Consider the following 72,089-nt stretch of genomic DNA (forward strand, 5'->3'; position numbering starts at 1 on the left):
GCTGACATGAGATGATACAATGCCTACTTGATGAGAAGTGAGGTGACTCGTTCAGTACTGTGACATAGTGTTAAGTTACTATGTATCTCTCTGTATGTGCTGGTTGCACAAACACTATGATACTGCAACAGTCCAACTTGTAACGGGGATTGAATGACTAAAAGACAGATTGTCTAAACAGCATGGATAATTCACATCCCAGGCAAGATGGAGTTGGACAATGTGAGATTTAATCGTGCTACTTAGAATAGCACACAAATAAAATTCATGAACTCTGTATTTCTGGAATCACCCCTTTCATATTTTTGGACAGTGGTTGAGGGTGGATAACTGAAACTTTGGAAAGCAGAGCTGCAAATAAGTGGGCGTACTGTGTATACACTGTGAGTTCTCTAATAGGGACTGGTTAAGGATTGATATGATTATGGCTTTTTTATACATACAGACTTGAATGTATGATTTTGTCAAAATGAACCCACTGAATATCCTGCCAATTTACCTTCTGAATATCTCAAATTCTTTTCCTCATCTCCATTCATATCCACCTCCCTGCTTTAGTTGAAGCCATCTTCATCTCTCTTGGGTACAGTTTTGTAACCAGGCACGAAACATTGATTCAGTGCTATGAAGGATTTTTTCCCCTATCCCTTCCAGTGCTGGAGATTGAACCATGGGTCTCATACCTGCTAGGCAAGCATTCAACCACTAAGCTACTCTTCCACTCCTTTTTATTTTATTTTGAAGCACTGTCTCATAAGGTTGCTCAGGCTAGCCTTGAGCTTTGCAGTCCTCCTGCCTCAGCCTCCTGAGTAGCTGGGATTACAGGAATGTACCATTGCATCTGGCTAAACTGAAGCCTTTTGTGAGACTGGGTCTGCCTTTCTACTTCTTTGCAACTTTGATTCTCTTTCAAGACTCATGAAGACACATATTATGGGCATTTTAATACCTAAGAGTAATATGCACCTAGGTTGTGAAATATGCGGTTCAAAAGTGAAAGACTATATTTCTTGTGTTGTTGGAAGGCAGTTATATCCTACAAGACTATTCAGTGCTGGCCAACATGAATAGAAGAGCCACAGGGTTTAGGGTAAACATCTTTGCTCCCCTCTCATTATTTAGAGTAATTGTGGATTAAGAGGCCAGAACTTGGAAAAACTCTAAAGTGCCATCCTTCAATCTTCTTCTTCAGTGTCCTGCAAAGAGACCATCCCCTAAGGGCCCCACAGTGCTGCCTGTGTACCCCCAAAAGACTTGTCCCCTTATGCTCAGAACTTCCTCAGAAGATAGAAATCTTCTCCCTCTTCCCTTGCCTCAGGTATTTGCCCCCCAAAAGGGTCAGATAAACAAAACCATGGCACAGTGCCTCATCCCAAAGAAAGAATTCTTCTGGAGTATAATTTTATATATTCTGAAAGAAAGGGAAGAGGGACTGGGGGTGTAGCTCAGTTGTAGAGCGGTTACCTAGAATGCACGAGGTCCTGGGTTTCATTCCCTGTGTGTGTGTGTGTGTGTGTGTGTGTGTGTGTGTGTGTGTGTGTGTGTGAGAAAGAGAGAGAGAGAGAGAGAGAGAGAAAGAGAGTTGGTGGGGGGAACATGCACATGCAAGCATGTGGGGAGGGTGAGAGAAATTCTTTTTAAAAAAAATTAGAGCATCATAATTATACATAGTATTTGGGTTAATTTTGACAAAATCATACATTTAAGAAATTTGATTTCAATCCATATTTCAGTCTTTCCCTTCCCTCCTCCTATTCTTTCTCCTTCTCTATTGATCTTTCTTTCACTCTTTTATTTATTTTTGATTGGTACTATGTATACATGTATATATACATATGTGAATTTTTTACATTTATATATGTATATGATGTGCTTTGTTAAATTCATTCCATATTTCTACTCCTTTCCCTTCTGTCCTCCCTCCCTCTCATTCTCCTTTTTATACTCTACCGATCAACCTTATGTCTTTATAATATCCAATCTCCTTCCCTGCCACATTCTTTCCCTTATTTTGCTCTAACTTCCACATACAAAAGAAAACATCCAGCTTTTGCTTTTTTGACTGTGGCTTAATTCACTTTAACAAGATTTCTTGGTCCATTCACCTGTTGATGGGCATCTAGGTAGATTCCATGATTTGGCTATTGTGAATTGTGCTGCTATAAACATTGAAATGGCTCTATCACTATATATGCTGATTTTAGTTCTTTAAATTGAAGAGTGGGATAGCTGGTCACATGGTGGTTCCATTCCTAATTTCTTGAGGAGTCTCTACACTGCTTTCCATAGTGGTTGAAGAGAGAGACTCTATAGCCAAGAGTTTTCCTAAACCTCTGATCATATATTAATTGTGTGGCCACCAATATGGCTTTGCTTAACAGTGTTGTATGTTTTAATTAAGGAGGAGGAGAAGGAGGAGGAGGAGGAGGAGGAGGAGGAGGAGGAGGAGGAGGAGGAGGAATTATTATTATTATTTCTCTATCTACAACAATCTCCATCCCATTGGTTAAAACCAGTGTGCATTCTGATTGAGGGCAGAGTTCTTTCTCGGAATAAACTGCTTCCTCTAAAGAAATTGACCTGGTGGCATAGCACTGGCCAATGAGTCAGAAAACCTAACCTCTGCTCTGTGCAACACCATTTCCTAACTATGTACCTTTGGGCAAGCCACTTAACCTCTCTGAGGATCTACTTCCTAAACCCAAAATAATTTCTCCTCTATATCCTGACAAGTGGTTATTTTGAAGAATAAGTGAGATAATAAAATGAGAACTGGCCTTGAGATCTGCAAAACATACAACATTACTAGTGAAGTTTGAGCACATAATATATTAACACATAATATATTTCCATATTGTTGGCAATATGGAAGGAAATGGCTGTTGGTCAAAGCCAATTTTAGAAACCTGCATTTTTGCAAAAGGAAGAGTCAGCTTTCATAACAACAATTTTGCTGATACAGGGTGGGCACGATCAGAAAACAGTGTGGAGATAGCCCAGCAGGTGTCAGCAGAGAACCAACTTTCCTTACTCCAGTGCTCACTTGGGAGGGAGGCTGTGCTCAGGCCTGGTGCACTGGGACAGAACTGACAAGATTCTGCCTTGCATTCCAAGGCTATCCTAATTCTGGTGTGGTGTGAGTGGGCACACTGGGTCCACTGAAATAGGGATAACCTTTGGACTTTATCTACAAAGTCCTTCTCATTGACTTCAGGATCCTTAATCCTCAGAAGATCTCTCCCCATTCTGGTCTTCTGATCTGAGCTGAGTCCCTCCTCTGCCCTCAGACCTGTGCTCCAGCTTGGAAAACTTGTCTCAATTTTCTTTGCGTTATTTGTTTAGAGAAGTATTGTTTTGGGAGTAACTTTCATCTCTCCCTCTGAAATCTGGGGTTGTTTTGAATATATAATTTTTTAAACCTGGAGTTAGTTCGGGCAACAAATCCAACTTCTCCAAAGTATATGGCTAATGTATTGGGAGCAGGAAAGCAGTTTCCAGCAACCAAATAGTAGCCTATGGAATAAAGTATTCAATTTTGTATGTGCTATAGATGATCTTTTATATTTTATCTTGTGGGAACATGAAATCATCACAAATACGTGTGCACTTATGTTGTAATGTGCCATGTCACAATAGATCTATTGTAGGTACTTTAAAGTCTTGAGGAAAAGAGTAGAGGCCTAGAAAAATAAAAAAATCCAAGCACTGTGGTGTGTGTGTGTGTGTGTGTGTGTGTGTGTGTGTGTGTGTGTGTGGTGTCTATTGCAGGTCCCTAGAATTCTAAATCCTAATATCTAGAACCCACAAAGAACAGAAATCCTGTATCCACCACTAAATGTCAATGAAGGGCCCAGTGGTCTATAAATCTTCAGCTGACAGAATGACAGGCAAAATGTACACAGATTCCTACATGCTACAAATCTCTGAGATTCTTAAATAGCCAAGTAAGCTGTGTTTCCTTTTCCTTTTCTTTTTGACTGGGAATATTTACTTCCATCTCTTTTTTTTTGAAACCAGTAGGCTCCATATTTTAAGTAATATTTAAATTTAAGGTGGGGTGGTAATCCAAGTGTACAGAGCAACCACCTTGCAAGAAAACATTTTTAAAAAGCAGATGGCAGAGCTGGCCAGTTTAAACCCATCCAGAATTACCTTGCACTCCTGTAATAAACAAAAATCCAGCATTCACTTTCATTGATTTTTTTTTTTAATGTTCCTGGGACTAGGACAAAAAATTTGCACTGGTGATTTAAGTATGAAGGCTCTGAAGACCAGGGAGAATCAATGGATGATGAGACTCATGGCTTGCCTAACTTATTGCATAAGCCCCTGATTCAGGTCTCTGCCTTTCATTTCTAAATCCCTGTAAACCATGTTGTTAAATTACAAACGGGACCTTCTTTGACTGTCCATTTCAGTACAAAACAGTCTTTGGCTCTGTCTACCCAGGAGGAGAAAAGAGGAAAGCTGCAAGTGTAGAGACAACAGTCAGAAATGATCAGAAATCCTCGCTAAAATGCGGCATCTTAAAAAAAAAAAAAAATGCGGCCACATGTGGATTCAGGCTGCACCGACCAAGTTCAAGTTAAGTGGGTTTAACCGGGCCCTTTTCTTTTCCTCCCAGTTACCAGGCCCCAGGGAGCCTTTGCCCCTCTACCCTTCTCAAATAGATCTGGGCCAGTTCATTTTGCCACAGCCCGGAGCCGCTCGGAAAGCAAAGATTAAAGGGGAAAGTCGCGGCTGTATATTTATATTTTCATTGCTAGAAGGGAATTGATTTCCGCGCATTTATTTTGGTAGTTGTAATACACAAGGGCGGATTTGCGTCACCCGAGCAACTTGCCGGTGGAGATAAAGTTGCACAAATATTGAAAGGGGAAGTGCTAGGAGTCATTATAGAGTTTTTCTCCGGAAGAAATAAGGATTTCTGCAGTATCCTAAAATACTAAGGCTGCTTCTATTTTGAGACCAATCTCGCAGGCACATCCGCTCATTTAGTCCGAGTTTGAGCCCATCAAAAAACAGGAGATGACCTGAACTCAGGCGAGCCCTGGGTTTCCTGCTGCTTTCTTGGTTTGGAGGGGTAGGGAACAGGCAAGAGGAAAGGATCTAAGGGCTCAGACCAGGGCGAGCGGCCTATCGGGGCGAGGCTTGGGATTGGGGAATGGGTGGTGGGGGTCGCCCCCAAAGCTTCCCTTTCGCCTTTGCCTCTGGGAGCTCTGGTATGCCCTGGGTGGCGCTGATGCGGTTGTAGTGAGGCCGAAGGCCTGGGAGAGCAGAGAGGCGCACGGGAGGGCGAAGTTGCAATTTGCTCTTCTGCCGCGGACCTTGCAGAAAAAGAGGAGCGCGGCGGGACGAGGAGTCGGTCGGGAAACCAGCCCTCCGGTCCTCTCTTTTGCGGCGTTTGCCAGCGCTTCAAGTCTAGAAGCAGGGCTTTTGCGGGTCATGGACCGCGCAGGGAACTTGAGGGCGTGTGTTTTCCTGAGTCTGCATCCCGAGCTCGCACCGGGAGGGTTTCAAGATTTGGAAAGTGTGAAAAGGGGCGGGGAGTCTTACTTCTAGACGAGGAGGTGAAGGTATGGCGCCGCTTGGGGTGAAGCATAAATGGACTTCTTTTAGAAAAGCTCAAAGTTTGGGCTTAGGCCACGGTGTGAAAATTTACAGTCACACTGGAAGAGCAACCGAATTGGAAGTGGCACTAGAAAAGAGAGGAGAGGGCTCAGGGCCACCCCTACATACATTGGCTAGTGACTTTCCCTGGGACCTGTGAAACTGCAGAAAAGCTGTCCTCCTAACCAAAGCACACCAGAACCCTTGGCCAAGGCCTCCAACGGCCAGTACTTGTTACTTCTTTACCTCCAGCCAGACAGGACTTTTTGGCTCTCTCGCTTCAGGTGCCTCTGCCCTCAACTGACCACACTCCTCCTTTGTGGAAATATCACCTCGGACCTCTCTGTGAAACAGCAGGGCAAGAAAAACCCTTTAATAAGAGAGTGAAGAGGGGAGGGGAGAGGAAGAAAAAGTGAAAGAAATATGAAATGAATGTTAGTGTGTTAGATAGCAAGTGATTAGTTATTGATTACTTTTCAGGAGAAAGTCTAAAGCTTGAAATGACAGCCTCTGTGACAAGGGGTAGAAGCCACTAGAAATTAATAAGACCACGCAAATCCTGAATTTGAGATAGGAATGGTAAGTTCACTTGTATTTGGGGCTTCACTTTGTATTTAAGGAAAATAAAAATGCCAAAGAACTTTTGTTAGGAGATGTTTATTAGGACAATCGAAAACAAAAGATTTCGTGGTTTCATTATTGTTATTATTTTATTTTCTTCCTGAAAATGTGCAAGAACAGCTCATCTGGGTGGCCTGTGGTTTGTTTGGGAGAGGGGTGGGGAAATCCATTCTGACTATAATTTAAACGAGAACGAATTCTTAAAATAGAGATGTTGATGTTGCAGAAACCCTCCCCCTACTTCTACCCACCCTGCGTTCTAAGACCCAAAGCACGAATCAAAGGCGTTGGCCACCACTGCAGCTCCTCCTGCGACCAGGCCAAAGGGGATCTTGGGAGAAACTGTCACTGAATTGAAAGTAGAATTTAACCCCAAGGAAATCTGCTCAGGAGGGCACTTGCAAAACAACACACCCCACGTGACCCGAGGATGTGGCGGTGAAGGGAGGATGGCATTTCCTACAAGGTACAGCAGAGGAGGGGACATGCTTGCTGTAACTCCCGGGTTTCGGAGGTCGGCTGTTGTCTCAGGCTCCGGGGAAGCGTTGCTGTGTCTAAGGGAGTCGTTCGGAGCCATCCATCTTATTTTGTTTGAAAAGTCACTAGTTCAAGTTGTCATTAGTGTGACAGTTCAAAATAAAACTAAGTCGCGGCCTCCCCTCCTCCTGATTTCTCTGAGGACTCCCCGGAGGCAGCGAGGCGGACACTTTGGTGAGTTGGGCCGCGACTCAGAGCCGCAGCATCCAGGCAGAGGCCCAGGAAAGATGGCTGTTGGGATAAAAACAAAGTGAAGGAAAAATCCGACAAGAGTGAGGGAAAAAAAAGGGGGGGGGAATCCAAGGGATCGCCAGTTCTCTCGGTTCTCCACCGGGAGACACACTGTGCACCGGATAAAGTGCAGGAGAACCAGCTCTCCCCCTTCTGGGCCGGCGGTCGAGCGCTCCAGTTATCAACTCTCCTCGCCCGGTGGCGGCCAGAGCGGCAGAAGTTAAAATTAGTTGCCGCTGGAGCCGCCGCCCAGCCTCTACGCAGCTGAGGGACTCGCAGGACCCTGCTCAGCCCACGCGGCCGCAGAAAACACTTTGGCGTGGCCGGGGGCGTGGCTGAGGTCGGGCCACGCCCCCTCTTTCCCAATTCCCTTCCACGCCCGTATCCCATTGGTTACGGGGATAGCCAATGAGCTCTTGGATCGAGGTCCTACCCCGGGTCTGACTCGAAAGCTCCTGCCAAAACTTGGGGAGTTTTTAGAGAGGAGATTTTTTTTGTTGTTGTTCCCCCCCCTCCTCCTCTTAATACGGTTTTTTTTTTTTTTTAACTAACGGATTATTTTTGTTGTTTTAAATTTAGCTCTTAGGCTTAGCTGTTCGGGTTTTTCTTTCGGTCACCGGCCCCTGTCTCCCGGCTTCTCCCGCGTGTACGGAGCCGCGGTCCCCTCCCGCCTAGTAGTGGCTCCTGCGCTCCGTGTTCGCCTCTGTCCCGCGAGGAGCGCCGGCGCCGCGCCGCCTTTGACATAAGACCCGGGGCCGAGACGGTGACCGGCCAAAATCTGGCCCCCGCCTCCTCCGTCCGAGGCGCTAGGGCTCCCGGCCTCTCTTCTTCAGGGCGGGCGGAGAAGCGAAAGCGGATCGTCCTCCCCGGGGCCGCCGCCCCTCCCCGCGCACCCACCCATTCACCCACTCACTGGGTCAGGCCCGACAGCGGCCGCCGCGCGGCTCACCCGGCTAGTATGTTCGCGGCCGGGCTGGCTCCTTTTTATGCCTCCAATTTTAGCCTCTGGTCGGCCGCCTACTGCTCCTCGGCCGGCCCGGGTGGCTGCTCCTTCCCCCTGGACCCTGCCGCCGTCAAGAAACCCTCCTTCTGCATCGCAGACATCCTACACGCCGGCGTGGGGGATCCAGGGACGGCTCCAGAGGGACTGGTGGGGGCTTCAGCTGCCGCCCTAACCGCGCACTTGGGCTCGGTTCACCCGCACGCCTCCTTTCAAGCTGCCGCCAGATCCCCGCTCCGTCCCACCCCGGTGGTGGCGCCCTCCGAAGTCCCGGCTGGCTTCCCGCAGAGGCTGTCTCCACTTTCAGCTGCCTACCACCACCATCACCCACAACAGCAGCAGCAGCAGCAACAACCTCAGCAACAGCCGCAACAGCAACAGCCCGCACCTCCGACCCGGGCCGGCTCCCTGCAGACCTCGGCCTCGGGGACCCGTGTGATCCCGCACCATAGCGGCTCGACACCGGCTCCCTCCAGCAAAGACCTCAAATTTGGAATTGACCGTATTTTGTCTGCAGAATTTGACCCCAAAGTCAAAGAAGGCAACACCCTGAGAGGTAGGTCTTTGGTGGAAGACTTCAGGCCTCGATGATCACAACCTTGTCCCACTCCCAAGGCCTCAGGCCGGTTTTGGAGGAGGTGCGGTTCAGTGTGTTTATAATTAAGGACAACTCAGTAAAATAGGGGAGAAGAAAACGAATCATAAGAAAATTACAGAACATTAAGTCTAAAACTCACCTACTCTCTGGTTAAAAAAAATATGCCTGGGATGCTTCAAAATCACAAGATACAGAATGACTATTCATATAACAGTCGGTGTAAATGTTTGCAAAAATTACTATACTTTGTCTTATGAACCATATTTAGAGAGAGAACTACATATTTTTTTTCTGTCTAGGAGAGCCTTGTTGGGGAACAGCTTTCCTTTCCATTTATCTGATTTCTTCCCCAGCAACACACACACACACACACACACACACACAAATTCATTTATCTGATTTCTCATAATATTCTACCCAAGAAATGTAGATAAATAAAATTGACCCTTGAGGGTAGATAGCTGAGTGGGGATGGAGATTTGGGGTCTGTAAAATTCCTGGAAGTCTCCTGAATGTGACTTCCTTAAGGCTGTTTTCATGGAAAGCTATATATGTGGGTGTGGACATGAGGGACACACAGTAACCTTCCCAGCATTGCTCTTTGGGGACTGTGGTGGGGAGGGAAGGTTTCCTTATGGAGAGAGGGGTCTCTCTGGACTTGCTCCAGTGAATCCAGGGTGTGGGGAAGAACAGGAACAAATCTCTGAAGAATGTGCATTTGCCTATGTAACCAACTATTTTCCTTGTTCCCAGATCTCACATCCCTGCTAACTGGTGGACGACCTGCAGGAGTGCACCTTCCAGGCCTGCAACCCTCCGCTGGCCAGTTCTTTGCATCTCTAGATCCTATTAATGAGGCTTCTGCCATCCTCAGTCCCTTAAGCTCCAACCCAAGAAATTCAGTTCAGCATCAATTCCAAGACACATTTCCAGGTACCGAAAATATTCGAATTATGGCCCAAGCAGCAGGACATGTGGCTGTCAGAAATCTCAGGACTGATTCCTCAAGTGGCAGACACAGTGTTGCAATTCTTTAATTGGGGTGGGAGAGGCTACCAAGTCTGGAGAAAGAAATGAGGAAGATTTCTCCTCAAGAGCTAGCGCTTGCTTTAGACAGCTGAGAGTGGAAGAGAATGAAGGGAAAGGGGATTGGGGGGGTAAGAAAGTGTGTGCAATGGCAGGTCACTGGGTGGGGGTTTTCCCTAGTTTTTTTTTTTTTTTTGAAGGATAGATTTGTGAATGAAGCCTCAAAAGACGTTGCTTATTAAAATACACACATTTGGGGGGTAACTTCAAACACTCTTGCTTTTAAGAGGTTTTGAATGCGTCGGCACATGAGGGAATACATACACAAAGTAAAATTTAGGGGTGCCATCCCTAGATCCTTGATGTCTCAGGGATGTTTTAATCTATTCTTTGCATGCCCAAATATTAGAATTATTTTTTTCTTGGAGTTGATTGACAAGCTACTTGGCTTTCCCACTCCACCCTTGCTTTAAGCTTTCTGACTATCATTCTAAGAGCTGTGAAATTCCTCCTTAGGAAAGGCCATTCAGTGTGTGTGGAGCCAACTGTTAATACAAAACACTTTTAAGCAGCCCAGTGAGACAGGCCTGCAGTTGTCTCTCTTCCCTCTCTTACCTTCTGCTCCAACTCCGTGGTAGGTCCCTATGCTGTGCTCACGAAGGACACCATGCCACAGACATACAAGAGGAAGCGTTCTTGGTCGCGCGCAGTTTTTTCCAACCTGCAGAGGAAAGGCCTGGAGAAAAGGTTTGAGATCCAGAAGTACGTGACCAAGCCAGACCGAAAGCAGCTGGCAGCAATGTTGGGCCTCACAGATGCACAGGTAAGTCAGCCAGGGATCCAGCACGTAGTGCCCTACTGGGTGGGCGGGCAGCAGCGCGTGTCCTATCTCCTTAGTCCCCCTCAGTCCCCACCGACTCACCTTTTGAAATCAAAACACAGTGTCTTCAATTAAAGGAGGTTTTGTGAAGTTGCAAAATTGTGGCAGGAGGAAAGGAGGGTGGGGTAGGGGTGAGGGAGAACTAGGAGGAGAATTGTTCATCCCCGAAGATGTCAACAAGCAGTATGTGTTTATTTTGGCCAACAGGCAAAAGAACCACTGAGAAAGCAAATAGACTGCGGGAGATGATAATTATGTACTCAACTGGAGTGCAGTTCGCTATAGGAAGCAGTTTATTTCAGAAGAGATAAAAGCCCAAAGTCAAGAGATTGTTGTTGGTTTTTTTAAAATTTAATTTTATTTTCCTTCTGCCCTTCCTCCTCCTCTGCTGCTGCTGGATTGTGAAATCCCTAGTTGTGAGGAAGTGAAAATATCATTTCAAACGGAATTACTTAGCTCCAGTAGGGTCCGCTTTGAGCGGCCACACGTCCAAGTTCTAACGGCTTTGGCTCTGTAGGATGTCTCTGTGGTGAGGGTTGGGGTGTCAAGAAAGAAAGTTTTCTTAAAATGCCCAAGAGAATTTCAGCACGTTCTATCGACTTGAATTTCCCCCCCTCCAAGACAATAGGAAATCTATTGTACCTGAATTAGTTTTCTTTTTCTTCCATTCAAGAACTGTCCTTTCCTTTCCTTTTCTTTCTCTTCTTTTAGCTTTGACTTCAGGAGAGACACCTCGTTCCACCTATCAGCAGTAGCTCTGGCTCACTGTCACCAGCAGGGCAGAAGCCAAAGTTAGCCTTCTTTTTCTTAGATCCCTGATGGTCCCCTGACTTATCTCTGTATCTTTCTGTTCTCCATTACACAACTCGGCTCCCCAGTGTGCGTGGCGTGTGCATGCATTCTCCCCCCTTATACATACACTGGAGGAGCCCAGCCGTTTTCCACCATCTGTGGATGTTATTTTTAAAAGGGAAGCTGGAACTTGTGTGGACGAGTTGGGTCCCCCAGGGAATCATATATTTATATAGATTCTCTGCTCCATCTTTTACCCTCTTCTTCCATTTTTCTTACCTTAATTCCAGCATTTTCTGATCCCCAAGAAAGATTAGTTTATCCCTGGCAGAGGCAGGGTCCTTATCAACTCTGGAGTAAAAATATGCCAAAAAAAATCTCTTTATCCAAAGCCTGGCAATACCCCTACTTGGCTAGGATTAACTCTTTGCACCTCTTTTCTCATTTGCATCCCACTTTTATCCTTTAAAATAATAGCTTTTGCAGTGGCTTGCTTTGGATCATGATAATACAGGATAGGACCTTGTGGAGAGAAAAATCTTAACATTGTCTCACCAAAAACTTGAGATTCTGTGTATCATCATGGGGACGTATCCCTTTTTCTGTGGCAGCAGTCCACAACTTTAATCAGGTTCTTACAGGAGTCCTGACTCAAGTGAGGTCAAGAAATACGGATTTAGAGTAGAGAGCTTTAGTAGGTTTAGGGCCAGTTGCAGGAATCTGCCTTTTCAACAAACTATCTAGGTCATTTCAAATCTGAGGTCTGGGGGCCACATTTTGAGAATGGTCCTAGTGGGTTCAGTGGTCCAAGATCCCTAGGCTCATTTTAGTCCTTGGCTGCCTCTGGGTCCCTTGTTCTTATATGGGATTTTGGTAACTGCACCTAGTAAGGTGCTTTCACTCTTAGAAGGTGACTGGCAGGTGCAAGAGAGTCAGCCTGTTATTCATCTTGACTCCCTGTCCCGCTCAGGTGAAGGTGTGGTTCCAGAACCGTCGAATGAAGTGGCGCCACTCCAAGGAGGCCCAAGCACAGAAGGATAAGGACAAGGAGGCCGGCGAGAAGCCTCCAGGCGGAGCCCCGGTGGCCGAGGGCGAACAGGAGGAGAGGAGCCCCAGTCGCTCAGAGGGCGAGGCCGAGAGCGAGAGCAGCGACTCCGAGTCTCTGGACATGGTCCCCAGCGACACTGAGCGGACTGAGGGGGCTGAGCGATCTCTTCACCAAACAACTGTTATCAAGGCCTCGGCCGCCGGCACCCTCATCGCGGCCAGCAGCGGTGGGAGTGGAGGAGGTAGCGGCGGCAGCAGTTTCAGCTTCGGCAGCGCTAGCAGCCTCAGTAGCACCAGCACCAGCACGGGGAGCGCAAGCAGTCTTGGCAGCGGGGGCAGTAGCACCTCGGAGCTGCTCCCTGCACCGCAGCCCACAGTCAGCAGTGCTCCCAAAAGCCCGGAGCCTCCCCAGGTCCCGCTGGGCAGCTTATAGACTTCAGGAGGACTCAGGGGACTCGTGGCTCTACGCGCAGCCTCCCACATACGGGCTGGATTTTGTGTTGGCGTTGGGCTGGGGCCAGAGATGCAGCAAAGACTACTCTTCAGTGTTCACTCCATGCCCCTTGGTGCCCGACCTCAGAGCCCAGAGGCCATAAGTGTGTCCCCACCAAAGATTCCTATGGAACTCTTCTCTAGACATGTGCAGCCCACACTGTGAAGTGTTTGAACTGTTCCTGCTCGCCAGGGATCATGGCATAAAGACATGCTGCACTTAAGAAGCCTTAAATTTGTAAATAAAATGTTTACCATGGTTTGTAAAAGGCCTTTGGCTTGCTGGGGTGATCTCCAAGGATCTTTAAACCAAATGTTAGGCCTGAACCAGGATCTTAGGTGGGGGGATGGGGCTTTTGGGGGAAAGAGGTTCAACTTGAGAGCCATCTTGTTGCAGAGATCTGTCTCCGGAGTTAGAGGATTCACCTAATTCAGTGGGTAGGTAGCTGGTGCCAACCACCAGCTAACACGGGTTTGGTCACCCTTTGCATGGCCTGAGAGAAGAATAAAGAGCAGGCCCTAGAATCTGTTAGGCCTGTTCAGCAGATGGTCTCCCCATTCAGAGGCTGGTTGCAATGAGTGTGTATTCCTTGCTTTCTCTGTTCCACAGTGTGCAGGAGAAGTGGAGAAGGCTATGCTCCTGGCTATGCTTCTGTCAATTTAAGGCATGGCAGTACTCTTTAGGTGACCACTCAGGGCCCTGGCAGGAATCTCTCCCAGTGTAAACTGCTCTTTGCTCAGGGATGGGGTAAAGGACATGGGGCAGGTCTGTAGTGTCTATTGGAGGAAAGGATAGGAATGCCACAGTTGTTAGAGCTGTAAGCCTGTGTCTGTGCTGGGTTCTGGTTTTAAAGATGCTAAAATAATTTACGGACAAGGAAGTGCCTTGTTAAAGGTTATGCAGAGCCCAAATCAGAATTTAGACTTCTTGGCTCACATTTTGTTAGTAATTAATCTATAAAATTGAACCCTACCACACTTCATACTATATTGCACAAAATCTTCCTTCTTATTCCTCTGGGGCAGGCACCCAATTGCGTTATTTCTCTGCCTCATTTCTGCCCCAGCCTCCCTAGAGTTGAGATAGTTTCCTCACTCCACTGCAGCTACAAAATAGTAAACCTAAATCTAATTCACCTTGCTGCTGCTGGTAGGTTCTGTTTTTTTTTTTGTTTTTTTTTTTTTTGCCAAAGGAGGGGGGTCAACCTTTTCTAAGACCTGTTCTCTTCTACTTTCCTTCCCTGGAAATTTATGAAATGTTTAGAGAAGAGCAAAAACAATCCTTTGAAAAAATTTAAAACAAAGAGATGGCCCTAAAAATTTTTGGCACTGAAAGTTGAGGGAGATAACAAGGTCTCTCACAAATCCAGCATCCTATCATAGGAACTGTATGTCCAGTACTTAGCATAGGGAAGAGATGCTGCGATCAGAGAGCCTAAAATGTGCTCCAGTCTCCAGGCCAAGTGAGAAGGTTCCCAGAGGCTCCAGGGGTCTTGCTTATCTTCTGCCCCATCTTGACTCATTCCCTGGAGCTCCTTCCAGGACTTTTGTACTAGACCTATTGCCCACCCGGGTACAGAGCTGTGCCACAGATACAGCCTTCTCTCCCTAGGCTAAGCCAGATGCCTAAACTAATCTCAGAGCAGTAAGCACAGGGATGCAGGGCTGACAATTCTCTGTTCCAATCAACCTCCCAAGCCCCCAAATGGAGCTGAATTCCTGGAGGAAAGAGCCAAATGTAAATCGGGTTAGGAGCAACCAGGGTTGTCAAGAATAGGGAAGAGTAAATTAAACCCAACCTTGGACTAGCTATTCTAATTGTTCCACAAGAGTTTTTGGGCCAGCAGCAGCCTCCCAATCCTTATGGGCTTCAAGCATCCGGGGAGTAGAGGCTCTGGTACCTTAGCTGTGATATTCTCTCTGTACCTCAGTTTTGCCTTCATTATAGAGAAATGAATCTCTGACTCCCCAAATGTTGAAATTCTGGAACCGAACAAATCAAAGACCATTGACTTTTGAGGCATTTAAACCCAGTTTTGACGTTAATGAGATGTACATGGGGGCGCATTTGTGTATATTAACTGGGGAGCAGAGCCCGGCTGGGGAGGAGAGACTGGGAGGGGTTAGGGCTTTATTGCAAACTGTACCCACCTCCACTGCTCGAAGTGCTCTGCAGGAGCTCACTGCCTTCAAAATCCCTGCCGCATTTCTTCTTCATTCCGGGTTTAGAAATTGAAGAAACTAATTACTCGGGGGAGGGTAATGGTGTAATTTCAAGTAGAATTTCGGCCCTACCTCCGCAAGGCTCCACCACACCAAAGGGCGCGGGGAAACTGGGATGGAAAGTAAGCCTGACGGCGGCGGGAGTTGGAAGGTCTGGAAGTTCCTCTAGTGCTTCCAGGAGGCCCCCCTGCCTCTGTCAACCCCACCCCTGGTCCCTGAATATTTATCTTGTGAAACTCTTGAAGGGCTTTTCCCGGGTAGAGGAGCTTTTCACATTTTCATCAGAAACGGAATATCACAACCTCTGGTGAAGTTTAAAAGTTTATTTGGAGGAAGAGCAGCTGCAGGGCTTAGAATCCTTTCTGGGAGGAAAGGCGGCTTTGGGGGAGGATTGTCCCCTCCCCCCCCCCACCTCGGGGCTGCTCTTTAGGGCATCGACGATTGGAATCTTTCTGGCAGCGCTCAATCCTGCCTAAGCAACTAGAATTGAGGGTTCTGGGACACGTAAGAGAAGGCTGAGCCTGGTAAATCTGCAGACGCCAGACTTCTGGGCTAGAGCCCGGAGGAGGCGGGTGCGCGTCGGAGAGCCGAGCAGAGCTGAGGCCGTGTCTTTCACATGCCCCACAGGACTGGAGCTTTTCTCCAAGCAGTAATAACTCCTTTCTCCGAGCAGGGATCTTGCTCGCGCAGCCCTAGAAGTTCCCGCAGCACCAAGCCCTCTGAACATTTTCCCTAGGTGCGCGAAGCACATGGAGGCAAAACCAAAAAAACTGAACCCACCAGCGCGCGTTATTTCGCTGGGAGTGGGGATGGGTGAGAATCTAATACTCAGTCCCCTTTCCCCGCAGCACTTAAACACACAGATACACACAACAGAAACATAGACGCGAAGATTCATATAGGAACAAGAGATTGGTACTCAATTGTGGGTGATACCATACAAATTTCCGCGTTCTCCTCCATATGGCAAAGCAACGCGATGAGCCTCATGCTGTCCTCTGCCTGCGTGGGTGGATGGGATGCTAGTCTCCTTAGAAAAGTTTCCTAGCCCAAGTTCCGCAGACCAAACCATCAAAACCCAGGATACATACATTTGCTGGCCTCATTGGAGAGGGGGAAGGGACTTAGATGCCAGTAGTTTGTCACTCTCGTTGGACAGTCCCTACCAAGGCCAAAGCATAAGGTCCACAGAGACATCAAAACCTTTATGGGGGGACTCCTATTGATACACCAGCCAAGAAAAAGATTCCTTGTCCTCCCCACTACTCTACCCTCTTCAAGTACTGAAATCTTTTGTGTGTGTGTGTGTGTGTGTGTGTGTGTGTTGCTCAGACTCTGATTGTCACAAATCAGTCTGATCCCTTTGAAACTCAGAAAAGACCACAAAGTCCAGTACCTATGAGATTTTTTTCTCTCTGACTGCTCTCCCTACCCAGGGTCTGGGTCTGGAGTGGAATGTTGGTGAGGCTTGACTGTGCCCTGCCTAAAGCAGGCTACACAAGGCAGAATAAGATTGTCCATCTCTTCCAAGCCTTTTCTTTGGGGTCCCAGAGGTCAAAGTAACCTGAGAGTGAACCCAGCTTCTTCTGCACAGGCTCACAGCCACTTCCAGGAGCTTAGGGGTCTTAAGAAGGGTTGGGCAGGAACTAGACCTGCAGCAGTGGATTTTCTGAGGGTGTTTTAGACTTGAAGTTTAATCTGTGGAGCTTTAACCTATTCCAGGATGTAATCATAACTCGCCCCATGCTGAAGCCAATTTCAGATTCCAGATTGGTGAGATAGGCTTGGGGCTGTTCTGGAGTTATTAACTGTGGAAAAGAGGGCAGAGGCTGAAGTTTTCTCACTATCCTTTGGTTTTTGTATGTTGAGTCGTCCCTCCAGCTTTTTTTTTTTTTTTTTTTTTTTAAGTAATAGGGGCAGGGTAACTATGAGCTTGGTTCTCCCCATAAAATTTAATGGCATAGCATTGAAGATATCCAAGAAGATGCTTAATGCCAGAGGAACACCACATTTCCTTTATTTAGCCTCTGGGGAGTGGGGATACTGCACACTCTAAGGTCTTTGTGAAGATTCAAGTATTGGGTTTAAAGGAGAACTTTAACTATAGATAGTGGGGAGAGGAATAAAAACCTTGATATAACACGTCTTATTTCCAGCTTCCACTTTCGATGTTGTGATGGGATTGGCCAGCAACTCCAAGACTAATGGAAGTCTTTCAGGTCATCTCCTCACCCATGTAGACATTAAAGCTGTGATGCAGCTGCTCTTGGGGAATCCAGATAATTTACACAAGACAGAATACACTTTCTAAGATATCTCCAAGACGGTTTCCAACAGAGCACAACTTTTGCTGGGATCTCTGCCTCACATAGACAGGCTGGTTTGGAGAACTGCTGGCCCTTGGGTCCTTTTGCTGTCCCATATGCTGTGTCATTTTAGAAACCAAGGATGTATGTCTCCAGAGCTGCTCCACAGATTTACTTCAGACTCCCTCATCTTAAGGATGTGACCAAGGTCCCCAGAAGAATGAGTAAGAGGAGTAAGATGAGCCTTGGGGTCAATGCCTATTGAGTTCCACAAGAACGTGAAGGCTCCTCCAGGATTCCAGTCCGGATTTTTAAAGCTTAATTGTTTTTTAAAATAGCGTAGGAGGTTCTGCTGTGGCCAGCCGCACGACTTTGGGCTCTTGTTAGCTCCTCCCCTCCCCCTCGGTGGTCCCTTTGGGAGTCGCTGATCAGGCTTGGTTGACCGCCCCCCCCCTTCCCGCTCTCCAACTTGCGCGGTCTCAGGAGCAGGTAAAACTTTGTTAACAGTGATTAGGGCGCCAGTCACACCTTGCTCTGGGACCCTGTGCTATCCCAGGCGCTTTTCAGCTTTTGTTGATGGACGCTGACTCTTGGGATTCTGGGCAGGACGCAGAGCTCTTGGAGGCCCTTATAGTGACTGCAGAGCATGGGGGCGTTGCTTCCTTCTCTCTCTCCATAGCCTCGGACTTGCTCTGGAGGCTGGGGATACCAAACCTCCCACTCTCCAGCAATCCACTGCTCGCTACAGACAAGGAACCAGAGAGCGAGAGCCAGGCTTCAGGGGCTGCCGCAGCCACACCTCTCAGAGTTCGTGGATCTGGTGACTTGCAGTGACTCTGGGTAGGGGAAGATATAGCCAAGAGGCCAGCGGGTGAAGCTTGGAACGGAGTGCACTGGAAGAAGTATATCTAATCCCAACACAGGATAAGGGGACCCAAACTAGCTCCAGAGCATTCATTCAACCGCCAGTAACGGTCCGTGTGACCTTGGGAAATTCATCCTAACCATTTGGATTCACTTTCCTCACTGTAAGGTTATAATTAAAGGTGTCTAACTCATAAATTGCTGAGGATCATTACATTTTCTAAAAAGTGATAAAAGAGCAATGCTAGTATACAGTTAGCGGTATAGGCTTATTTATATTCCTTCATGCATTTGTTTGGAAGACCCTCCCTCATGGCTATTCACGGCAGTATTTATTGAGCTCTTAGTTAGTGTCCACAGAGCAAGGAATAATAATAATAATAATAATAATAATAATAATAATAATAATAATAATAATAATGTGTGACTATCCTAACTCTCCAAGATATTAAATCATTAGGTGGAGACCCGTGAATGGGTCTCCTGCCCTGTGTCTCTGGGAAACCATTTAAATACTGGTGCAAGAAGTTTGGACGCTGACAGGAGCTGTATGGTATTCCCAATGATTCCATTAGATGCTCCTTGGCACAGCCTTCCCGGGATACACAGCAGGTTTTCAATACAACCTTTGTGTAGATGTGTTTGGGAGTTACCCTTGATATTTAGAAGGGGTAAGAAGCTAGGATTTCCTGACACTTAGGTTTGAAGGAAGCTTAAGCAAGTGTTTGGGGTCCCAGGAGAGAAAATTTGCTCAGGCTGTTGAAAGTATGTCAGGACAAATGGCACTTCGGGAGGGAGTTTTAAATTCTCAACTAATAGCCATGAGGGAGGGTCTTCAAAACGGAAACAGGAAATTAATAATCCCTTTGAAGGACACAGGCACTCTCAGTTACTTAAGGGAAGGACCAGTCTCTGTTGTGTTGTCGAAGAAACTCTAGCAACTGGCAAACGCTCCCACTTGGTACAGGGAAGGTGCTCCCCAAAGTGTTTACTGAATAAACGAATAACGTAATTGTGGTTGCCCTTGTGGTTATTTATAGTAGCAACGGATCCTCAAAAACAATAAAATTGCGCGGTTAGCGTTATAAACACTGGAGGAAGCTGAACAAACAGAGCTACCACGTAGTGACCCTGGAAGTGGAGTAGGAACAGTGAATCAAGGATTCACGAGAATCCCGGATTCTAAGACTATCACAGCGCAGAAAGAGTTCACTAGTGCGCCGCAAGGTAGGCATTGGAAATGCTCCTCCGCGCGTTCACCTGTAGTGTAAAGTGCAGGCATTATTGGCCTCATCGGGTAGGTGGATGTGCACTAGCAAAGGGGTTGACTGATTTGCTCACTGTCACCTCTCAAAGTAAGAAGGAGAATAAAAGCCAGAAACGTTCTGTGCTTTGTCCGGACCTCCACTTGGGCCTGGCGGCACAGTGGGCTGGGATCTTCTGACTCCGTGTGGGAATAGGGAAGCGCAATGCAGCAGGAGAGAATGGAAGGCAGGTTTGGCCCCAGCGGCCCCGAAACTGCCTTTCTCCCACCTAGGCTCCAAAGCTTACGTTTGTTTCAGAAAGTTCCAGAGTCCCCCTTAACTTCTACTTGCCACGGGAAGGAATTTCCCAATCTGCAAGTTTCGGCTTCGCTTTGATTTGACGGGGTTGTTTTTGTTTCTCAGAATCCGGGTGAGGAGTGCACCCACCACAGTTCGCAGCACGTGGTGGAAGCTCCAGAAATAAGTGAATGAATGAACAAAAGAAAGAAACTAATGAATGAATCGGGTTATGTATCTAGAAACTCCCCCATGGGCATCTGCCCACGCATAGATCCATTTTCAGGATTCCACGTTGTAGAAAATCATGGGCCACATGCATTCTCCAAAGGAGTGCCTCTGAGGCTAGGCGCTGACCCAGGGCACAGATCTATCTCACCCTCAAGCCTCAGCTTTGAGGGTTGCCTGGCTTCTCCGGTTGGCCAGTGGGTCGAGTCTGGTGGAGAGTTCTTTGCAGGCTCCCCCAACCTGCCCGCCAACCATGTGGTCCACAGGGGACGTTTTAGCCTAAACTTAGCCCTGTGTGATCCCCACACCAGTCTCCGCTGATCGCTGATCCATAGTGCCATCTTCTCTTTGAGATCAGGGATCAATGTCCCTCAGCCTTGGTCACCTGAAGCTATTTAAGTTAAATCCCCCTTTCCTTCCCTCCTGCAGGGTTCATGCAGATTGTGCTAACTAGTCTTCTAGGCCAGGAGAGTGCAGTTTATAGCTTAAAAAAAAAAAAAAACCCGGAATGAAAAATTATAAAGAGTCAAACTAAAGACTCATTTTTCTGCACACAGTTTAAAAATTAAATGCCTTCTATAATTAATTTCCCCCATTTCCCTCCATCTTTACTCTCTTTTATCCTTTTCCTTGATTTCACATATCCATCTCTACCCACTTTTTGACATCCCCTCCCCTTTTTTTCCTTCTGGAGTCATCTAAAGTTTCACTCAAGAGTTTAAGAGGAATTGACCCTCCACCCCTACTCACTTCTGGAATGACCACATTTGAGAATATGGACTGGGTGTGTGTCTGGAGAGATATACAAATGGGTCAGCTGGGATGCTCCAGCCATGTTGGAAGGTAGTGTATGACTCAATCTAATGACAGGCAAAGAAGGAGGAGGAGGAGGAAGAAGAAGAGGAGTGAATTGAAAGGAGTGAAAGAAGAAAGAAAGAGGGAGGAGCAATAAAGAGGAAGAAGGTGAAGAGGGAGGAGAAGGAGGAAGAGGAGAAGAAGGAGGAGGAGGAGGAAGAGGAGGAGGAGAAAGAGGAGGAGGAGGAACTGAAAAAAAAAATACCACAAATGGGTCTGCATGATTAAAAAAAAAATAAAGAAAGAAAGACCAGCCCCACAAGGTGCTATCCTTCCCAAGAGCATTATTCAGGAGGCAATGGAGCTATGCCAGTAACACACAGGCTACCTACAGCCTTGGGTCATCCATTCCTACATGCATGCACCATTTAAACTCCAGCATGTGCTGGCTACTTTCTGAGTTAGGAAGTGTCAGCCTCTGGAGTTGGAGAAATCTGAAAGTGCTCTTAGGTATGTCCTCTCTAACAAAAGTTTCAGGAAACCTTCTTTTCTTTCTATTTTCTCCTTGCTTCTTGCTGAGGGCAAGCCGAGCATTGACCTTGGCAGCTTCTCTTGCTTTCCCCATATCTCTGTAAGGATTGTAAGAAGATGTTACTCTCCATCCCCCATGCCATACTTTCCCACCATGCCTTTCTATTTTCTTCCTCAGTTTGCAACTTGAAGACACTTTGCACCCCCTCCAGATATCTGATGCTGAGCAGTGTCATAAACAGATACAATTCTCTTGGAATACAGAAGGTGCTCAGCCAGAGGACATTGCTATTAAACTACCATCACCACTGCCAACTTTACACCCAGAGTATCCACACTGGAAGTTGTGTGGGTACATGAAGAGTGGGGGGAGGGATGGGTGGGTGGAGAAAAGACTTTCCCACTTTAAACAAGAGATGGAAGTCTTGTATCTTATTTAGCCGTCTCAGCAAATCAGAATAAAAGATATTATTTTTCTTCTTTTACAGAGAAAGCAGAGAGAACCATTTTGAGAAGCCAATAGGTTGGATAATTCAATCAAGGTACACAGCTGGTAAGGGGTATTGTGATAGAGCCTCTGAATCAGAAATCTGCAAGATTTTTGCTTTAATCCTGGAATGGAGGGAGGAGAGGGGGGGCTTTTGGTGATTCTCTTCAATCAAGGAAAAAAAAAAGTTTAAAAAAGAAGTTTTGTTCTCTTTTCTTGCTGTATTATTCTAACCAGTCTTTCAAATATCCACCTTACAGTATGAATATAGATGCAAACTCAGAGATTTTATTTTTGTTTTTGCAGAACTGTAGATGGAACCCAGGGCATACTAGGTAAGCTACACTCCCAGCCCCACAAATCCTTAATAAATGATCAACTCACTGCACCCCTAGGAAAGGCTCATCCATGGTGCTCGCTGTACAACGGAATGAAGCACGAATTCATGGCAAAAAACATCTATAGGCAAAGAGTCGCCACGTGCACTTACTGTTACCCCAATTCAGACTTCTGAGTAAAACCGACACTAAGGGGTTTAGAAGTAGCAGAAGCTTCTTTCTCCTGGCTCCTAGTCATCCCCCTCTCCTTCCGTTTTCACCTGCCTTCCCCAGGCCTCGCCTCCTTCCCTCTCTATTGTACTTCCCCAAACCCCGGCCTCCCAGGCTACTCAGGGAGTTTCCTGCAGGCTGTACTTCTAGGGTGCTTGCAGCTTGGCGGGGCGGTGCGACCTGGTCAGTCATTGCTGGGAGGGCAGTTAGCGCTCAGCCGATTGCAGTTACCAGGTCGCGAATAAGGGGCCTGCGCGTGGAGCCAGCTGGAGGCCGGCAGACCCTGGCCTCCCGGAGCAGCGCCGGGCGGGGCGGGAAATTTACGGTCTGTGTACCCTCTCTGGCTCCAGAGCCCCGCGCACCAGAAGCGGGAGGCCCTGCGAGCCCGAGGCGATGAGCTGGGGCCGCAGACGCCGCGGCCTTCCATGGTTCCTGGGTCTCTGTTCTGCGGTACTCTGGTCTCCCATAGGGCGCGGCTAAAAAATCAAAGTCCAGGCTAGAGATGGGTACAGGCTGCGCAGTCCCAATGCGGCATGAGAAGCCCAGGAAACCCGCCAGGAACCCTAGGAAACTCTCTGATGTATATTTTGGGGCGTGTCTATACAGCTTGGAATTGTGCACAGTACTTTCTGGGTGGAATTCCAGGTCCAGAGACTGACCGAATGGCCCAAAGTATGGACAGGTCATCAGGCTTGTCCCGACCAGGGTGCTTCCTAATTGGGGTCAAACGGAGACCTAGTCTCCAGTCTCTGCCCTGAAGGGTCAAATTTGATTCTTGCGTATCAGATAAAAGGGCCAACCAAGATGCAGGGGCAAATGAGAGAACCCCGTGGGCCTTCAGTGCCAGCGGAGGTAGGAAGACCATCCTGGAATCGCGCCTGGAGCGGAAGGCCCATGGCTGGGAGAGAGCAGCGGTCGGGTCTGGCTGATGGCGCTTTATTCCTGCTAGGTTAGTACAAAGAAGGTCCTCACAGTTTCCTCATTTCCCCGCTGCCACTCCGGCCACACCTAAGCCAAGGAACTGTGAGTGCTGGTGGACAATCAGCTCAACGCATCCCTTAACTCACATTGTTATCAAAACTATTGTAATAAATACCAGGCACAACCTTGCAATTTATACGCAATAAATGGCTGCGAGCGTATATGCCATACTGTTCCAAAAACTTTATATTAGTTAATTTGTTTTCTATCAAATTCCAGTTATGCCATTCTGACATCTTTATTTTACAGATAAGTACATTGTAGTAAGAGTTGAATTAACTTGCCTAGATACACTAGTTTAGCAAGTAGAATTGGGAATAACTCTCATCTCCCTCTCCTACATTTTCTGAGTCATCCGTGGTACTAACGAAACAAATACTTATTTCAAGCCTTATTAAGAGTCACGTAGGCAAGGGAGGGCTGAATTCCCGCAGTAGTCGGGATCGGTTCAGCCATTCTTAATTCTCCCCCAGAAGGGGCATGTTCGGGGCTCTGGAGTTGTGAGCAGCCCTCAATGAGGTTCAGCTGAACGAGGTGGCCTCCTAGTAGAAGAACAGGCACCATTTAGTAACTACCTCTTGGGCATGTTATAATGCCTCTCATACACCAACTTCTCGCCCTTCTGTTTAATGATAATAATAATAATAATAATAATAATAATAATAATAATAATAATAATAATAATAATAATAATATATTTAGTGTTGATGTCAGGTCCCTATGATAGATGCTCTATCAGAATCTAGGTTTGGCTTAAAGCCCACAACAGGGACACGAAGAGCCACTTGGGCAAGGGGTGCGGTGCAGGAACTGTACTTACACCTTCTTTCCAAGGCCATCTGATTTTTTAAAATTTATTATTGTTTTCCTTTGCACTGGGAAGGTGGGGATTGGCATTTCTCAGGTTTTAGCATTCTAACTGAGTGCCCCCGGAGATTCCCCCCCCCCGGGGGGGGGGGGTAGGGACGTGCCCTGGCGCTGAGGGAGTGGGCGATTTATTTGGAAACAGAAGAGGTAGGTGTAAAAGGAGCAGGGTGGAGTATGAAAACAGAGAGGAAAAAAGGAAGGAAAACTGAGAAGGGGAAGATGAAAATAAGTGGGATTTTGAAGCATTTCTCACTTTTTTTTTTTTAAAGAGAGTGGGCGGAGTTGACATAACTCGTTTGGGGTTGGGCCATAAATTAATAGAAGATTTATCCCTCAATCAGGAAAAAGCCATTAAGATATTCTTGGCTTCGTCTGTGGGAAAATAATTTCTTTGATTGAGTTGCCCCAGAAGACCCTGTGAAGCCCTCTCTTCTCTGCCTTGAACGGTCTCTTCTTTCCTGCCTGCCGGAAGGAGCAGAGAAGTGGGAGACTCCAGGGAGAAGAGGCCTTTCCATCTTTTCCAGCAGCTTGGATTTCACTTTGCTCATTTCTATTTCTTGGTTTGATCCTCCTGCCTTGGAACCTCAGAGGGAAAATTCTCCCGCAGCAAGCCCAGCCGGGGTCCCCGCTCCCCTTCCCTGGGGCGGGCTGCGTCCACCAAAAGCAAGCCCTCGGTGCCCCAGCAATCCAAAAGTCCTGCGGCAGGGCAGGGGGTGGGGACGGGGACGGGGTGAATCCTAGGAGCCCGACTGCAAGGGGCGGAGGCGGGGTCCGGGCAGACTCCACAAAAATGGAAGGAAGGAGGCTAAGAGTAGGGTGGAGGAGGAATCTTCCTCCTGAGCCTGGAGGAGTTGGACTGTCAGCCCCTTAAGACTCGAAGTGTGGTCCCCAGCCCCTTAAGGGTCCTTTCAGAGGGTCCCTGAGGTCAAAACTATTTTCATAATAAAAGGTTATTGCCTTTTTCACAAGTGTACAATGGAGTTTCCCAGAGGCCACATTGCATGTGGTGACATCATGACTCTGATGGCTTTTGGAATGTTGAATGCATTTGTAATGTTTTACAAATGTTTCAGTTTTGAATTTTGCTTAGTAAAAATGTTTTAAAAATATGTTATGGTTTTATAGCCATACCTGTGCTGTATGACTATCATATTTACATTAATTAATATGAAATGAAACAAAAAAGATTATTTCCTTAGCCACAGGAGCCACATTTGAATTGTTGAATAGCCACTTGTGGCTAGTGGCTGTCAATCTGGACAGTGAAGATATAGACTATGAAGATATAGACTATCATAGGAAGTTCTATTGGTGAGTGCTAATTATACAGTGAATAGAAATAGGCTTAATCACACTAATAAATGCCCTGGGATGTTTTCAACAATTAATTATAAAATAATTCAGAGGCCTACAATGCTTGAGATTATCTCTTTAGAGCATTCTTTATATTACACCTCTAACCCAGACATTTGTACTATACAGGCTGTGAGTTTGGACTCTGCTCTTGCTAGCTTCATAATCTTGGACTCTTAAAAAAACAAAACAAAACTCCAAACTTTTTTTTTTCTTCTAAAATGAGGATAATAATTCCTGATAATAAACTATGGAGAGGTAGTATAGCTGGTTGGGAAGAACATGAACTCTGGATCTTCAGTCTCAGTCCAGCTCAGATGACTTTGTGCTCACTTCAAAACCTCTCTGCAGCCTAGTTTCCTACCAGTAAATTGGAATAACAATAATTGTAGTGATAACCTCTCTCTGCATTTTTGTAATGGTAAAATGAACTAATAATAAAAGATGCTTAAACAGTAACTAGCACATTGAAAGTCCTACTATGCATGGTAGGTATTACTGCATATATAAAGTTCAAACCTCATTGGGCAAGAATAAAACTTAAATGTTTAATTCAGTATTGTTAAGGTATCCACAATGTTGTATAACAAATATCCAGAACTTTAAAAAAAAAACTTTGTAAAGGTCAAACTCTATACCCTTTTAAAACTTCCCTTAAGTAATATTTTTAAGTGCTTATTTATTTATTAGTTCTAAGTAGTTACAGATGACAGTAGAAAGCTCTTCAATTCTTTATACACAAATGGAACAGAATTTTTTACTTCTCTGGTTGTACATAGAGTCACACCATTTGTGTGGTCATACCTGTACCTAAGGAAATGTCTGTCTCATTCCACCATCTTTCCCACCCCTTTGCCTTCATCCCTCCTTCCCCTTTGCCCCAACCAAAGTTCCTCCACTCATCCCATGTCTTCCCTCCATTGTGGATTAGCATCTACTTATCAAAGAAAATATTTGGTCCCTGTTTTTTTTTTTTTTTTGAGATTGGCTTATTTCACTTAGCATAGTATTCTCCAACTCCATCTATTTACCTGAAAATGTCATAATTTATTTTCCTTTAATGCTGAGTAATATTCCATTGTGTGTATATACCTCAGTTTCTTTATCCATTCATCCATTGAAGGGCATCTAGTTTGGTTCCTCAGTTTAGTAATTGTGAATTGTGCTGCTATAAACATTGAAGTCGCTGCATCATTGTAGTGTGCTGTTTTAAAATCTTTAGGGTCTAGACCAAGGAGTGGGATACCTGGGTCAAATGTTTTCATTGATGTGTGTCAGACTCTAAGACTTAGAGCAGAAGCACTAATTAAATGTTAAGCATTCCAGTTAAGAAATCAATGTTTGTCATTCAAAATAGCCAAAGTGGTTGGGATAGGACAATCAGAGTACCAACAATGTAATCAGATTCCATTGAATACACCATTTCCATTGATTCCTTGGGATCCCAACAGCTCCCTCCCAACCAATTACTGTATATACTGTTGGGTTGAAGATGATGTGATAATGTTCAAGTGATTGTTGATCCTGGATATAGGGAGTCAATGATCACTGATGAAGAGGGTCATTGAGTCTTTGAAATAATATTTTTTTTTTCTGGGAAGTGCCTGAAAGGATGGTGGCACAATAACAGGTAAAGAAAAATAAGCTTACGATTAGTCTCTGGTTGCATGGAAAGTCCTGAAGATGGTTAGCTAGAGGACAAAAATCAGAATGAGTCACCCAGGCTCCTCACTCAGCAATCCTTTTGGGACAGTGGACAGAAGACAGAGGAAAAAATATTCCTAAAATATCAATAGTTAGTAAAAAGATTCATTTTTTTGGGTAGAGGTTTGTCTCTCTTCAAGGATTTAGTTTTCTGTTATTTTCCCTAAAGGTGGAGTTTCTAATGAAAATATTAGGTAAATACAACAGGTATACTGTATAGGATGCTTTTAGATGCAACTTGAGCTGATGTCCCAATAAAGGAAATTTATTGTTTCACATGATTTAAAAAGTGTAATGGTGGAGTGAGTTTCATGAATGTTTGGACTGGGGCTCTACCTGCATTTTTGAGGGGTTCTCACCCCTGTGATTTTCTTCATACTCACTTTATGCTCAGCCTGACCTCTGTTTTAGTTAACTTTTGCATTGCTATGACCAAAATAGCCAAGAAGAACAATTTAGGGGAGGGTAGGTTTATTTTGGCTCATGGTATCAGAGGTCTCAGATGGCCAAGTCCCAAGTACATTGCTCTAGGTCCAATGTGAGGCAACATGTCAGGGTAGAATGGCATGGTGGAGGGAAGCTGCTTCCCTCCTTGGCAACAAGGAGGCAGAGAGAGAGAGGGAAGGGAGAAAGGGTCACAGGAAAGATGCACCCTTCCAGAGTAAGATCCAGTCTCCTCCAGCCATGGCCCATCTCTCTACAGTTATTATCCAGATTGCCATTCAGACTAGGATGGACTGATTAGGTTTCAGCTCTCACAATCCAATCATTTCACCTCTGAATATTCCTTTATTAACAAAAGAGATTTTGGGGGACACCTTATATCAGAATCATAATAGCTTCCTTCCCAATATAAAAGCCTCATATCTGTATGTGTTATAATCATTTAGAATAAGAAAATGCCTCAATCCAGAATTCCACAGGAAAGTCCTGATTGGATTGGTGTAGTTCACATACCCCCCTTGCTCTGATCATTGTGGTCAAGGAAATGGAACAACCTGTTTGCATGAGCTCAGTTTGCCTCTTTAACCCTGACTGCAGGGATCCTCAAAAGTATGTTGGGCAGCTATCTGGAAAGGGGAACAGGAATTCACTACAGTATGTATCTTTACTTAGGGCAGAGTTAAGTTGAAATTTTATTTTTCATAATAACATTTCTTTTGACTTAACATTGTACCAGGGATTGAACCCACAGGCCCTTAACCACTGAGCCACATCCCCTGTCCTTTTATATATTTTATTTTGAGACAGGTCTTGCTGAATTGTTTAGGACCTTGTTAAGTTGCTGAAGCTGGCTTTGAACTCCAGATCCTTCTGCCTCAGCCACACAAGACACTGGGATTACAGGCATGTGCCACTGTGCCCAATTTTTTTTTTTTTTTGTCATTGCATGGTAAAGCTGTACTGGATGAGCATTGGAGACAGAGCTTCACCCCAGATGGAGGGGGACATAAAATTGTGGCATCTTTCCAGTTTTGAGATGATGCCTTATTTTCATATCATTAACACTGTTCCCCTTATGAATAATCCTCATGTTATTTTCTTATCTTATAGATTTTATGATTTGTCTAAATCATGTTGCATATTTATTAAAATTCAGATTCTTAGATTTTATGACGTTTGTTGGTGAACGGATAGATCTTGAGATTACCATGCTAAGTCAAATAAGCCAGTCCCCAAAAATCAAAGGTTGAATGTTCTCTCTGATATGTGGAAGCTAACTCACAATGAGTGGGGGTGGGGGTAGAGGGGAAGAATAGATGCTCAGTGGATTATACAAAGTGAAATGAGGGAAAGAAAGGGGGATGGAAACAGGAAAGATAGTGAAATGAATCTAATATAACTTTCCTGTGTACATCTGTGAATACACCACAATGTATTCATATATACACAGTGAATCTCAACATTGTGGTCACCCATAAGACTGGGATCCCAATTAGAATAAGATATATTCCATGTTTGCATAAATATATCAAAATAGATTCTACTGTCATGTATAATTAAAAAGAACAAGTAAAAATTGAAAAAATTCAGATTCTTATGACTTCCCTACTACATTCTGATTTGGCAGATTTTAGACGAAGTGATAACTAGGTATTTGAATATTTTGCAGGGTATCTGTGATTCCTCTTATCAATTTAGGAAATAGTATACTAAAATGCTTTGTGAGGGCTGCTGGGAGAGTTGTATCTGTAGGCTAATTATTGACAAGTGTTCAGGCCTATAAGGTGTGAATTTTGGATATGAATATTAGTCTTGGTTTCATGCTTCTTTTGTACTCATTTCTATCGCTCTCTAATTTTCTCACTGAACACAATTTTATTATTCCATTTAAAAACTATGCCATCATCAATTATTTTTGGGATGAAATACAATATATCAGTTAGGATTCTGGAAGAACGCAGAAGACACACTCAGCAGAGATTTTTGAAGAGACTTTTTCCGGAAGGACCATTTACAGAGGTACAGAAACCAACGATGGATGTCGCCACTAGCAATGGCAGGCTGGGGAGGGCTATCAACTTCCTAGAATGCTGTCACAAACTAACACAAACTCAGTGACTTAAAACACAGACTTTATTCCCTTACAGTTCTGGAGGCCAAAAGTCTGAAAGGAATTTCCTTGGGCTAACGTCAACGTGTTGACAGGGCTGGTTCCTTCTGGAGACTCCAGGGGGAGAATCCATTCCTTGCCCTTTTCAGCTTCTGGTTGCTTCTCGAATTCCTTGGCTTGTGTCCTTGTCATTCCAATCTTGGCTTCCCTGGTCAAATTTCCCTCTGCCTTTCTTTTTTTTTTTTTTCTTTTATTTCTGCAGTGAACCTAAGGGCACTCTACCATTAAGCTATATCCCTACCCCTTTTGACTTTTTACTTTGAGACAGTGTCTCTCTAAGATGCCAAGACTTAGTTGAGTCAGTGTCTCTGTCTTTACTTGAGACAGTGTCTCTGTTTTTACTTGAGACAGTCTTTACTTGAGACAGTGTCTCTCTAAGATGCCAAGACTGTCCTTGAACTTGTGATCCTCCTGCCTTAGCCTCCCAGGTAGCTGGGATTACAGCTATCTGGGATTACATTGCATGTGGCCTGTTTTCCTCTTATAAGCACACTTGTGGTTGCATTAAGCACACATTTGGTTGCACTTGTATCACCCAGATGTTCTCCCATCTCAAGCTCCTTACTTGAATTTATAAGGCAACCTTCACGGGTTCCAGTTGCTTACCTTTGGGGGCCATTCTTTAGCCTCTCAGGAGGGCTATGGTGCTGCTATAGCTGAGTGTTGGGGAAGAGAAGGTGCTTAGCTGTGGCTGTGGACAGTAGGCATAGCCCCTGTCATAATGATGTGCCTTGTCCCTATAAGGAGGGAGCAGAAGGTAGGAATACTCTGAACTCATTCTCAACCCCCTGTCCAAGTCTCCAGCCAGCGTATCCCATTGATTAAGACAGAAGATGAGATCCATAAAAATCAACCTTTACATATAGCACAGGACAGAAAAATGCAGAAAATGAATGCAGAGAAAAGGCAGCCAGCAGGTAGGCATCAATATCAACCACTGTCAAGCTCTGGGCTTGATTTCCATCCTGGTTGCTGAGGCGTGTTTCTCAGAAGAGGGTTTTATGTTACAGAGAGCTGATTAGCACGTGGATGAATGCTGTGATCCAGAAGTGACAATGGGTTTCCAATTTGGATTTCCCTTTGTCATCCTTGGTGTCCTAGTCTAAAGCAAAAAAGAACTGTTTGGTTGACATGAAAGGGAGAGATTGAGCAGTAATAGGATCCCAGGCATTTGGGAAACTGCACTCTGAAATCAGCACCAGCCCTTGTCTCCATCAGAAAGTTCCAGTCCCTAGCAATTTCATTGTGTATCTTATCTTCAAGAACCCCATGCTGTTCCTGAGACTTGTAGTGGAGTTGTGATATCTACAATGCCATAGCAACCATCTCTATATAGAAATTTAAAACTGTGCTCAGATCAGCAAGGGACAGGGGTCTAGTCTTGGTATGATGAGCGAGACCCTGGCATTGGAGGCCCAGCCTCAACTGTAGCACTGGCCACATACTCCTCAGTTTTTCTTCCTTTCTGTCACTTCCTAATGGTACCTTCTCCCTCTCTCTGTCAGGGCCCACCTATCAGCTGTGACTGCAGCCTTCATTTTGGCACCATATCTTCTCCTTCCCCATATCTCTCCCAATTGAGTCTTGAGTGAGCTCTTCTGGCAAGCCAGCTGGGGTCGACATCAGGTGTTTTGGGAAGAGCCCATGTCCAAATTCCAGACTTCTAATGATTGCCCTGATATATATATATATATATAAACTAAAGACAAAACCAGCTGCTCCTTGAGGGGAATAAAAGCAAAACATGAAAAGAATCTCCCATAGAACCCACTGCATCCCCAAAAGCCCAAACCAATAAAATGAGCACAGCCAATAATTCAAGCTCTGTGCCTTGTGTTCACTGTGACTAAAGCCAGAAGAAGCAGCACAGCAGGGTCCCCCTCATTGATGAGGAATTTATCACTAGTAATTTTATTAGCTTCAATGTAGCCAACAGGGGCTGCTGATAGTTTCAGTATTCTTTTTCCTAAGGGATATTTTCCCCACAAAGGACGAATGTTCTACAGAACTGACATTTAATTGCCTTTATAATTTAGTATAACTTGGTTGAGTGACAAACTTTCCAAAACACCATCACTGAAAAAGGATTCCCCAGTTTGTAATCAGTATGAACTTGCCACTTGTACCTTTCTTTTAAAAATTTCTCGGGGCTTAGAAGCATATCGACTATAATTATTGGGATAAGCCCCTAAAGGGAGAGATGTATCTGTCATGGTTGAAAGCAATTCATTTTTTATAGTGGGAATACTCTAAAATGTCTTGTTTGGATAGAAATGGCCATCCATTAATTGGTAATTTAAGTAAGTTACTTAAAGTCAGGCAATTAGGTTAATGAGACCACTGGCCGTTTGAAGTTGGATGGAAGGAGGGATGAGCTCACCGCTCTTTAAAAAGATGTTAAATCAATTTGGTGTAAAAGGTAGAGGAGCATTGTCCTCTCCTACGGTTTCAAGGAAAGATCATGCACACACAGATTTAGCTCCAAGCATGGAAATTAGATGGTGGGCCCCTCAGGAGTTCTGGCAACCACCCTACCATCAAGGAAGAAGCCACAGCTGCCCTAGCTATATCATTGGGAAAGATGACAGGCCTGGATTAGACCTTGCACGGAGGCCAGGAACTCTTGAGGGAGCAACCCAGGCAGACATGACAGAACCACAGACACACAGAGTGCCCCAAACTCAAGCAGATGGAATTGCTGATAAATGAGTTGAAATGGTAGAGGTCCCTTCAGTGGGAGCCAGCTGGATTTACTGAGAGCTACTCCACAGAGGGGCAATTTCAGGGGGCCAGGCTGCCTTTAGATGTTAATCAGAGGCATTCATATGTTCTGTCCTTCACCCTTCAAAGGAAGGTGTCAAATGTCTTGATGAAATACCTCCCATGCTTACCCAGACAGGAGAATCAGCCACCTTGTTGATAAATGAGACAGGGCGAATCGATAGAGTGAGGGTCAGGCTTGGCTAGACCCATGGTCACAGGGCAGGAGTAATTATGTCATAAGTGGTCTATGGGGCAGAACCCAGACCAGGCCATGGTCCACATTTGAAGGTAACATTTGGAACTGGAGGGTTGTAAGAGGGGTTTGGGGTGAAAAATTCAAAAGCACTGAAGCTCTGTGATAGCATCCAGCTCTCATCAGATTCACTTATTGTAAAAGTCCTGTCACCATATATAGAGGTCTGGGCGAAAGAAGCTGCAGAACTGCAGGAAGATATCATGTGTACCTGCAAAGCCTGAGTAATCTAAGAGTTTGGGATATCTCTGGGCAGAAATTGGCTTCCTAGGTCACACTTGGATGAAGGAAAAAGTATGTTTTGTGGGGAAGTGCCTTGAAGTATAAATTCATATTACCAAATAATCAAACTGAATTTAAGTAGGGAAGAAAAATATCACCTTACACAGAAACAAGGTTTATTTTGAAGTCTGCTGCTGGGAGATGTCACCATTCTGTGGCTGACTTTTCTGTTGTGTCCCTCTTGCCTGTGACAGAAGAAACTGTTTTGTCTGGGAGAAACCATTTTGCACCATCTATATTTGGGGGCATAGAATTCTTTTCTCCATGATGCTGATGGGAGGGAGCCAAAGGAAAACTTCTATCTATATTCAGGATGTTGCTAGGGTTCTGCCAGGGGAGGGCCACACTGGGCTTTCTGCCTTGGGGGTTTTATGCAGCTGCCACTGGGCAGTGATTATGACAGAAGCTGCTGTGTTGGAGGAGCAGTCACTTTGGCAGCTGGTACTAGAAAGGCCTGGGACCATGTACTGTGAGTGGTTGGCTGATGCTGCCTGGTCCTGTAGTGTTGGATACACTTTAATCCTTCCCTCCCCTGCTTGCTCACTCCTGGATCATCCTGAATGTTCCATTGGAAGTGCCTGTTGTGACTGCCCAGCTTCTGAGCTCTCCTACTAGGGTTAGTCTTTCCTGCCCAAGCCCATCATGGTTCTTTCTTCTTTTTTCTTGGAGTTAGAAAATCAGGGTGAGTTCTTCCCTTACTTCAAGAAATTGAGTCTATGAGAGAATTGTATGTGGTCTTGATCTGTTTTGTCCAGCCTTGTGATTGAAGCTTCACACCCAGTTGCCAAGGTTGTTCAACACATGGCATCAAGCTCAGAATGTTGTACAGAGTGTAACTTGAATTTCTATTAGTTCAGGGGAGGTGGGGATACACTGGCTAAAGCTAGCCAGGTTAAAGTGGTTCTGGATTTGACAACTGTCATGGTCGGCACCAACAGCATCTCAGAGGTGAGCTTTAGGGCTGCTTACCTGGGCACTTATAGAGGGCTTTTCTCTCCTGATTCCTTCATTTCTAGGCTACTCAGAACCACTTGGATTGGGGTTTTGGGGGGCATTCTGTTAACTTGAACTTATATATTTTTTTAAATGGACTTTCAGACACCAGATGCTATGCTACATCTTTAGGAAACAGCAACTAACAAGAGAAACATTGTTTCTGCCTTCATAGAAGTTAAAGTCAAACACAGAAGCAGATAACAGGGTAAGAAATCATCACATAATAATACACGCTAGAACTTTAAGGGAATTATTTAGTGCTACAGGGGGTCAGAAAACACTTTTTGGAAGATGTCTCCACTGGGACCCTTAGAATATTTTTCAGACAGATGAAGAAATGACTTTAAAGAAGAAAGAGAGGACATGGTAAGTCCCAGGATACAGAGTAAGGGGTACCTAGAGGAGAGGTGGGTAGGAGCTTAGCTGCATAACATGACCTCGGTTCCCTACCAGGTGGGGAAGTTGACTTAGTGGCATGTGAACCTTCTTCCAGGTATAGGCTCTGACTTAGGTATCGTAGGGGACACCAAGATGGGCCACAAGCTAGTGATAATGTGCTTGGAACACTCCCATCTGGCGGTCTGAGAATATGTGTCCGATAGTGGGGGTAACATATACCCAACCATCCACATTTTCTCCCCTTGTTCTTCTGTGAGCATCAGGCCTAAGGGCTTATTAACAGACTAGGGCCAGCTGACATTATTCTTGAGGCTGCTAAGATCTTCCTCTTTTGCTTCTAAGATTTTCCTCCAGCTTTGTACAGAAAACGATTCTTTCTTCTTTTGAGCCTATCAACATCCTCTTTTCTTTTTTTTTTCTTATATTTCAAAACTAAATGTACCTCTTCCAGGAAGTATGCCTTGATGGACTGTACCCATCACCCTGAAATCTCTAGTGGCCTCTCTCCCACACATGATAATGTATTAAATGCGTGTGACTTTCTATCACTTCTGAACATTGCAGTTTTCTCAGGGCTGTATTGTCACCTTTGCTGTTGCATATGCAGTTTTGAGACCCATACACCAGGTGGTGGTAGTTTCCTCATGCTCCAATGATGCATTCTGAGTCATTTGCAAAGGAGGAATATGTAAGGAGAATTAATTTTTCATCCAACATCTTTGCACAATAGTTAGTTTAATCATAGATTTAAAGAATCTATGTGAGATAGATCTTGCTTTTTTCATTTTGTAGTTAAGGAAACTGAGTTTGGAGAGAGGTAAAGTAACTTTTCCAAACTCACCTTCCTTCACAGTTAAGCTGGAGTTGGTGTCAGGTATGGGTTTAAGATGAAGATGAAGGTTTGTGTTTAAGATGCTTATCTTTTGAATGTGGCTATGAAAACAATAATGATGTCAATGACTGTGTGCAAGCTATTGTCCTAACCCCACTTTAGAATTAATTAGGTATCTTCCTCACTAATTCTTGGATTGTAATGATCCAAATATTTGGAGGTGGTGATGAACTGACTTGGGCATATCTTGGAAGAAGGAAAAAAATTAAGTTTTTAAGCATCTTATATCCAACAGTGTACATATATTTTCCCGTGATCAGGTTCTCTTTCCTTTTCCTTCTTTCTCTTTCCCTCCCCAATCCATCCATCTATCCATCCATCCCTTCCTTCCTTCCTTCCTTCCTTCCTTCCTTCCTTCCTTCCTTCCTTCCTTCCTTCCTTCCTTCCTTCCTTCCTTCCTTCCCCTTTTCTCTCTTACTCACTTTTTTTCCCCCTCTTTCTGTTTGCTTAAGCCTTGAGGCTGAGGTCAAGTATTTCTGTTATGATGGTAGATGGGACAAAAATAGATCTATCTTATGAACTTGTTTTATTTATTTATTTATTTGTTGAAAGGAATTCCTAAGGCTACCCTATAAGAAGATATCAGTCAGAAAAGAAATATTTATTGAGCATGAAATAGCTGTGTTTTCAGGTCCCCTTGCTGGTCCCTGGCATAATGTTAAGGGGAAGTGATTCTAGGCAATGAAGCACTGGAGACCAATTTGGCAGTTGTGGCTGAGCTCCGACCTCTTGCATGACTTGACTCTTCAGTAAGGCTTGTATCTAACTGTATTCCACTCTGACCCACTATTGGGTTTTCTATGGCTGCTTAGAGGGCCCACCCTTACCCAAGAGAGTAAACTCCAAGAGACCCCTTCAGGGTCATGAGCAATGCCAAAAGCTGGGGGTGTGCAGTGAATGGAAGAGGCTACAAAGCCCCTTGTTCACAGATCAGGTCCCTCATTCCCAGGGCCATAGGATTTAGGAGCCAGGCAGTCATTAGGACTCACTCAAAGGTATATGCTGAATGCAGTTGTGCATGAAGGACCAAAGTGTGCAGTAAAGCCAGAGTTCTTAAGGCCCAGCACTTCCTCCCTTAAACAAGTCATCCAGAGGTCTTGAGAGATGTTTGCACATCTCTCCCTTGGAAGTTTTTCTCGTGGGGTTACAGGATGTAGTGTCTATGCAAGGCACTGTCTTGTGAATACACACATTTTGCCAGTTTTATAAACCAAATTCATTCAGAAAGGTTTATTATTGATGCATTGATAATATGATTTTTTTTTGTGTGTGTGAGCACCTGGTCTTTTTTAGAGTCTGGATGTGCCAATATGGTAACATGACTAAGAAATAATGTGTTAGGAAACTGAAGTGCTATTAGGAAGAGCCTGCCTCCAGGTGTGTGATATTCAGACAAGAGAGCTTGTGATTATTCTTGCCTTTATTCTATTTATTCTTCTTTCCTTTATTCTAGTACATGCAATGCACTCGTGTGCGCACACACATACACACACACACACACACACACACACACACACCCTCATTGAGAGCTTGTTATTATTCTTTCTTACACGAAAGAAATATTCTTGATGATGAAAATAATATATGCAATTCATGGAAACAGAAACTTTGGAATAGACAGGAAAAAAAAAGAAAAATTCTGTGTTGCTGCTACCTCATTACTGATTTGCATTCAACATTGAGATACTTAAATTATTTCATGACTTGCTTGTTTTGCTTTTTCACTTATACTACAATGGAGCATCTCTGAGTACCCACATTGTCTTGTAAGAACACTGAATAGATATGAGATCTGACATTATGACATTTAGTTCAATTCTTTTGAATATTCTTCTATTAATGCAGCAATAAACATAATTACAGTAACTCTTTGTATTCTTTTTAGAAGTATTACCTTTGAGTAGATTCTGTAAGGTGGTAAGACAGTTCAAAGGTTTTCTTTTTCTTTTTTTTTCTGTGAATTTTCATTTTTTGATTTCTGGTTCCAACAGGAAGGAGCTTATAAGAAGCACATTTTTCTAACCTCTCTGAAGCACTTGATATAAAATGAAAAAAAAATTTCCAAAAAATATCAAAGGTGATTCCATTTTATTTTTTTCCCTCTCTACCAGGAATCAAATCAAATCATGCATACCTACGTAGGCACTACCATTGAACTATATCCCTAGCTCCCTCATTTTAGTTTAAATGTCTTTTGTTACTAGTGAGACTTCTATATTTTCATGTTTATTTATTTCTGTTTTTTTTAGTCAATTTTAAGCTAATGTACTCTGTACATTATTTTTTGGTGTGATTTTTTTCTTTTGTGATTTCTTATAAGGTTTCTATACAGATTAAGGCATTCATTTTGTATGCATTTTTTTCTTTTAATTTTGTTTATGGTATTTTTTAACACTCAGAAAATTTAAATTTCTATGTAGTCAATATTTTTATTTTCATCTTTGTGATTTCTGCCTTGTAAATTTCTTTGAAAGTCACATGTAAATATGCATTTATATATTCTTTGTATATTTTATATATTTTTAAGAATTCAGTAATTAATTTGTAGTATAGTAGACTGTCATTCATCTGGGATTTATTTTAGTGTGTATCATTAGGAATCTTATTTTTTATATAATTATTAGATTGTTACATTTATTGAATAACTCTTTTCTTCACCAATTTCAGATGTCTCTTTTAAATAATTCTGTATGTAAATTGCAGAAACACATTACTAATCTGCTCACCTTTCTAAAAAAAATGTTCTTAGTTGTCAAAGTTTATAAAAATAGTAAGAATAGTTCTAGCAAAGAAAGAGTAATGGCAATAGTAATCAGAACCTAGAGGAATATCAAGTATCAGCAAGTGTAAAACCCCAAGTTTTATTTCATTGATTTTGACAAGTTAATCACACTAGGGTATATAAGTATATTTTTTTCCTTCTTTCCTTTATTCTAGCTCATGTGTGTGCACATACACACACCCCTATACATATGTACACACACACACACACACACACACATACACACACTTGGTGCTAGGCATTGCCCCTATACATATGTACACACACACACACACACACACACACACACACACACACACACGCACACACACACATACACTTGGTGCTAGGCATTGATCCAAGGCCTTTCACATGCAAAGCAAGCACTCTGCTACTGAGCTATGTCCCTAGACCTTATGTGACCACTTCTGGACCAAATTCCAGAGGGACTCAAACACAAATAAAATAAAGTCTCTGTCCTTGAGTTTCTCACTGTCTGGAGGAGAAGCATATTAGCTAATAATGCTTTGAATTTCAGGAAAAATGCTTAATTAAAAATGACTTCAACTAGAAGTGTGGTAATATTCAGTTACTGATGCTAATTTAGCAGCTTAGAGATTTCAAGGCTCTGGATTGTCTTCGCTTTGGTATCCTTGATCTTCTCCCTCATTGTTGCCCCAAAGCTGCGTCTATGCCAATCATTATACTGCTATCCTTCCATGATCAATGTAGGGTAAGTGAATTTCCACTCAAGGATCTCCCCTCTCATCATGGAAGAAAATCTTCCCAGAAACCACCTACAGACTCCCTCTTTTATCTCAAAGATCAGAAATGAGTCACATGCCTGTTCTTCGTCCAGAAGCTGGGTTCACTTTTGGAGACCAATGCATCTCTGGCCAGAACATAATTCTGGTTCTATGAATAAGGAAGGAGGGACTCATGACTTTCAAGGAGGTAAATGAGTATCTTCCACAAATCTGTACACTAACATAAAAGAAATACTCAGAGGAGTCTAATATCTGCCCTATTTCCTACTACCTTGGTAAGCCTAATGCCTCTGTCTCAGTTTTCTCATCTGTAAAGTGGAGAAGTTAATAGTTCTACTCATACCTATTAGGCCTCATTTTAGATGAGGGATTTGTAAAACACAAGGCCTTAAGCACGTTACACCTGCCTATTTTTTTTTTTTTTTTTTTTAACAAAACCTTGTCTGGGTGGATCCACAGATCTGTAGTTTGATGTGGTCAATTTGGGCATGGAGGTCGGGTAAAGGACAGGGCTGGGATCAGGGCCAGTTTAGGCACAAAGTGAGGCGATGTCAAGAGCTTAGAAGCATGTCATTACATTTCTATGCACCAATCCTGAGCCAGACCAGGAGTTGGGAAGTGAAGGTTTCCTCACTTGCTTGTGGTCTGTGTATGGGGACAATATTTTTTTACTGTTGGAATTTCTTAAGCTTCCATGATGTGGAGAAGACAGATATCTAGGAAATATTTCCACAGAGAGTATCTATGGTGGTCAAGGAGGAATTGTGGATTCGTATCCCTTTATTTGGTGCTTTCTCTCCTGGAAGATCAGGAAATTCCTTGCCTGAGTTAGATGCTCAGTCCCTTCCACAGGCAGAGGACTTATTTCTCTCAGGCAAAGAGCTGTAGACCAGCCTTAAAAACCTTGAACAGGAGGAAAATCTGAGTTTGCTGTAATGGGAGGTGGGACAGAGAAGGATTTGAAGGGGACCGTGGTGATTAAGTCCAACCGTTTCCTTTTTTGTGGGTGTGGGAGAGAAATATTTCTGTATTTGCATTGACCTTTTAAACTTTAGCCTGCTTGCTGAGCTGGTCGAAGCCCAAGTTCCTCTTCTAACCACAAAAGTCCTTTGCCTTCTTTCTGGAAATGTGGAGCCTTGCCATTACCCACATCTGCCAGGGGCTCTCCTCTCCAAATCTTTCTTGAGCCTTGGTCCATGTTTAACCAGCCCACTTCCATTTATCGAGGCAGCTTGGTAAACAGATGGCTCTGGAAGCAGTTAATAATCTTGTCATTTTTACCTTGTGGTCTTTGTATCTACCTCACCCATCCAGTTAAATTAAATTACCTTCAGACTCTTCCCCACCAGGGTGAAGATTAATGAGCCTTCAGCTGTCCCCTTAGTGCACCTGCAATCGTCACGATCTGAAGACAAAGGCAGTGGCTAATAAATTATAGGTTGTCATCATAGACGAGGGTGGGCAACTCCAGAGCCCTTCTCAATTCATGGCTTTAAGCTGGACCTGTGCAGGGTCAGGGATGGGCACCTTGTTGTGGCATTCATTAGTGCTGATGCTTCTGAGAGGGACAGGGGAGGTTGGAACCAAGGGAAGTGTCAGTCAGTCAGCAGTTTCTACAGGTGGTGCTCTGGGAATTCTGGAAGTAGGTGAGTCTATTCCCAGAATGGATGCCCTCTGGTTTCTACAAAACAACCACTTATTGCTTCCACTATCCCAATGCCTGGGAGAATACAGTTTCATGTGTCCCAAGAACTTAACTTCTGATTCCCTCCAAGACTTGTCTCCTCTGTCCCTATCAATTAATTGCTCCTGAGTCCCAAAATAGCTCCCAGAGCCTTAAAAAAATCATCACACAATGAACTCCTTCTGACTTGCAAAAGGTGTGGGGGTCTCAGTGTCAACACCTTCCCCCCACACTCGAGTATCCCTGTGCTAGACTGCTGACCAGTTGTTGGGAGGGATTGCAAAGTCATTGGTGGAAATAGAAATCCAGTTCTATTTTCATGGAATGAGTTCTCTTTGCAGTTGTTCATTTTTTAAAATGATGGGCCAAGTTCTAGAAAGACATAAAATGTTTTAAGATAGAAATCTTATTGATTCCAAATATCTTTACCAATATTCCAAAGAAGTAAAACCCAGTATGCAGTTGAGAAGGCAATTCTCCTAACTCCAGTCTCTGGAGCTTCATGCTTCCTTTCATTTCCTCCCAGGATTATTTTTGGGAAATGCTACACATGGCTGATGACATTCTCTCTGATCTGGGAACTATTTCTTCTGTTGGTTGGGTCCCTGTGAAGTGGAAACCGATTCCTGTAAGGAAGCAGGTTGCACAAACCCAAAGAACCGCTAACTATTATTTTGCTTCTTGCTCATCAGTCAATAAACAACATTGTAAAACTAGAGCATTTTAATTAGGATATACAGAATACTATATTCTAAGGAGCCACGTGTCGTTGAGGAAGAAATTTCATTTGTTTTTGACTTTCAGTTTCTTCATGTTTAAAATGAAGATACAAATGATCTTATTGCTTCATAGTTAAAAAGCATCATGGTTAATGTTATGAGAAGCTACCTCATCATAGCATTCAGTACTAATGATATAAACAGGTCTGTGTATCTTCAGTTCAGTGGCCAAGTAGCCACTTGTCACATTGTTCAAGGTGCATTAGCATGTATTGTCTAATATTACTTCCTACATTATCTATTTGTTGAAAGTATAATTATTTTATCCCCTGTATAGACGATAATAACAACAATGAACATTTATTGTTTTCTGTGTGCCAGGCATTAGTTTAAACAACATGCAGGTTTCAATTAATTTAATCTCCACATCAATTTTATGAGGTACAGGCACTATTAATATTCCATTTTGCACATAAATTCATCAAAGCCCAGAGAGGTTAAAGTGTCTTGCCTACAATTGCATCGTGTGTAAGTGGCAGAGCTTGCTCAATGCAGGTGGCTCGGCTCCAGAGTTCTCACTTGTAAGTTTCTAAATTATTTAATTAGGGTAAACCAGCTAGTAAGTGTGGGACTCAGATCCTTTCTCAAATTCCAAGCCTTTTCTTTACCCTTACTGCTATTCGTTTACCCAACATCGAGGACATTTATAAATAGTTTTGGAAATCGTTTTGGAAACTATATGTATGTATAGTACATAAACACACACTTATCTCCGTGTATTTAGACAATGTCCCTCAAATGTGTTTGTACTAAGAATCCAGCAGATGCTCCCCATTCTGATTAGAACAGAGAAGAAAATGTTAAAGGACCTCAGACTGGAGACCTCTCCATCTCGACAGTCACCGTTTATGCTGAAACGTGCACTGTTTTCAGCAAGAAGTATGATCGCCGTTTTCAAAGGTCAAATAAATCACCTTTAAAGTCGTGAAAAGATAAACAGAGTGATGCCTGGGCAGCTTTCCTGAGTTTATGAGGTCTTCTGGCAACAGGGATAGACAAAAGCTCCATCCATCACTCCTGACCCTCCACTCCCAAAGCATTTATTCCTAGGGTGGATCATTCTATCATTCAGGGTAATTTCCCTTAAAACTATTATTAGGGGATATTAAATCAAGTGACAACGGAAAACCCCAGATTTAACATACCTTTATTGAAAAACACTTTCCCTCTAGCCACATTTAAAAGGGCTAGCTGTGATTCAAAGGAGGCTGGAAGGATGGCTGGAAGTATTGGGGTGGGGAGGGAATTGAGGGGAGGTTGTAGGGGGCCAGGAGGAGTCGGGAGATATCTAGGGCAGGCTGGTGTGACATAACATAAACAGCATAGTTGTCATCGATGAAGAATAATTCCACGGTGCACCGGGGGCATGTTTGACTGTCAATCATGCCTTACGTTGCCAGTATCATCTTTTAAGGTCTCTGAAGGGGCTCTACAAACCTTCTTTCAGCACATTCTTAAGTTATGCATCTATAGACAAAGCTCCCTGTAAATCTATAAGTCACCTTGGAAATGACTATTCCATACAAGAAAATAAATGTCTTTTAAAGGCCTTTTCATCAGAGTCCTTAAATTCTGTGCTATTATTTCACTGTCCTGTAACAAGAACCTGCCTGGCGTAAACAAAAGCCCTTTAAAGAAGTGATTATAGTTGTGCCTTGAGAGCTGCCGAGTGGAACCTTGGCCATCCAGCCATATTGAAATCCATGCCAAGACCCCTGGGAGATGTGGTCTCTCCCCCAGCTTTCCTTCTGGGTGCAGTTACAACCCAAGTCAGATTCTTCCTCCCAGGAGAAGTTTTGGTAAGCTTACTATGTGATTGTGTTTTCTACCAGTCAAGATTTCATGGGGATAAGTGTGGAGAAGGCATACTGAATGCTTTTGAATTTCATGAGTATTAAAATGAGCATTAAAATACATGCATAATAAATAAATAAATTTATTTATTTATTCATTGTTTTTGAGATGGGAAAAAAAGGTAAGGGAAAGAGGACTGGAAAAGAAGATGGAAAAAAAAATTTAACGCTTGCTCCTTTTGAAATCAAATGGTGCTCTATTCCATCAGTCTCATTTACATTTGATTTTTGATTCCTTTTCTTTTCCCCAAGTGAGCTTAGTCTGGGATTTGTCCAAGTCAGGCAGCAGAGACCACCAAGTGTTCTCATCAACCAGAGACCTAATTGTGGTCATTTATTATAGTCACTTATCTGATAGTAGCTTCATTATCTGTGATAGTTTTACAGGGACAAAATCCACCAGGCATCCAATGGAGTGTATAAACATGTTACCTTGTGACAGGGTGTCTGTTACTTACTGTCAACACTTAACGGGCCCTAGCCACATATCTGCAGCGTATATGAAGTAACGATGAGTTTAATAAGCTCCAGTGAAAGCTGCAGTGTAAACATCGCATCAGGAGTGTTTGCCTTGTCAGGCCTCTTAAACAAATAAAGGTGATGGAGAAGAACCAATACAACCGGATTGGAGCCTAATGAGATGACCATCAGACGGCCCAGGGAAATTCCACTGATGCGTCCCTGCAGTCTAGATTATCACTACAGACCATGCATTGATATTTATGGCACCTCAGAAGGGATAACACCCATAAAATTTCAATTGAAACTCACCCCAAATTCTGATTTTGTGATTTGGGTGAATTTTCTATCTGTTTGGGGAGAAAATATATGCTGAAAAGAAGAACTGATTTCTCAGGAATATTATTTTAGAAAATATTTAGTAAATCAGTTGGTTTCAAAAGGCACCACACTTTCAAAAGGCTAGCATATATAGCTAGCTTTACATGGATTTATTCCTTATGTTGGAAAATGTTCATGTATGATGGATAGTAGGGTTTAGTTCAGCCCCACTGGAATAAAACCATAAACCAAGCTGTTGATAGAGGGCACAGTATGTGGGTTGCATGAATCAGAATACCTGGAGTTGTTTTTATGTAACCCCACTCTATAGCTGTGCTTACCCACAAGTATGAGCTATCTGCATATTCTTACAACCTTAGCTTGGAAGAGGATGGAAGTTTCTCTGGCTCAAGCAGGCAGACTTTCCTGGTACCCTTGGGGAGATGGAGCTATGGCCTGGGAGACAGGAAGAGCAAGCAACCTCCTCCCATTCTCTCTCCCTTTACTTCTTCCAAGTCTACCATAATTCCTGTTAGTAGGAATTCATTTCATTCTTCTGTGATTAAAGTATTTTTTTCCCTTTGATTGGAAATGTAAACAGCACCGGGGAGGTAAGCATATTAAGATTTTACTGACAGAATGGCTAGCATAAAAGAAGTCATTGGAAGATCTGGGCTCCAATTCCAGCTGGACATCTAGGGGTTAGATGAGACTTAGAAAGTTCTTTACCTTATTTCAGTCTCAGTTGTTTTCAACTATGAAATGAGGATGTTTCCACCCGCCCCCCACAATATTTCAGAAAGCGGGATAATCAAAGTAAGTGTCACGATTAGTTTAGTTATCTAAATGTGTCCCACAGAGTGAGACACAGAATAGATTTGGTGGAAGAGGAGGAGAACAGAAGAGAAAATTGTTTTGCAGCAGAATTTCTTGATATGCATAATAGTAGTTCCTTCTGCCATTGTTAGGTGTCAAAAAAGGTAGAGTACTTGCCTTGCATGTACAAGGCCCTGGGTTCAAACCCCAGCACGGGGGAAAAAAAAAAAGGAGGTGTGTGTGGTCAGATGCATTTAGGAAGGCAACATTGCAATTGGGGCAGATTAATGGCCTAGTTTAAATCCTTGGAAACAGGTCAGCAACCCCTAGGAGCCACCCACCTTGCTAGGCACTACTTCAAGAGTGAATGGCATTTGGCAAAAATCAGTTAGATACTTTTCTTTATTGCGGGGTTTCCTGCTGATATACATTGTGAATCTCCAAGAGAGGCACCCAAACCTTTGAAGGCATTGTCAAGTGAGAGGCGAAATATAAAAAAGGGGAGGAAACAGGGAGAGAAAAAGGAGGAAAATATAGTGAGTGACTTGGGGATGTCGGAGAACCTGGTGGGCTCTTCAGAGACATAGCTACCATCATTTCCTCGGATGACTCCTCTACTGGAGTCTGAGCCTTGTTTTGCTCCTACTCCATGTGACCTGCTTTTAAGTGTGGTTCTATGGTCAATAATAGGTGACGTACAAAAATATTATAACTAGGATAAAAAATCTTAGGTATTCTATACAGCATTAATGGGGCCTGGAGTGGAGACTGCCATGGTGCTGGGTATAAGGCACAGTCCTTGCTGGGCAGTTCTTGGAGGGGAAAGGCCAGAAGGGCCAAGGTGTCCTTTGGATAAACCAATTCAGTTCTGTGAGGTGGGCAAGCACAACCTGAAGACCCACAGTGTATGGAAGAGAGAGGTGGAGACCTAGTAGTGTGGCAAATGATACCTCCCCAAAGCCTGGACTTTTTCGCTGTCTAGAATGATCTCTAGCCTGTAGGAGTTGCCTAATACATATTGGTTGAATTGAATAGAACGTATGTGGAATTTGGCAGGAAGAACAAACCCTGAACTTTGGAATGCTGCTTTTCTTTAAATGAGAACAAAATGGAACTGAACATGACAACACTAAAAATAATGTCCACTATGAGGAGCACAATGGCTTTATTTTAGCATCAGAGGCATTCCTGAAAAGCAGGCTACCACTCACAGTCCATTCACCATGATTTTAATCCTGCCTTATCTTTATTTCTAATAACTTTTTAAAAGGCAGGAATCTCAAATTCTTGCCATGCAAATACTCCTAATTTTAACAATTCATAAATGTATGCTATCAGATAAATTCTTGGATAAAGTGACAATTCCTTTTAGATAATAAATTTCAATGTTGATCAAGAACTTTATCTTTAGAGCAGGATATGCTAACAACTACAGGAGAAAGAAAAATTTGTGTTTAGGACTTTGCTTGAGCCCGAGGTCCTGGGATTACTGTTTATTGGAGTACGTAGTATGTGCCAGAGATGATTCTGGCTAGCATGTGTGTGTGGGGGGGCCTTCAGATGAAGAACATTCTTTACCAGAGAAGTATGGACTGAACTGTGTACCCTCCAAATCCATATGTTGAAGCTTTGAACCTTAATGTGACTTTATTTGGAGACAGAGCCTATAAAGGAGTAATTAAGGTTGGATGACATCCTAAGGGTGGGGCCCCGATCTGACAGGATTAGTGTCCTTATAAGAAGAGACTCTCTCCCTTCTCTCTTTCCCCTTACCCTGTGAAGACATTGAAAAGGATCCTCACCTGGAGTCAAACTGGTTGGCACCTTCATCTTGGACTTTCCTATTGTCAGGACTGTTAAAAAATAAGTCTTTGTTGTTTAAGCCACAAATATGTGGCAATTTGTCATGACAGCCTGAGCTAAGACAAGCAACAGAGATGAAATTTGCCAGAAAATTCCAGAGAAGCTTCTTCCTATCAATGCTGCTCTTGAGTGACCATGGAAAGTGCTGGGCTTTTTGCTTGCTTTCTTCAAATTCTTGTCTAAAAAAGACACAACTCCATAGATGGGTGGCCTTTTGGTCTGTAGAGGGGGAGTTTTTTCTCTCCACCCATTTGCTTTCCCTCTGCACTCCGTTTCATCACTATTTTCCATTATGTTTAGTCGCCATCTATTAAGTACATAGGTAAGAATGTGCCAGAGAAAAGTAATGTTCTGATATATGGGTATCATGCCACGATTTTAGAATGGCAATAAAAAAATATGTGCTGAGGCTCTTCCCCTACAAGTGGTGAGCTTCCTAGCAGGAAGTGGTTTAAAATTCAGGAAGGACATCTGTGACGATAGAGCTCAGAAACACAGATGGTTTCTTGAGTTGAATGGAGACTGAGTTGATTATTTATTTAGAAAAAAAATATAGCATATATTTATATACTTAGAAATGCTTGGTTATTTAAAAAATCTATTAATTTGTATCAGCAAGTATATGCTGTGTGTTGCTGCTTGCATAAATAATTGAATTTGTCATTTTCCTGAGTTTCCTTGTATCGTCTCAGGCCCTGTGATCATCTCCTGCTTGGTTAGAGAATTATCTGGGTGAAGACTGAAGATCTTAATTGTGAGAAAAATGTCAATATCTCCATAGTTTTTAATATATATATGTGTATATACATACATATATAATGTTATGTAATTCATATAAAAATTTATAAAATATTTTATATATATATTATGGTTGGTGGGCATGAAGAAATCAGGTGCCTTCTGTTTCCACATACATGTTAGGTCAGGGTCCATGCAACTTATTTTTAACTGTGCAAATTGCTGACCTGTCTCTGGAGAATCAGAGTTTTCATTGGAATTCTCAGGAGTGGGGCTCAGGCAGGGCGCGGGAGAGAGGAAGACTCGATGTCCTTGGCAGCTGGGCTACCACACCAATTTAGATTTGGAAGCCTTGGAGCAATTAGCAGATCACATGCCATCTGCAAGCATTAATTGGCTGCCCCGGCCACCTGCTGCTGAGGGTTTGCTTTATTTGACAAATGGTTAATGAAAGTAGAAGGTCAAAGAGCAGTGAAGATTATTACCAGCTTCTCTTTTACCGAGTGTCTCTAATAGGCCAGCTATTGTCTACTTATTTTGTCTGAGTGTTGTAACAAGCTGTGGCACTGTTACTTAGGAATATGTGCATTATCATCATGCCCATTTTCAGATGTGAAAGCTGAGGCTTGCAAAGTGACTTGCCCAAGGTTATGTGGCAGATAAGGAACAAAACTGGGATGAGTGTTTGGGTATGAAATTTTCCACTCTGACCCAGAGCCAAGATGAATGACCTGCACTTTCTTAGGCATTTTGCGAATGCATGCAACTAAAGGAAGTCTTGTTTTTCCTATTTTTAAAAATTTACATACTTGTCGAGAAAAGACTCAGAGAAACTATTTTCATATATTTAAAATAATCAGAAAATCTCTCATTAATAAATATAAGGATATTTACATTCCATAGCACAATTACCAAGTTGCAGAGTATAAGGATACAGGTACCAGCAGAAGGGACATGGAGTGTAGAAATAATGAAACTACAAACAGCAGAATTATTGATACTGAAGGCATATGATCATACCCACAAAATTTTAAATTCTATGAGAATAGGGACATCTTATTCACTAATGTAAAATGGTGTCAAATACCTATCAGATATTAAAAATTAATTATTATATGAATATGTAAGTATGTATCTCCTGGATGATTTTTCTGTCTTCTCCAAAGCATTTCATTTTCATGAGTAGCATTGATTACAGTATACCAAATGAGTGCTCAGCCTTTTTATGTTTGTAGCTCATTTTGAAATACTAGAATATTTAGCTACACATTGGAAAGCATTAAATGTTTGAAATCACATTCAATGAACTAGTAATAGTCAATACACAATTACTACTGTAGTAGAACAAAAACTGAGTTTTGAGTAAGTATCCATAGTTTCTGGACACTTCACTTATTCACTGTAGAGGCATCCTTTTTTAATATGCTTTTCTTGTGAAATTCATCTCTCATCACAGAGGCTAAAAATACCAGACACTTGTTTTCCCAGATTCCCTTGCATCCGGGTCCTCACCATGTTGTTCAATATCAGCAAATGGTACTTGAAGGAATCTGACTCTAAAAATGACCTATGGGAAGTTCTTTGCTGAACTTCACCATGTTTAACAATGATGATGGTAACTATAGCAGTCATTTTACATCCATGAGTATAGATGCTTAAAATTGGAATCAATGAACTTAGATATGAAGATTGGAAAGATGGAACAAGCCTGGATTTAACAACATCACTGAGTTGCTGAACTAACTTGGAACTGCCCTCATCCAGACTTTGTTAGGTAAGATAATAAATGTCATTACAAACAGACAAAAGGTATCTTTGAGTACTCTTGGCATTTGATTAGAACTACCTGTTACCCAGTAACACTTTCTTTCTTTCTTTCTTTCTTTTTGGCAGAGCTGGAGATTGAACCCAGGGCCTTATGTACGAAAGGCAGGCACTGTACCAACTGAGCTATATCCCCAGACCATAGAATCACTTTTTATACACTTAGGAAGCAAGTTTTTTAACAGCTTTTTAAAAAAATATTTTTTAGTTATAGATGAACACAATATCTTTATTTTATTTATTTTTATGTGGTGCTGAGGATCAAACCCAGTGCCTCATGCATGCAAGGCAAGTGCTCTACCACTGAGCTACAAACTTAGCCCCAGGAAACAAGTTTCTTACATTTTCCCAATAGTATGCAATTATTTTGGAGATGCAAGCTCAGCATTACTGTTCCTTCTCTACACGATACAGTCTCTTCCACTCCACTCAATGAGTTAGCTAATGAACACAGCTATTAGAATACTTATACTTAGTGTAGCAAATATTCCTTTTATCCTTTGTTCACAGTGAGACAGTAGCTGTGAGGTATTGAGGTACATCAGTGTGTTGTAGCAGACTGGATGAGAGACCCTGCTTTGTTGAAATCCACCGCCTTGGTGACTTCTGTTCCATAGACTGCATTTTCCTATAGGGTTAGAGAGTGACTTACTAATCATGATCTCTCCAGGGCTATCCAAGAACCCAACTGACGATCACAACAATAACTATTATACATTGAGCAGCTTAGTATACATCAGGCAGTTTGTAATTATTTGGGGTGTATTAACTCATTCAGCTTTGCAACATCCAAAGAGATAGTGACTCAGACCGTGAAACAGTCCATAGACTCAGAGCTCAACTTGCGCACACTGTGCTCCACTCATCACTAATTAAAGCTTCCCACTAAACCTTTGCTGAATTGAACAGAACTGACATGGCTCCTTTCCATCATGCTCACCATGTAATAGGCACTTAGTAAATATTTGTTGAGTGGAGTCCAGTCCCTACTCAATTACTAAGGACAAACTAGGGAAGCGTCCCTGGAGAGGCTGTGCTTTGAGCAGGACTGTGAAGGAGACAGCTGCTCCTGGGTACACTGGAGCCATCTCCTTCAGGGTCGCCAGCTCAGGTTCAGCCCAGGTCCTGACTTAGCAGATGAAGATATCAGTGGCAGGCCAAGGGGAATAAGTGGTGACTTTAGCCTAGAGTCAAATGGAAAAAAAATTCTTTGGCAGATCTAACTTCTCTGCTGGTAGCCTGGTCAGAAGGCTGGAAGAACTAGATGGTTCTCCCTATGGCCTGGGGTAGAAAATTCTCTGGAGCCAGTTGAAATTTGCTTCCACCTTTTCTGATAATTCCAGGAGTCTGGGAGAATGCTGTGGGTGTCCAGTGCACCCTACTTAGAGCAGTGTGGAGAGAGGTGGCAGGGTTTCTGTTCAAAATACATGGGGGGAGGTGGGGGTTGTATATGAGCAAGTGGATATTTCATTCCTTTAGTTCATGGTAGTATATTTTATATGGCACAAATGTCACATGTGGGTGCTGACTTTTAGCCCAACTTTATACCATGTATATTATACAGGGCATATAATGATACAAGCAATATGTGTATTTTAAAACACGTATGGTAAAGAAATACATGTATTTGGGGCGTGTTGTGGTGTGATGTGTCTCCATAGTCTATGTGTTGGAAACTTAATCCTGAACCGTGTGGAATGGTGGGTGGTACCTTTAAGAGGCGAGTAGGTCTTGAGAGTTCTGTTTTCAGGAATAGATTAATGTCATTATTGTGGATAAGTTAGATCCCCTTCCCTCCCTTTCTTGCCCATAAGATGTTTTCTGCTTTCTTATGACATAGCAAGAAGGTCCTCTCCAGATGTGTCCCTGGATCTTGGATGGCCCAGTCTCCCGAGTCATGAGCCAAGTAAATTTTTATTCATCACAAATTACCTACTCTATGGCTTTAAAAAAAATCAGCATAAAATGCACTAAGAAGGGAGTATTTTTTAGAGTTCAGGGTGGGTAAGGGGCCATAAATGGTAGGTGGTCAACTGATTTGGAGAGAAAACTATGGTGGTTATTATAAATTTTATTGCTCCTACCATACCTGATGAATAGAGGTTGTCTTGTAAAATCTAATTTTCGTCCTCAGTGGGTAGGTACCTACCATCTGTCATATGGTTTGGACAAGTCAACAAGATGCCTGTCCACGGTTTGAACATGGGCATTTGTAAGCCCTGAGGGGGTCCCTTGACTCTCTATTTATCATGACCTCCGCAGCCCTAAACAGATGTGATGGGTCTTCCATACATTACTGGAGTGATTTAACACCTCTGAAATATGTGACAGTGAATTTAGCCGTGAGCAACAACCATCTGAGCTGGTAAGTGATGGCACTTGTAGGGTAGGGCTGTTTTCCCAAGACATGTGTTCTATTTCCACTTATAACACTCAGTCCAGTCCACCCACTGGTGGGGCCTGCATGGGCACAGGTGACTCCAGGTGCTGACCTGCAGCCCCACTGGTGGCCCCCCACCCCCATGCTAGGCTATAGTTTCTTCCTCCATCTGACCACAGCTTCTTGCTGTCTGGAGCTGATAACAGAACCATAAATTGTCTTTCTGGCTGCAAAGTGGCACCTGAAACCTCAGCCCAGGCTTGATGTGAGAAAACAAGATAAGATATTATTACTGGTATTTTTAAGGTATCTGAGGAGGCACAGGGAAATCTTGGTAGGTAATAGGCAGTGATAGTTATAGGCCGTGGTAGCATTCCCCAAGGTGCTGTCTGCCCTGCCAAGCAAGTCTCTGTGAATGAGATGAATGGCATTACCTGTTGATAGCATCTACCTGCCGGCTCTGCATCTGTTTTTTTTTTTTTTCTTAAAAACTTGTCAGCAGGTCTGTGAAATAATATAATAACATTAGGCAGACTCAGAACATGCTTGGGGTTGGGTTGGTCCTGTAGGGAGCTGGGGAGTTGCTGGGTTACTACTACCTACAACATGCAATGTAAACATCTTGACCAGTTCTTAAGGATCCCAACAAACTGGCCCTCTTTCTACCACATTCCATGGAAGAATTGGCAGCAGCAGGGACTCTTCATGAGGGTATTTGCTGCCTCTGATGGATGAATTGTTCAGGTAGAAACTGTTTGGCTACTCTTTATGATATCACTGGGAATTCATGCTAGGAAAGGCATTTGACCCGGAGAACTTGTAAGATGCTTTTGTATTTGAGTTTCTATGACTTAATTCTATAGCTGTGCAAATTTTGGTACCTTAATAAGCTCTTCTCAACTGGTAGAATTAAGCTCTAATGTGTAAGATGTCCACTGTGTGTAATGATTTAACTCCTTTTCTATGCATCTACAATTTTACTGATTAGGAACTATCCTTGGGAAAGAGAAAGTACTCACTGAAAACACTTTCTGTGTTCTGTAGTTCAGTGGAGGATCCCTGAATAATGTCATGGTCTTTAGGGGAAAAGGCAAAGTTTTATTTAGAGGAGGAATCATGCCTACGGGTAGAGCTACTTGTGAGTTGTATGGGGTAGTGGAGAGAGAGAGGGAGACAGTACAGCTATTTTTAACTCAGATTGTCCTGTTCTCAGAAACACACACACACACACACACACACACACACACACACACACACACAGTTGTATAACATGGCAGAACTGTGTGATCTTGTTCAATGGCAAAATAGGCCATCAGAATGGCTTCCCTATGGGTACTATTGCAATTGGTTAGATACAGATGCGACCAGCAAAGGCCCACTAACCCCCATATGTCATCTTCTCAAGTTAATACTCGTATTTATTCCCTCATCCCCACTGCGGGTCTAGTCTGTCATAACAAATGGTCTGATGACCTTCAGAGAAGGAAGCCCCTGGCCTGAAGGGAAGGCCATGAAGTGATTTTGATGTCTTCATCTCGACTAGGTTAAGCCTACAAAACTAGCGTCAAGAGGGGAGCACACCCAGAATGCTTTGGGAGATCACGATAAACACTCCTGATGTTTTGCAGCTGGGCCTATCATCTGTGCATTTCACAATAAAATTTTATGGTGCATCCAGACACCCAGCTGCTTATGTTCATGGGGACAGTGTTTCCTCTGCTGTATCATTCAGATCTTCCCCACCTGGGACTCATTTCACTTTTCCACCAAACTCTTCCAAATGACAATGAAACTTCATTATCACAAAGCTCCTGGGAGAGAATTTGAAGAATGTCATATTCAGATAAATGTTTTATAGAGGCAACTTCATTTTATTAGACATGGAGAGAACATTCCAATAAGCAACAGGGCTAATTTGGAATTCCAGGAAGCACTCTAGAAAGGGCTTTGTTAAGCACAAAACACCTAACATATCTCCAGAGTCCCCTAATTTCTCACACACTATAGCATGGTGGGCAAGAGAATGGGCTTTGAAATGAGGATAATGTGGTTTCCTATTTCAGCTCATTGCCTGTTCTGAACTTGGTTTCCTTGTTTTTGAAATAGAGATAATGATGTATATCTATAGGATTATAACAATTGACTGAGAGGTTGCATGTAAACCACTTAGTACCATACTAGGCTCAGTAGATCGTGGATAGTGCTTTATGTATAGACTCACTATACTATATTCTAAGAATTAAACCCTAAAAGTTATCTAGCCCAACTTTATACCATGTATATGGTATTCCTTCCTGGTGAAGAATTCTTGCAAACAAGAATTTATATATATATTTTTTGCATTGGAAGCATGCAGAGAGAGACTAATTAAACTTTGTCACTCAAACTATATAAAGGGACATTCCTGTCTCAGATCATGTCACCAGTTTTAAGAGTTGCTGTTTCCTGGTAGTTTCATCTAACAGCCCCTAAAGAGGCAGAAAGAAATAAAATTTATTTTTTTCCTCTTAAAATTTTAATTATACAAAGTGTACATGAATAATTTCCTTGTAAAGATGAAAACATTATACACAAGACCACAGTTCCTCTTTGATTGATACTCTCAGTTCTTCTCTCCTTCTCTCTATTCTTCTGTACTCCCAAACCCAAATGCTCCTAGCAAATTTGTATGAATCTTTCCACACGTTTTCCTTTTGGTTTACATGCCTAATTTTGTACTCATAGAAAATGCTTAGGTTGTGTGGGTATGTATGCGTGTTTTAAGCAAATAGGCTCCTACTATAAATATTGTTTGCACTTGTTTTTTCTTAAACTTAATATGCCTTAGAAATCTACCTATCTTATTGCATAGTGGTTGATTTCATTTCAACTGCTGCATGCAACAATTATGCCTTAGGATGAATACATATCAGTCTATGTTATAATTCTCCTGCTGATGGATGCTTAGTTTGTCCCCAATTTTTCAATATTACCCACAGCATTTCAGTAAGTGGTCTTATACTTGCTTCATTACTTTTATTATTATCTTATTTACATGTGTATTTTCCAAGGGAGAAGTAGAAGTACTAGGTTATAAGATAAGACTATTTAAAATCCAAATAGGTGCTGCTTGACCATTCTCCAAACTTGCTCTATCAATTTTGCTCTCACTGGAAGTATAAGTACCTAAATATTTCCATTGTCTGTATTTAAAAAGAAGTTATGTAGAAATTGCATCCAGTGTGGACTTGATACCAGGCATCCCTTTGGAATCCAATGTCATTCTCCTGACTTACTGTCAGTGTATTGGGTGGCAATTGGAAGGCTTCTCTACCAACTGGGGCAGAAATGAGGATACAATAAATAGAACCCTTCCTCAACTCCAGAGTGACTGAACCTGCAGTACCTTCAAATTTTGCTGTGGGGTTATAGATATGCAGCAGATGAAGAGAGTGGGTGAATGTATGAGCTAGAATATCATGGGATATTGACCTAGAATTCATGTGATGTGGGGGACTTCCCGGGTGTTAGGGCTGAAGGGTCTCAAAGTAAATGTGATGAGAAGCCTGTCATCTTGATGTTAACCATTGATCTGTGGCTAAACAAAATAAAAATAAGACCAGAAAACAAATGCCTGAATCATGCAAAAAATGTTTTAAGTTTATCCGAGAAGTTAAATCAATTAGGTTAAGCCTGCTGCCTGGTATTCTGAACTCTTATTTTCCTCTGCTTCTAGATGGAGAGCAGGGATTGTAAAATACAGATATTCTTGAAATTGTGCTGCTTTTCATTTCTTTCATCACTCATTAAGTAACTACTGTGTTCAGATATTGCAATCAGCCCTGGGAAATCTAACCTGAAGAGCATACACACCAGTTTCCGTAGAGTTTATAGTCAAATACGTGTGTGCGCGCGCGCGTGCGCACATGTGCATGTGAAGACGATGTAGTACAATGTTACTGATATTATGGATAAAAGAGGTGCTTCTAGTATCCTGTGGGATTTCTGTCTTCTGTTCTTGGGAGCCAGAGTAATCTGAATGTTCCTAGACAGTGCTTATGAAGAAGCTTCATCTGCCTCCAACCCAGTAGAACATTGTGCCTTGGGCAAGAGAGGCAACAGCATTAGGAGGAGATTGAATCCTCCTATTAGCAAACAAGTAGGTCACCATCTTACTTGGAACCTGGATAGAAGGCTCTCAAGGAGAGTTTGTGGGATATCATGGTTCCTTCAGTCCTGAGGGGACCTTAGGGGTATTTTTGGCTAGGACAATATCCAGAGGGGCCATCCATAGAGTTCCCATTTGAGGGAAACTTGCTGTACTGTCACACCATTGCTAGAGATGCAGACTCTGCTGAAAGAGTTGAAATCTACTAGGTCAGAACAGGAACTGTGGGTTCTCCTCTTGCCAATATCAAGAGCAACCTTGCACCACAGATGGTGGCCAAAGGAAAACACCACCCAAGAAAGTCCCTGTGCACACAGTGAGGTAGGTGGGTGGGTGGGGGTAGAGGTGTGTGGTGGGGAGTTATAGATCTAAGCAAGAGCTGAGAATATTATGTAGATGAAGGTTAGCAAAAGTTTTTGTGGTCTCAAACTCCCATATTACTATTCTCACAAAACAACAACAACAACAAAAACCTTGGCAGCATGAAATTAGAGACACAGTTGGGTGAGGTGACACACACCTGCAATCCCAGCTACTTGGGAGGTGAGATAGGAGGATCAAAAGTTCAAGACCAGCCTGGGCAACTTAGCAAGACCCTGTCTCAAAATAAAAAGCTAAATGTGTAGCCTACTGGTAGAGTACCCTTGTGTTCAAGTCCCAGTACTCCCACCCCCAACACAAAGAGAAATGTTAAATATTGTGTTAATCAGCTACCATAAAATAACCAAGAAAGACAATTTCAAAGGAGGAAAGGTTTATTTTGGCTCAAGATTTCAGAGGTTTCCGTCCATGGTTGGTTGGCTCCACTGCTTTGGGGCCAGTAGTGAGGTGGATCATCAGGCTGTGTGGGTGGAGCAAAGCTGCTATCTTATGGTGGCTGAGAAGCAAAGAGAAGAAGCAAACCAGGGTTAAGTATTGGGTGAAGGACCTGATACGGAATGGGTGCTTCTTAATATATGAGTTGCCCAGGACAAAACAAAACATGCATTTAATTCCAACTCTGAGGAAAGAATCCTGGGAAAAAGGTCTGGAGCAATGTACCCCAATCAGAGGTAATTCTGCCCTTGGGGATATTTGTGGCATCTGGAGATACTTTGGGTTGTTGTGACAGAAGCAGGTGTTACTGGCATCTAGTAGATGGAGACCAGGGATGCTGCCAAATATCCTATATTGTACAGGACAATCCTGCTCTTCCCCAGAAGAATTATCCTGCCCCCAATGCTGCTAGTGCTGAGGTTGAGAAGCCATGGTATAGTGAGAAAGGGACGTGAATGATGAATATCAAGTTTTGTGGTACCAATGATTATTAGTTTGAAGTTTTTAAAAATTTAAATGGTTTACTTGCTGTTTTGGGGTTTCATTAGGTATACATATATTTAAGAAAGTTTCTTTCATCAATTTTTTTTTAAAAAAGATTCTTTTGAAATCTGTCTTCCAACACTTTTTTTCTTTCTCTGTTTCATTCCCTTTCTTTTGATTTAAACAACAGAAAATCATTTCTCTTAGTCTGGAGCTAGAAGGTTCAAGATCAAGGTGCTAGAAAGGCAAGCTTGATCCTAAGACCTATTCTTCGGGCTTGTAGGGAGCCACCATCTTGCTGCATGCTTTTTTGTGTGTTCATGGGGAGAGAAAAAGAGAGATAAAAGAGACACTGCACTAGTTGCTTCTTAAAAGGACACTAATCTCATCGCCCTTAAAACCTCATTAAACTCTACCTTTTTGAAGGCCCCATTTACCAAAACCATCACATTCTAAATTAGGTTTTAATGTGTGAATTTTAGGAGGACAAACACATTCAGTCCATGACAAGGATCATTCAATGTGTGGTGGTATTGCTATTATTTTTGTTTTTGGTCTAATTTCTTTAAATCACTGATGTGTGATCCCTCTACTTTCTTGCATGGTATCAATCATTCTTTCCTTTCATTGCTTTTGTTTTTCCATATTCTGTCATATGATGATGCCACAATTTGCTTAGCCCTTCACCTATTGGTGGACATTTAGGTTTTTTTTTTCCAGAGTTTGGCTTTATAAATAAAGATGCCATGAAAACTTGTATACAAGTGTTTATATGGTCTTTTATTTTCTTATATAAGATATTAATTTTTAAATTTTCATACTATTGGGATTTTCATACTCTTGTTTCCAGAATTTAAATCTTTTCTTTCCACATTTTTTATTGGTACATTATTGTTGTATATAATTATGACATTTATTGTATTATATTGTACATGCACACAATATAATAATATAATTTGTTCAATATCACTCCCTAGTACTACAATTGGTGAGAGACTACTTTATAACAGTTATGGATTAAAGATGGAAAATGTTCTCTTTGAAACATTGTGGTCAGAGTTTGGCAGACAATGTCTACACACTGGGCCATCTGGTATAGAGATTTTCTTGGAAATACAGGTCAGCTTTATTGTGGTATTTTCACAAAATAAATTTGTCTTGCACCATGAGCACCCCTATCTGAGATCAAGTATATTTAGGTAGTGAGCCAACGAAAAAAACATTTTTTATAGGCTATTTCTACCAAACTCTTATTTTTTTTTTATAAAGGATTTTCAAACAGGTTTAAAGAATTGTATAGTGAACAACAGTGAGACTATGCAATCAGTTTGTGCTGTACTCATTCATGACATGATGTTTCATCTCTGTGTCCATTCATAAATCCATCATATATTTTGATACTTTTCAAAATAAGTTCCACACATCAGTGCCCTTTCTCCTATATCCTATGCATCAACTAACTAGATTGCAGTATGTAGAGTCACTCTTTTTTTGCCATCCATCCATTTATTTATTTATAATATGCGTGTGTGTGTGTATTTATTTTTCTTTTTACAAATTTTGTTTTTAAGGTAGCACAGTGGCATATGCCTGTAATCCCAGTGGCTTGGGAGGCTGAGGAAGAGGCACGCTCAAAGCCAGCTTTTGCAACTTAGCAAGGCACTAAGCAGAAAAATGAGACCCTGTCTCTAAATAAAATACAAAAAAAAAAAATGTCTGGGGATGTGGCCCAGTGGTTGAGTGCCCCTGGGTTCTATCCCCAGTACCAAAATAGAAAAAAAAAAGAAATTTGTTTTAAAAATTAGAATTATATAGCCAGTTAGCCCTTCCTATCTGCAAATTCTACATCCTTAGATTAAAAAAATCATGAATTGAAAATCTTTAAAAAAATTCCATCTATATTGAACATGTACAAACATTTTCTTGGTCACTATTCCCTAAACAACATACCAATGATTAATATAACATTTACACTGTGTTAGGTACCATAAGTAATCTAGAGATGATTTAGCCCTAACCCTTATAAGCAAATGCTATACTTTATAGAAGGGACTTGAGCATTTGTGGATTTTGGTATCTGTCAGGGGGTCCTGGAGCCAACCTCCTATGGATACCAAGTGAGAACCAAAATATTTATGTAATATAATGTGCTGTTTGGATGTATGTTCACAGTGCATCCATTCTTGCTTTCTACCCTGTTCCCAAGGGTCAGTACTGCATGCTTACCCCTGCCTCCCCTTCTGTTTTCACAGAAGCTTCAAGCTCTTTCAGTTGCCCTCTTTGTTTAGTCCCCTTTACTCCCTTCTCTGTGCCCCAGTTCCCAATGACTCCAGCCTGATTCATGTACTCAGGAGGACATTTTTGTGACTCTGATCCCAGGGTGTGCTACATTGCTCCTTTCATGAGTGGACTGGGGAAGGAAATGCTGAGGTGCACAGGTGTCTAGAAAGGATCAGAGCCGGAGACTTTAATAAACAGATGGGCTTCGAGTCCTCAGACACCTGCCTGCCCCAGCTGTGCCTGTCTTTCTCCCATCGGCAGACTCAGCCCCCTGAAAGGATCTGGAGCATTCCCACTCTTAGGGGAAATTTAAAGAGCCCAGCTTCAAGACCACCTCAAATCAGCATTGGCCACCTTTGTTCCTGCCAGTCTGACACTGACTGGTTGGTGACTTGGTAAAGTTTTTCTGACTGATCTCAGTTTCTTCATTTGTCCTGGAGAGTCACCAGCCATCACCACTATATGTATTGTCAAATGTCCAGTCTGTGCTTGCTGATGGCACGCGTATTATTAACTCATTCAAATTTTATAAAAAACATGCAAACAGGTCTTACAATTTTACCAATTTTATGGATGTAGAACTCAAGGGTGAGAGGTTAAGTAATGATTCCTGTGCTGTCTAGTGAGATAATGTATGTGAAAGGACATCATGAACCATCAATACAATATAGACATAAGTTGATGATTTTGTCTGCTTGAGCTCCAAGCCAGGGAAGGGAAAGGCAGAGTTCTAACCACAAGCAAAGTTGCCCTCTGAATCAACTGACAAACCCTGAATAACATCAACCTCTCTATTTTTGCTTTTATATTTTTATTGTACACAACCTTTTTGATTTTGTGGTCCCTTCTCATTTTTGATCCAACACTGTTTCTGGTGGATGCTTAACTTTATTTCTTAGATAAACCTGTGTTTTGGTTATTATTAAAAACCATAAATAACTATGCCCCTGTAAGAGATTTGCTCTTCCTTAAGGTGTTTGCAAAAGTGTTCTCAAGACTCAGAGGAAATCCACAAATAGCATCACTATAAAGAGCATAGCTTCATAAAAAAATTCACAATAAAGGAACAACACTCATTTGGATGTTTGGGTTCAAAGAGTCAGATTGCTTTGTTTTATAATATATACTTTATGACTAATGGTAATGACCTTTTACTTAGTATTGACAATCTGTTTTTTACAGAATTAAGTAACTCCCCTTTAAGAAGCAGTATCTGGGTGTCCCCCACATTGGCAATTTCAGGTCTCTGGAAAGCAAGATGGCAGATATCTACCATGAGAATAGTAGAGCAGAAAGGTGGGAAAAGATTGTCTATAACAATGTCACTGAATTGTTGAAACAACCCCATACATTTATCTTGGTACTTTTGTGTAAAATGTGAAAAATTGCATTTGAGTCTCAGTGTTGAGTTGCTTAGTGCCTTGCTTTTTCTGAGGCTGGCTTTGAACTAGCTATTCTCCCACCTCCGCCTCCAGAGCTGCTGTGATAACAGGTATGTTCCACCAGGCCCAGCTGGCAGTCCCCTTTTATGCTTCAAAATTAACTCCATCCATCTACCTAGTCTATATAGCTTGGGTTGGTTATTTTTACTCAGGGGATGCCTCTTCCAGAGATTATACATAACCACTATTATTATAATAACCACTATTATCAAACTGGTGCACCCTCTCAGAAGGTTATCAATGCATTGATGGAAGTAATTTAAAAGTCATAACTGCACCAATAAAATTTGAAAAAAATAAAAAATTTTTACTTTTTATTTTTATAAAATAGTCACTTTATGTATATTCCAGATAATTATGCTTTTTCCTAAAGACAAAAATTCATAACTGACATAATATTTTGGTGATTTTTTTGGGCAAACAAATGTTTCCTTAGTTCAAATACTGTTCACATGACCATTTCCCTAGCTGCTTCTCTTACATCTTTGGGGTGTGGAGTGGGTATGGCTTGCCTGGAAGAATAACAGGAAATAGAGAGGTTGCTATTTTCATAGGAAATTCAATTCTGGTTCTTGGCCACAAATACCTTTCTGTATTATCTGACTTCTTGATGCCTTAGAAGGTGCTAACAGATATGTCACAAGGAAATTGGATTCGGTGACAGAATCACCTGGCCCCAGTTGGTGTTCTTGAAAGGGCCTGCCTTGAGCTGAGGGACTGTAGCACACAGGAAGTGTATGATCCTGGAAGGCCTGCCACATGCCACCAAGCTCAGTAAAGCTGCCTGCTGGTTTGCTCTCTCTTCTTCTTGGTCTGGCTGTTGCGCCCTGAGGCCCAGAATCATTCTCTCATACCTCCTCTTCTTGACTTGTGTTCCCAAGGTCCAAAAGATCATTCTCACCATTTTGCTTCTGATAGTTTCTCTCAAGATAATATATATATATATATATATATATATATATATATATATTCAGAAAGTTCTTATTTTTTCATATTATATTTTATTATATTTAGGGAGCAGCTGCTTTGGGCATTCAAATGCTGCTATCTACGTCTGTTTGCATCATTTATTTTCCTGCCAAAAATTTGTGCACCAATATGGTTTTAATGGGTAAAACTAAAGGTACAGTCTCCTCTCACACAAGATGGTTCAATGATTCATTTTCCACTGCCCCTTCTCTCTGCCTCTGCCATATGAACCTCATATAACAGTTCTCTCTTATAGTCTGGAGGAAAAACTCTTGAAAAAATAATGGAAGGCTGAGGCTTACAGAAAACCAACTTTCCCAACAGTTCTGGTTTGAGTTTCTTCTTGACCTTGCTCGCTTACTTTGAAAATTGTTCAGAGACGATTTCAGCAATCTTGGCGCCTAAAATTATGTTTAAATGCCTCTTGTAACTCCTAGAAATTACCAACATGATAAGAAGCTAGAAGAAGCTCCCCTACTGGGTGATTTACTGTCCCCATCAAGTCCCTGCAAAATTCCTAAGATTTCATCTTATATGATGACAGCTCCAGGATCTATAAAGTGCCAACAAATCCTAGAAGATCCCCAAGGTTTGTCTGCATCTATAGTGAAATTGAATCTAATTTAAAGCTGAGCCACCCCAGCCAAATATTTCTTTAAGCACAAACCCTTAAACAGTTGCTAGTGTTCGGCCTTCTTTTGAGTTTTGGAGGATGTGTGCCTCTTCTAGGGCACTATTTTTTGAGGAATCTTAGCAATAATGGATTCCATATGCTATGGCTCAGGTATGCTGGGTTCTCAACCACTGGATTTGAAGAGTCACCAGGGGCTGCTGGAATGAGGAAGGCAGCTTTGAGCTGGGGAACCTGACCCATCTGAAGAAGCTGATCCCAACAAGGACAAGAGGAGCTCCAAGCCTGAGCATACATCTGGGATATTAAGCACAGGAATGGGTCACATTCATGGCCATTTGGGTGGTTGGCCCAACTGCAGGGCAAGTTAGTGCTATGGTTCTGATTGGCATCAAGGGATGCTGGAACTCTGAGGACTGAACTCTTTCAACTGACCAGCTCCTTAGAGTAGGGGCTCAGTCAGTGCATTTGAGAAAGTGTAGTCTGGAGGAGGTACAGGAGGCAGGATACAGCCTCCAGGGTATTGTGATAGATCAGGAGTTTGGTGGTGATGACAGTGGTGGAGATGAGGGTGAGGGTGGTTCTGGTCACTTAAAAAACTGGCAAACTGGGTTCAAGGAAATTCTCTGTAGAGTGGTTGTCCAAGAGCAGAAATGAAGAAATGTTTTAAAATACTTAATTCATTTCAGTAATAGTGTTTCCAATTACAAAATTAAAATCAAAATACCATCAGTGTTTATGACTTGGAAAAAAACTCGGGAAAGCAAAAGGAGGAAAAGAAAACTCTTTTCACAATTCAAGTAACCATTGTTGCCAGTTGATACATGTCCTTTGCACTTTCTCTTTCTTTGTGAAATCACAGATTGATATCATATGTATAATTTTGAGGTCTTTTTTTCCCCCCCTTAGTAATACTGTTTTTTATTTTCCCATGTTATTCTTTTGTAAAATTTCTAGTCATTTCATAGTATTCACTACATATTCTGAGTATCCTGTTGAGGGCCACAACCAAGTCAAGATGGTGCCTGGCAAGTTTGCCAGGAGGAGTGGTTTGTGAAGCAACGCCATCAAGCCATTAAGATGATGAGGATTCCTTAATGACTGACTGCTGTATCTAGATGATGTTAATTAAATTAAGCTGTGTGTAATTAGCTGGGTATATGTACCTCTGCTGTCCCGCAGAGAAGTGGCTCCTGCTACCTTGGGTGCCCGCTACCTTGGGTGCCCGCTTTGAGATCTCAGTTCCTGCTGAGTTCACTCACAATAAAGTAGTTCCTGCTTTAACCTTCAAGTTGCTTGTCACCTCTCGGTTATTTTGCCCAGCCGGACTTAGGCAGCCCAGCCGGACTAAGGCAGTATCCCATAATTTATTTAATGAATCCATTATTTTTAGACATTTTTTTTCTTTTCCATATTATTCATTGCTAAACAGTTTTAACATGCAATTCTATATATATCTCTGTTCTTTTAAAAAAATCTTCCCTTCCTTTCTTACCCTCCCTTTTCTATCTTCCTTCCCCTCCCCTCCCTTCCCTCCCTCCATTCCTTCCTTGCCAGGGCTTCCTCTATCACTGACATATCCCCAGCTCCAGAATACATTTCTTGGAGTGGGATTTTCCAGGATCAAAGGGAATACTCCAGATTAAAGATTCTAAGAATCTATGTAATGGTTAATTTGAATTGTCAACCTGGTTGGATTAAGAGAGGCCAAGGATTAAGAGGCTTCTGGGGGTGTCAATGAGGGTGTGTCTAGGAATGACTGACATGTGGGATAGCGAATTGAAATGGAGACCCTCCCTAAGCATGGTCAGCACTGTCCAATAGGATGGTGGCTTGGATGGAATAAACCTTGAAAGAACAAGGAAGCAGCAGCAGATGCCGGCTGTGATTCTTCTTGGAGGGGTACTTGATTGCTGCTGTGATGGATTGAAGATATCAGACTTTCTCTTCTTCACTCTTCCAAAGCAGACTCTGCCAGAAGCCTTTAGTCTCAGTCTAGGATAGCACCACTGATCCCTCTTGTTCTGGGGCTTCAGCCTCCTAAACTGTGCAGCTACTGGCTCTTCCAGCTCTCCAGCCTGCAGACAGCCATTGTAGACTATCCTGCTTCTGGTCGAGTAAGCCAACCTTGCCAATGTCTCGGCTTGGCACTGAATCACGAGCTACTCACAGCTTTGTAGATTCAAACAGCAATTCTTTATTCCCAATTCAAACAGCAATTCTTTATTATAACTCACACCGGCCTCCACACACGTTCAGGGGAAATCCAAAATCTGCCCGCCCAATTCACCTACTCCATGAGGCTTTTTTCCAAATCCCATTTGAATCTCACGAGAACTCAACGGGAACAAGCAGCAGGAACACCCTATTCCCAGCAGCAATAATCTTCAACCTCCAACTTCCCTAAAACCCATATTGTCTTAAACCGGGGAACGCCTTAAACTCAAGGAGCGGGATACTTCCTCAAACCTGATCAGCTCTAAACCCGGATCCACCCTGCATTGCAAGGTCACCTTACATGCAATGTCAACATCGAAATTCCAAGGCAAGTCCATTTAACATGGGGTACGCTGGCAAGGAAATTTCGATGCATCATTCCTACTTGGCAATGGCCTTCAGCACAACCTATTAAACTCCTTCCCCTTTTTAAAAATAATTTTTTTTTAATTGTAGATGGACACAATACATTTATTTATTTATTTAAATGTGGTGCTGAGGATCCAACCCAGTGCCTCACACATGCCAGATCAGTGCGTTACCCCTGAGCCACAACCCCAGCCCCAAATTCCCTTTTCATAATCATACTTTCTGTTGATTCTGTTTCCCTAAAGAAGCCTGACAATCTGCAAGCCTAGAAACAGCATCTTCTGTGTCTCTGATGGGGCTTTCCTGAGCCCCAGCCACTGGGGACTCAAGATGAGATTGGGATGCATGGGACACAGGGTGCCTGTCATGGTGAACATTAGTTGGCCTGGGGAGCAAAGACTTCCTCATTCCTCAGGTTTCTAGTCTTGATTCTGATCACCTGCTATGTAACCGTAGGTGAACAACTACCTCTCTGGCTTTGTTTCCTCATCTGTAATATAAAGTGGTTGAATTCAGTGATCTTGATGATCTTTAAGCTCCTTGAGATCTTACCTCTTCTTTTCCACAGAGTTAGTGGAAATGGTGAATGATATTCACGGTGAACACGTATTTTGGTCTTTCAGAAGAAGATGGTGCACAGATTAAGAAGAAAGATAACCTGTGGGTCCTGGAAAACAAACCCCACTATTTCTACTCCAGATCAGCAACATCAAGGAAGTGTGCCCAGCGGCTGTCACATTTTCAAGAGTGAATTTCAGAATAAAGACCCTCCTTTTATTTGTGCCCCCGACACATTGCTGAGATGGTAAATTCTTATTCCATAAAATTAATTTCTAAGGTCTCTCCCTCCCCAGTGACTGCCTTATAAACAGATGGGTAAACAGTAGAGGGTAAACACAAAATCATAAATATGAGAGTGGGATTCCATGAATGAACCCAGGCAGCCAGAAGGGGAGGTGGCCAGCTGAAATGGGCCACAGGAATACTAGGGACAGTGTTGTATCCTGGTCCTTCTCAGGGCTTGCCTCTTTTGCTCTGATTCAAATGCTAACATTCTCTCTTCACGCGGCCTTCTGCAGAAAACAGGGCACATAGTACAACCTGGTAATTGAATGAATTGCTCCTGTTTGGTTGGGCCAGCAGATGAGCAATAAGTGCTTTTTTTTTTTTTTTTTTGCTTTTGTTGCAGCTGATTTGCTATTAAAATGTGGTTCTAGGTCCTTAAAGCAGTATGTATAAGAAACCAGTGGGAGCCTGGTGGGAAGGCCATCCCCGTAGCTAATTTATTTCAAATCACACCCAGGAAATTCAGTTTATCTAAACAAATATCCTAGGCCAGAAGGGAGGGCTGAGGCAGAGCAACTGGGGAGTGGCCAAAAAATATTAAGCATTGCATAGCTGGGTAAAGGCAGCATCGAGAGATCCAATGACTGTTTAAATTATTATAGAATGTAAACTCATCGGTGACATCTAATCCAGCCATATTTCCCGCAATTATTTCACCCCAGCAGGGTTTACTTTCCCATCAGTACTGGATCACAGAGCTGTCAGCTGGCGTTTTTGAAGGGTGATTTGTTGCTCTAATGAGATACTGAAATCTGTTTATGGTTGTTTATCTAAGGCTCATCTTTCTTCCGAGGCAGCTTCCTTCTCTTGGGATTCTATTTGGGCAGCTCTCTTCAATTCCCCCAACAGAACAACTGTCAGGATTTCATAAAGGGTAAGTATCCTGTCCATGTTAATTTTATGACCTATGACTATATTCATAGTTATTGAAAGCCAACTGTGTTAAAATTACGCCTTATATAGTCAAGATGTTTTAAAGCCTACCCAGCATATGCATATGTATTATTTCTTATGTTAGATAACACAGTAGTTATAAACATTGATTATAAAACAGTAATTTTACATATCAGTCTTTACAGTCTGATAGCCATTGTTTTCATCAACCATCCCAGGAAGTGGGTACTATTATCATCTGCATTTTACATGTGGAGAAATCAAGGCACAGTTCTACAGCTGATCATCTTTGTGGTATTAACTGAAGGCAGGAGAATGAGAGCAGCATGGTACCAAGCTGTGGCTTGACAGTTTTTTTTTAACTAAAATCTCTATTAGGATAGAGAGGAGTGAATGTCATTTCTAGGGAAATCTGGCACTAAAATCAACAGTGACTCTCAGAAGACTTAACATTTCCTTTAAATTTGTGTTGGCTTTTGGAAGTAATTTGGTGTAAAATCTGCATTCTGCTCTGTAATATACTGGAGTTTGCTTCATTCCTAATCGATGCCAAATTTCTGAATGAATCGAATGTTCCAGGATGTGCCTTGTTTTTATCTTGGGAACTTTGATTGCCTCAACAACCCACTCATTGGCTACTGCTGGGAGCATTTGTCTTCTATTTCAGGAATTCCAGGTATCATGGAGAGATGACAGGCTGTGAGTCAGGCTTAAACTAGGATCTGGTTCTAATGTTACTGGGCGGCTTTGAGACTATGAATGAGTCATCTGCAAGTCAGTTGCAAGTATCAGGCAAGGTAACCTCAATTTTGAATTTTATATGTGATTTTTTTCAGAATACAGGTCAATTTGGCATATCTGTTTTTCATATCTGTATATCCATTATCTATCAGACTATCATCTATTTTACACACACACACACACACACACACACACACACACACACACACACACATTGCTATCAGGGATTGAACCCAGGGCAGTTTAACCACTGAACCACATCCCCACCCCCTTTTATAATTCATTTTGAGACAGGGTCTCACTAAGTTGCTGAGGCTGCCTTTGAACTTGTGAACTCCTGCTTCAGCCTGAGCTGCTAGAATTACAGGTGTGCACCACCATGCCTGGCCTATCTCATCATTTTTATTTGAAAGAACTCCTTGTGATAAATATCTTATTGACATACAGTATAGAAGACTGGAGACTAAATTATCTCTCCTTCAGTAAGAAATAGTAGAGTGAGCTTTGGACAGGTGCCTGCCATTTTGGAAGTAGGAGATTCTTTATTTGGGGAAGCATGGGGGCCAGAATTGCTCCTTGTCTACTACAGGCCTTCTCTAAGGAGAGAGCTTAAATCATAAGATACTATGAAATTACTTTACACTGACCTGGGGTCACTGAAAAATAAGAAAGGAGGACTCATGTTTAAAACTGATTTCTCCTCACAGGCTTTATGGAGCCTTTGCAACATTTGCTGTTTCTGTTCCAGCTAAATTGGGAATCCATATGATCTCTTTGGGACAGTCTTGGCTTGTTACCCTCTTTCTCTTATAAATGTGTTCTGGAATAGACAATAAATTGCATAATCACTGTACTATTGAGAAAAGGGGCCCTATGCAGGTCTATTCTATAACCCAGGACCATGTCAGTGGGACATACAGTTTGTAGGGCTTCTCCCAGGAAGTGAAGGAAGACACAGCCAAAGTGAAGGGGGAATAGATTTTCTGCCTTCATCAGAAAAGGTAAACACATGGGTTGGAAAGAGAGTAATGCTTGGGGGGAATTGGCCTCACTGACCATTTGGAGGAAATTTTCCCTTTGGCTTAGAGGGCCAAAGTTTCCTTTCCCTTTCCCTTTCCCTTTTCCTTTTCCTTTTTTTCTTTCTTTCTTTCCTCTTCCTCTTCCTCTTCCTTTTCTGACACTGGGTTAAGAAGCAGGCAGGCATTAGGAGCTTTGCACAATTCAGTACCCAGTACTTGGTCTAATGGCATCAGGAACAAACAACTTTAAAGAGCAGGGGTGAAACAGTATGGTCAGGCAGGTTCTGCATGCTGCATGCAGGATCAAACTGAATTCTCTATGTGGGCCTTGAGAGTCTGATCCCATTCTTCATTTTGGCTCATTAGGGCCAGTTTTCAGTTTTGCTGCATATGGACAGTTTATAAACCACTTTTCGTAGGAGAAAGGACTCAGCAGAGGTTTCAGAAGAAGTTTCATACATAATTTTCAAAGGGGCTTTAGGGAATTGTCTTCCATTGCAGCACCAGGTTTATAGTCTTCTTATGGGCACCTGCGGCCAGTGCTCACCAAGGCTGAATACATCTGTTTCTGTCTAGTAGAAACAGATTATAGGAGCAAGAGAAATGCAAGTGGTAGGGATGTTCCCCTGGCAGTTTCAAAATTAATTTATGAAGGGGTTTTACAGAATTGACTCCTGCTACAGCATCAGTTACGCGTTTTTCCTGTGAGCCTCTACGGGCCATTGCTCAACAAGAGGGCAACAGTTTTGAGCGCAATCTGACTCATGCTTGGTGGACTGAGTTCTCCATTGTCCAGCAGTCTTTGCCTCATGACCATGTATCTGAGTGTCCAGGGGTATCAAGGCATTCATGAACCCACGGAAATTTTATTATGTATGCATGTGTTCCTTAATTTTCTAGGGATAAGCTCCATACTTTTCAGAACATACCAAAGAATCTATGCTCACTTGACCTTGGTGACTAATTTATCTTGCCAATTAAAAGTCATTGGGGAGGGCTGTGGCTTGGGAGTCTTTGACACAAATAGATGATTCTGATGTCCAAATTATCTTTGTATTCCAAAGATAATTTTAAGAGAAAATCATTAAGACTTATTAGTTTGGGGGCTGGGATTGTGGCTCGGTGGTAGAGTGCTTGCCTAGCATGTGTGAGGCACTGAGTTTGATCCTCAACACCACATAAAAAAAAATAAATAAAGCTATTGCATCCATCTACAACTAAATAAATATTATAAAAAGACTTATTAATGTTGATAAAATGAAAAACTGACAATTTTTTTCTTTTTCCTATGAAAGTGTTTTTTTTTTTTAATATAAAAAGAGATTGATGTTGGTTCCATTCCCAGCTTTCCAAGGAATCTCCATACTGCTTTCCAAATTGGCTACACCAATTTGCAGTCCCACCAGCAATGTACAAGTGTACATTTTCCCCCACATCCTCGCCAGCACTTGTTATTGTTTGACTTTATAATGGCTGCCATTCTTACTGGAGTGAGATGGTATCTTAGAGTAGTTTTAATTTGCATTTCTCTGATTGCTAGAGATGGTGAGCATTTTTTCATGTATTTGTTGATTGATTGTATATCCTCCTCTAAGAAGTGTCTGTTCAGATCCTTGGCCCATTTGTTGATTGGGTTATTTATTTTTTTGTTTAACTTTATGTCTGAATTTTTTTATTCAACATTTTTTTTTTGTGGGATTCATCCATGTTGCCACACGTAGCAGTAGTTTTTAAAACATTTTCATAGCTGTATAGAATTCAGTATTCTATTATAAGAATTTTGCCATGGTTTGTTTATTTAAATCTTGGTGTTGGCAGATATTTGGGTGATTTCCAGTTCTGAGCTACTACAAACAATGTTGACATATCTATTTTTGTATGTGTCTTTTGGTGCACATATTTAAAAATTTCTGTTGGAAAATATACTTCAGAGTGAAATTGCTAAGTTATGTTGAGTATGCATCTATTCAGCTCTAGTGGATACTGCAGACACTTTCTCACAGTGGTTTTACTTACTTGCATCCCCAGGAGTGTGTGATAGTTTATCTGCTTCCTGTTCTTGTCGTCACTTGGAATTATTAGTCTCATTCACTTTAATCATTCCAATAGATAGATATCTGTTGCCATCTCATTGTGGTAGCAAATTTCATTGGACTGATGCATTTTGGTAAATAGAAGTTTTAATTAATATAGAATAATTTATTGGTCTTTTCTTTATGACTGATTTTTTTTGTGTCCTATTTAAAATATCTTTGCATACCTTTAGGAAATATGTTATTTTTCTTTACTGATTTACCATTTACATTGAAATCTATCCTCTACATGAAATTGATTTTTGTATATGCTATGAAATAAACGTGTAGCTTTTTCCATGTGAGTGTTCACTTTTGGAAAGACCATTCTTCCTTTGTTGCCACCTTTCTCGTAAATCAGTATCCAAACATGCTTGTTTTATGTCTGTGAATGTTGTATTTTGTTCCATTCACTTATTTATCTTTACTTGCCAATCCTGAATACTTAGCTTTATAGAAAATCATAATAGCTGGTAGTTTAATTTTCTAGCTTTCAATATTGTCTTGGTTATTTTTGAAACTTTCTTTGCCCTTCCATATATTTGAAAAGCAAATTTGCAATAAAAAATTGTGTCCTGTTTAAAATATCTTTGCATACCTTGTACAGCTTGGTGAATTTTTATAAAATGAATAATTAAGATTTGGTTGGGATAGCATTAAATCTATAGATTAATTTGGGAAGAACTGACTTCTTTGTAATTCTGTTATTCCAATCATATAATAGTGTACACCTTAATTTATTTAACTCTGATTTCTTTGTAAAATTTTTTTAGTTTTATGTAGAGATTTGTACTTTTTTAGGAGATTTATTTCTATATATTTAATACTTTGGTTATTTTTTCAAATATTTTATCTTTAAAATTTTAATTTTATAATTATTGCTGCTATAGAGAAGCATGCTTGTTTTGATGTATTAATGGTCTTTTATCCAGTAACTTTATTAAATTTGCTTATTAATTTTAATAATTTTTTTTTGTACCAGGGATTGAACCCAGAGTACTTAACAACTGAGCCACATCCCCAGCTCTTTTTTTTTGTTGTTGTTACTGGGGATTGAACTCAGTAGCCCTCAACCACTAAGCCACATCCTCACATCCCCATAAAGTTTTTGATAGACCTTTATTTATATGTGATGCTGAGAATTGAACCCAGTGCCTCACACGTGCCAGGCAAGTATGTTACTGCTGAGCCTCAGCCCCAGCCCTATTTTGTATTTTATTTAGAGACAGGATCTCAATGAATTGCTTAGTGCCTCACTGTTGCTGAGGCTGGCCTTGAACTCATGATCCTCCTGTCTCAGCCTCCTGAGCTGCTGGGATTACAGGCATGCGCCATTGTGCCTGACTTAATTTTAATTATTTATCTACAGTTCCTTTAGGATTGTTTTCAAAAAATACAGAATATGGTTTTCATTTTTTACCTTTATAATAATTCTTATCCTGACTTGGTATTTGGAA

The 72,089-nt window shown here is 42.3% G+C and overlaps 1 protein-coding gene and 1 long non-coding RNA gene across 2 annotated transcripts; one reads left to right on the forward strand and one right to left on the reverse strand.

Annotated features, from left to right (window-relative positions):
• Positions 1-6,248: 6,248 nt before the first annotated feature.
• Positions 6,249-8,051, reverse strand: LOC144367235 (uncharacterized). Its single transcript, XR_013426564.1, has 2 exons — positions 7,913-8,051; positions 6,249-6,999 (listed from the first exon to the last, which is right to left on the reverse strand). It is a non-coding gene; the product is annotated as an uncharacterized LOC144367235 (long non-coding RNA).
• Hlx (H2.0 like homeobox) lies at positions 6,939-13,103 on the forward strand. Its single transcript, XM_005335856.5, has 4 exons — positions 6,939-8,555; positions 9,351-9,530; positions 10,262-10,446; positions 12,266-13,103. The coding sequence occupies exons 1-4, from the start codon at positions 7,958-7,960 to the stop codon at positions 12,773-12,775; spliced, it is 1,473 nt and encodes a 490-aa protein (XP_005335913.1). The 5' UTR covers positions 6,939-7,957; the 3' UTR covers positions 12,776-13,103.
• The last annotated feature ends 58,986 nt before the right edge of the window (positions 13,104-72,089 follow it).

Source organism: Ictidomys tridecemlineatus, chromosome 10, assembly GCF_052094955.1.
Source record: "Ictidomys tridecemlineatus isolate mIctTri1 chromosome 10, mIctTri1.hap1, whole genome shotgun sequence".
Lineage (NCBI taxonomy): Eukaryota > Metazoa > Chordata > Mammalia > Rodentia > Sciuridae > Ictidomys > Ictidomys tridecemlineatus.

Bases quoted from the DNA above. Each gene is read 5' to 3' on its own strand.
- Hlx (XM_005335856.5), top strand. From the start codon at position 7,958: ATGTTCGCGGCCGGGCTGGCTCCTTTTTATGCCTCCAATTTTAGCCTC. The intron at 8,556-9,350 runs GTAGGTCTTTGG...CCTTGTTCCCAG, and splicing joins AGAAGGCAACACCCTGAGAG to ATCTCACATCCCTGCTAACT. The intron at 9,531-10,261 runs GTACCGAAAATA...ACTCCGTGGTAG, and splicing joins ATTCCAAGACACATTTCCAG to GTCCCTATGCTGTGCTCACG.